This window comes from Dendrobates tinctorius, unplaced genomic scaffold, assembly GCF_039654945.1.
Source record: "Dendrobates tinctorius isolate UK_male_01 unplaced genomic scaffold, ASM3965494v1 ptg000358l, whole genome shotgun sequence".
In the NCBI taxonomy this organism is placed as follows: Eukaryota; Metazoa; Chordata; class Amphibia; order Anura; family Dendrobatidae; genus Dendrobates; species Dendrobates tinctorius.
In genome coordinates this window covers 1006948-1079036 of record NW_027362024.1, presented here as the reverse complement: position 1 = coordinate 1079036, position 72089 = coordinate 1006948, and the positions used below count along the sequence as shown (strand labels likewise).

At 44.1% G+C, this 72089-nt stretch overlaps 1 protein-coding gene across 1 annotated transcript; it reads right to left on the bottom strand.

Annotated features, from left to right (window-relative positions):
* Positions 1 to 20783: 20783 nt before the first annotated feature.
* LOC141075499 (uncharacterized) lies at positions 20784 to 71549 on the bottom strand. Its single transcript, XM_073562587.1, has 3 exons — positions 71505 to 71549; positions 69403 to 70476; positions 20784 to 23268 (listed from the first exon to the last, which is right to left on the bottom strand). The coding sequence occupies exons 1-3, from the start codon at positions 71547 to 71549 to the stop codon at positions 22450 to 22452; spliced, it is 1938 nt and encodes a 645-aa protein (XP_073418688.1). The 3' UTR covers positions 20784 to 22449.
* Between the last annotated feature and the right edge of the window lie 540 nt (positions 71550 to 72089).

Here is a 72089-nt window from a genome sequence, read left to right as displayed (position 1 = left end):
TCAATACAGCTGACATGTGCCGGAAAGGATGTGAGCTCACCGCCGGAGCCCAGATCAAAGGGAGGAAGTACATTTACGCCCGATGTCAGAAAGGGGTTAAAGGGGATTGTCTTTACAGAGACAGAAGTGGTAATCAATCATGTATACGTACAAATAATTACAGAAATACACAGCTTCTAATGATAGTTGCTGCCCACTGCTCCAGTTTATTTATATCTTTTTGAATCCTCTCTCTTTTCTAGTATTAGCTATCCCTCCTAGCTTTGTGTCATCAGCAAATTTAATCAGTTTACCCTCAATTCCTTCATCTAAATCGTTGATAAAGGTGTTGAACAATACAGGGCCCAGGACAGAGCCCTGTGGTACCCCACTTGAGGCATTCTTCCAACTGGCTGTGCAGCCATTTACGACCACTCTTTGGGTCCGATCACTAGGCCAGTTATGAATCCACCTAACAGTTGCCTTGTCCATTCCATACTTAGTCATTTTTTCAATAAGGATTGTATGAGATACTTTGTCAAATGCTTTGCTGAAGTCAAGATATACTATACAGCATTTCCTTGATCCACCCAATCAGTGATTCCGTCATAGAAGGAAATTAAGTTAGTCTGACATGACTAATTAGTTACAAACCCATGCTGACTCTGTTTAATCACTTCATTCTTATCCAGGTACTGACATACATGTTATTTAATAATTTGTTCAAAGATCTTTCCTGGTATAGAAGTCAGACTCACCGGCCTATAGTTGCCTGGGTCCACCTTCTTCCCCTTTTTGAAGATAGGAACAACATTTGCTCTTCTCCAGTCTTCTGGGACTTCTCCTGTTCTCCAAGAATTTTCAAAGATTATGGAGAGGGGTTCAAAAATTTCTTCTGCTATCTCCTTCAGTACTCTGGGGTGTAATTCATCTGGACCTGGAGACTTGAATTCATTTAGGTTAGCTAAGTGTTTCCGCACTATCTTTCTGTTTATAGACATCCTGGATTCTTCTATTTTCCCTTAATAGGACAGTGAAGAACAGTTGATGTTACATTTCCTTTCTGAGAGAAAACAGATGCAAAAGAGGAATTTAAAAGTTCGGCCTTCTCAACATCCTGTCTTACCATTTCATCATTTTCATCCTGTAAAAATCCTATAGCATCTTTGACTTTTCTTTTACTTTTGACATATCCCCAAAATCCTTTATTATTGCTTTTGACATCTCTTGCAAGCCTCAATTCATTGTCAGCTTTAGTTAATCTGATTTGTGCCCTGCAGGTTCTGCAGACATCATTATATTCTTCTTTAGATATGCCTCCCTCTTTCCATTTTATAAACATTTCTTTCTTCCATTTTAGCATGTGCTTAAGTTCTGTGTTCATCCATTCTGGTTTCCTTAAATGCTTCCTATTCTTCCCTCTTTTCGGAATTGTTAACAATTGTGCTTTGAGAATTTCATTTTTCAAGATTTCCCATCCTTCCTGGACATTTTTGTCTTTAAGGATATCCTGCCATTGGATCCCTCCAATTCTCTTTCTGAATCCCTTAAAATCTGCCTTTCTGAAATCTAACCTTGACGTCTGAGTCTTCACAGGTCTTCCTCCTCTAGTTATCCAAAATTCTAAAATAGCATGGTTGCTACCTCCTAGGGTCCCAGCCACTTTTACCTCCTCAACCATTTCCTCCCTGTTTATAAGGATTAGATCCAAGGTAGCAGTTCCCCTTGTTTTCTCCCCTACCTTTTGGAAGATAAAGTTGTCAGCAAGAGAGGATAAGAATTTCCTTGACCTGTTATTTTTGCCTGAGAGAGATTCCCAACAAATGTCTGGATAGTTGAAATCTCCCATGACAACTATGTCATATTTTTTGGAGAACTTGGCCATTTGATGCATAAAGAGTTCATCCATATCTTCATCTTGCACAGGCGGCCTGTAGTAAATGCCTACAATGGTGTCCTTTCCATTGTTCTGTCCTTGTATTCTTACCCAAACAGTTTCCACAGAACTCCCAGTCTCTGAAGCTTCAATCTCTGTGCAGATATACGCATTTCTAACATAAAATGCGACACCCCCTCCTCATTTATCAAGCCTGTTTCTTGCAAATAAGTTGTATCCTTCTAGTCTTGTATTCCAATCATGTGTATCGTCCCACCAAGTTTCAGTGATTCCATTGACATCATATTTCTTTTTCTGTGTTAGTAGTTCCAATTCTCCTTGTTTGTTGCCCATGCTTTGTGCATTAGTATAGAAACATTTTAGTTTGTGATTGTTTTCTCTTTCTCCAATATTTTTATTATTTAGATTCTTTTGTCCTTTCCACTTCTAATAGCAGAGTTCTCAATAGCATTTGTCAGGTGTATGGCTTTTTCTGGTCTTTTGCTTCCTTTCCCACGTTGTCTTGTGTATAATATGTTAATATATGGCGAATACATATTTATTGTAATACATACATGTTTTAATATATTAATATGTATTTATTTTATATATTTATTCATCAGTAAGTGTTAGTCATTTAAAATCCATAATGCATGTAATCTTCATTGTTGTAGTTCTTTATAAAGTTCTTGTCTTTGTCTTTGTTCAGACCAGTGGTTTTCCACAATGCATACAATCAGCCAAGTGTACTGAAATTTGCGTGTTGCAGAATATACATTCACGCTGAACAGTGGTTATGAAGGTAGTCATCACCTCCCCTGCTGCGCTGTGTTACGGCGGCCTCCACTTTACCCACACCACTCCTCGCCCTGGCAACAGACACGGTGGAGGAGTGGGTCTTCTCCTTTCTTCCAACTGCACCTTCAACCCAATCCCACTTCTTCCCTCCCTAATCCTCCCCTCTTTTGAAGTCCACTCTGTCCGCATCTACTCTCCCTCCAACCTCTAAGTGGCCGTCATATACCGACCTCCAGGCCCGACCACTGCCTTCATTGACCAATTCTCTACCTGGCTTCATTTTCTTTCAACTGACACCCCCACTATCATCATGGGTGACTTCAACATCCCCACTGATACCCTTCAGACAGCAGCCTCCAAACTCCTGTCCCATACTTCATCCTTTGGACTTACTCAGTGGTCCTCCTCAGCCACCCACACAGATGGACACACATTAGACCTGGTCTTCACCCGTCTCTGCTCTCTTTGTAACTTCACCAACTCCCCTCTCCCTCTATCTGACCATCATCTACTCACTTTCTCATCCCTTTCCTCTTCACCTGGCACCCATGTCCAGCAACATGCACACCCCCGCAGAAACCTTGCACACCTAGACACCCACGCGCTCTCTGACTCTCTTCTACTGCTGGCATCCATATCCTCACTCCATGACACAGACGGTGCCACTGCTTTCTACAATGCCACTCTCGCATCAGCTATTGACACGGTTGCCCCTCTAGTTCATGGCAGAATGCGACGTATCAACAGACAAACCTGGCACAATAACACCACTAAAAAGCTATGGCAAGTGTCCAGGCTTGCAGAGCAGCGCTGGAAGAAAACAAATTTGCAAGATGACTTCACCACATTCAAACAGGCAACACTCGATTTCAAATCTGCCCTCACCTCTGCTAAACAGTCCTACTGCACAACCCTTGTATCTTCCCTATCTTACAACCCAAAACAGTTATTCAAAACTTTGAACTCCCTCCTCTGCCCACCACTGCCTCCTCCAACCTCCCTCATCTCTGCCGAGGACTTTGCCACACACTTCAAAAACAAGATTGACCAAACAAGGCAAGTCTTCATCACTCAACCACCACAACCCCCTTTGTATACCAGACCAATGCCCAAACCCCATAACCTCACTCTCCAACATCACTGAAGGGGAGCTTAATCGCCTCTTCTCCAAATCGCACCTCACAACCTGTACACTTGACCCCATCCCATCCCACCTCCTCCCCAACCTCACCACCACACTTATCCCATTCCTAACCCACCTCTTCAACCTATCACTAATGTCCGGTACCTTCCCTTCTGCTTTCAAGCATGCCACAATCACACCTATCCTTAAAAAGCCAACCCTCGACCCAACCGCTATGTCCAGCTATCGCCCAATATCATTGCTTCCATTCGCTTCCAAACTCCTGGAACAGCACGTCCACGCCGAACTTTCCTCCCACCTATCATCTAACTTGCTCTTTGACAATCTACAATCTGGTTTCCGCCCCCATCACTCCACTGAGACAGCCCTGACCAAAATTACTAACGACCTACTTACAGCCAAATCAAATGGACAATACTCTATACTCCTGCTTCTAGACTTGTCCTCTGCATTTGACACAGTTGACCACTGCCTCCTACTACAGATCCTCTCTTCCTTCGGCATCAAAGGCCTTGCCCTATCCTGGATTTCCTCATACTTTTCCAACCGCACATTCAGCGTCTCCCACTCCCACACCACCTCCTCATCCCACCCTCTCTCTGTTGGAGTCCCCCAAGGCTCTGTTTTAGGACCCCTACTCTTCTCAATCTATACACTTGGTCTGGGGCAACTCATAAAGTCCCACGGATTCCACTACCACCTTTATGCTGATGACACTCTACCTCTCTGGCCCAGACGTCACCTCTCTGCTGTCCAGAATCCCAGAGTGTCTATCAGCCATATCCTCCTTCTTCTCCTCTTGCTTCCTCAAACTCAATGTAGACAAATCTGAACTCATCATCTTTCCTCCATCTCACAGATCTTCCTTACCCGACCTAGCTATAACAATTAATGACATCACACTTTCCCCAGTACCAGAAGTCCGCTGCCTCGGAGTAACCTTTGACTCTGCCCTGTCCTTCAAACCGCACATCCAAGCTCTTTCTACCTCCTGTCGCCTCCAGCTCAAAAATATTTCCAGAATCCGTCCTTTGCTCAACCCTCAATTTACCAAAATGCTTGTGCATGCCCTCATCATCTCTCGTCTCGACTACTGCAACATCCTTTTCTGTGGTCTCCCTGCTAACACCCTCGCACCTCTCCAGTCCATCCTTAACTCTGCAGCCCAACTAATCTCTCTCCTCGCTACTCCTCCGCTTCTCCCCTCTGCAAATCTCTTCACTTGCTCCCATTCCCTCAGCGTATCCAGTTCAAATTACTAATACTGACCTACAAGGCCTTCTATAACCTGTCTCCCCCCTATGTCTCTGAACTAATCTCCCGATACCTTCCCTCACGTAATCTCCGGTCCTCCCAAGACCTCCTTCTCTCCACACTTATTTGCTCCTCACCCAACCACCTCTGTTATGAATGAGTCACCGTAGGCGGCAAAAACAAAAATACTAGCTAAGTCCAGAAAACCAGAGAAGTTGGCAGCTATCGGATTGCAGACCCCTGAACCTAACAACAACTAGCAGTAGCCGTGGGGGATTCCTACGGTGCCCTAGACCCCCTCGATCACAGCCGGAGAACTACATAGCCTAAAGACAGAAAGGGAAATCTAAACTGCCCCAGAGCAGACCCCAAAGCAATAGGCAGCCCCCAACATATAATGACGGTGAAAAAATACTCACACAGATATAAAGATAGGCTGAGCAAATGATGGGGCCCAAGCTAACTAAATAGGACAGAATAGAAAAGCTGCTGTCTGCAATCTGCCAAAACCCTCTCAAAAACAAGAGCCAACAGACTGGTAGGGAAAAAAGCCCTGAAGATGCTAAGCTTCAAAAAGACTATATCAGTACTCAGGTATTATCTGAAGACAGAGCAAAAAGGAATTCCGCTCACCCAGCAGGGAAAGGCAGAAATCCAGAAAAACAAGGCAAAACAAAACCAAAACACAAATGCAAAAAGCAGAGCAGAAAACTTAGCTTTTGAGGAGCAGGAATCAGACTGGTCTCCAAGAATCCCTCAGAGTAATCACCCGCAAAGCAGAAGGGCGTCGGCTGCCTTATATCCAGTCAGCAATCCCAGTCACCCAGTCATCATCATTCTGCTCAGGTGCTTTGTAATCAGCCTCATTACCTTCCTTCACCAGAAGAGGGAGTTCATCAGACCTCAATGGTGAAGGGGAAAATGAACTCACAACACGCCTCCAAGACTTCTCCCGAATAGCCCCTATTCTCTGGAATTCTTTGCCCCAACAAGTTCGACTATCAACCACATTTGGATCCTTCAGACGGAACCTGAAAACCCACCTCTTAAAGAAAGCCTACAGCCTGCAATGACCCCCGCTACCTCCTTCTCTCTCACCACTACCGGTGATATCACCTCAACCAACACCAGAACTGCTGCAACCCCCCCAACCTACTGTCTCCTTCCCCACCATCCTGTAGCATGTAAGCCCAAAAGGGCAGGGTCCTCTCTCCCCTCTGTATCAGTCTGTCATTGTTAGTTTGTTTACTGTAAGTGATATCTGTAATTTGTATGTAACCCCTTCTCATGTACAGCACCATGGAATCAATGGTGCTATATAAATAATAATAATCACTTGAGTTTGCTTGATCTCTGAATCACTACGTTTACCTGGAAAACATTTACAATTAGAGCCAAGAATTTTCTTTATGAGTAAAACAAATATTCTTATCATTACTGCAATAACCAATATCACAAAGACTGCTTGAATTAGAAAATGAATTATTCCTGATATCCATCCGCCTATCCCTTTAAACAAATTCAAAGGATTTAACCATGCGAGCCATTCAGGGAGGAGCAGGTCCTCCAGGGAATTAACCTTCCGTATTCCTTCCTTTATCAGCCTAGCTTGTTCTATGTCATGAGGGACCCTCATCAGTCCGGATGGATCTATATAGTGGCAGCAGGCGGGTCCCACTACCTGACAGAATCCCCCTTGAGATGCTGTAAGATAGTCAAGCACCATAGAGTGTTGGTTGGTTATGACAATGAGCTGTCTCATATAAGCAGATTGTACATTGATGGCGTCAAATAAATACTCAGTCACATTATCAAAGATATCACCCAATTCTTCTATCATCTGAGCATTTCTTATAGTTCTGAACATAACTCCCAAAGGACCAGTGAGGACCATCCCAGTTTTAAGATACCATGGGGTGTGCATTAAATGCTTGGGTGGCTGGGGAGAGGGTGCACTACGCTTCGCTATCATGTGACCAGGGACGTTTTTTATAAGGGAAGTCCTTTTCATCCCATACCCAGGTGGCCGGCTCTAACCTGGCCAGTGTACATGCACCTTCAGCTCCTTTAGGAATCCACCTATACACATTGCTCCCGCAGATAAACTCCCTTTGGTAATTCAAACTGAAATTCATTGAGGAAAGCTATTGCTATTGAAACCAACCGGGTGGTGGAAGTGTAGAGGCACCAAGAGTTCTCCAGATCTGTAGTGACTGCCCTATAATATCATAATGGCTGACATTCTGGGTCTGTATTAAGGCTTATGGACATCTCAGCTGCTCCATCTCCATACTGACCTTCTCCGGTTTCCTCATCTACATGAACCGCCTCCCTTGCTGTACATTGTGCTGTATTACCATAAAGAAAAAAATGATTCCTTGTCCAATTAGTATCATGTAGGAATCATTCTAAACACACTTGGTCACTATAAATTTGCTTATCTCCCAGGGAATTAGGAGTTTTTACTGCAAAACTAAGTTTTAGCTCCTGATCTGTCACCTTTCCTATATAATTTTTATCAGTAGCCTTGTTTCCCCAGTTTCCATCATATTCCTTAAATTCAAACAAATTGATTGGTCGCTTATTTACAGGTTCCTGTTTTCTGGTAAGATTGATTTTGAACCACGGCTGCTTTGTCCAACCTGTAATAGGCAAGGTAGCAGAAGTTTGACTCTGCTGCTCAGTCAGATTGAGGGCCCGCATTTCCCAACACTTTCCTCTGAACAACTCTGTCAATGGAGTTACAAAATATGGCATAGTTTTTGCAGCAATGGGGGCATGTGAACAAATCCAGCAATTAGATAAATTTCGGACTTGTGCAATATAGTTATGGTACTGGACAAATTTATTAGCCCGCTGTTTTGACACCTCACTATCCCATAATTCAAAGACATCATTATCTTTTTTACATTGAATAGATACAATCACAGTGAGAAGCAAGAATGGATAGTATGGGTCGCCCTCCCAGGGCTGTGGGGTACTCGGTACCGGGCCGGTCCTTCAGAGGGGAATGTCACATGAGCGGTGACCCGGTCCGTGGCCCTGGGCACCCATGTAAAAGGGGATTGAGTGATGGGAATAAAGTTTATGAATGATTTGTGACGCCACCTGTGGCGTTCGGCAAAGGAGGTGTTAAGCTGACGCTGCAGACAGATCCTCTGGGACAGATGGTGGGGTGCAGCAGTGATGTTATAGCCCTCCACAGGCAGGGCTGTAGTCACAGGGCAGTGTAGATAGGTGTTGGGGACGAGGGTGCAGTGTATGGCACAAGGATGTAGCAGTGCCAGACAGTTTATAGGAAGAAGGCAAGGACACAACAGGGTGCAGTTTCTTTACCTTTACTTGGCAAACGCAGTCCAGGGTTCTGGTTACAGATGGCACTGGAGCAGGCTAGCCTGGAAGCAACTCAGGAATCTCTCTTTCAGATAGGTTGTGTAGTCTCCTTCCTAGTGCTTAGGTGACGTACATGCAGCACTGTGTAACACTGAAGTTCCTCCTTATCTTCTTTTAGAACTACCTCGTATGGCAGACAGCTGTAGCCCTCTATCTCTCTTGGCTCACCCGTCGCTGTGGTGCCTCCGAGTCTTAGGTGGGAATAGAGAATTTACAGCTTCCTACTCCTATGCTTTCTGTTGCAGGACCTTCAGTATCCATACAACCGTGGAGACCAGGCTCCAGATCATGTGCTATCACTGGGAGGGAGCTCTCTACCCTCAGCTCAACCTCCAGCTTCTCTCCACACGTCTACACTCGTTGCCCTCCACACACTAACTGCTCATTTCCCTTCCTGGCCCTCAGAGAGCACTCCTCCCCCAATTCTGGTTCAGAGCTCCCTCTGCTGGCCTGGAGTGGGAACTGTGTTGCATGACATGGTTAACTGCTAGAGAGACCCTTCATTGCTTCCAAGCCTGACATCACCCTCCCTGGAGGAAGGCAATGCCAGTGTGGCGACCATACTCCTGGGGGCACCACAAGTACTTTCCAAATTCCATTCTTCTTAGTTCCTATGGAACTTCTTGCAGTGAGATGCGTGAATCCAGGTGGACTTTCCTTCCAGCTTAACAGAGGTAGGCGTGGTCAGCTGGACTTGGTAGGGTCCTTCAAAGCGAGGATCCAGACTTTTCCTTAGGTGCTTTCGTGTTACCACCCAGTCTCCAGGCTTAAGGTCATGCGAGCCTGATAAGGAGGATGGATCTGGAAGGGAACTGAAAACACGCGTATGAATTTGCTGCAATACCTGTTGTAATGCGCCCACATAGGCCGTCATATTTGAATGAGAGGCCTGCATCTGCTGAGGAAAGTACAATCCTGTCTTGGGAGGGCTCCCAAACAATACCTCATATGGACTCAAGCTTGTCTTTCTGTTGGGAGTTACCCTAACAGTGTACAATGCAATGGGAAGACATTCAGTCCATGGTTTACCTGTTTCTGCCATTGCTTTTTGAATTTTCAATTTCAGTGTACCATTCAACCTTTCCACCCTACCACTGCTCTGAGGATGATAGGGAGTGTGAAATGATTGTTCCATCCCTAAGGCTCGGGTGATTCCTTGGCACACCTGTGACGTGAAATGACTACCTCGGTCACTTTCAATTACCTCTGGCACTCCAAATCTGCAAACAACTTCTGACATTAGCTTTTTAACCACAGTACGTGCATTTGCATGAGCACAGGGCCATGCCTTTGGCCAATTGGAGAAAAGATCCACACATACCAGCACGTATTCATAGTTGCCTACTCTTGGAAGCTGAATGAAATCAATCTGTAGTCGCTGAAAAGGGTACAATGGCCTGGGGGTGCACTTTGGTGGCACCTTCACTGTTTTTCCTACATTATGGCATGCGCAGATAACACATCCCTGTATGAATTTTGCAGCAGCATAATGGAACCCTGGTGCGACCCAACTTGCTTTTACCTGGCTTACCATTCCATCCTTGGATTGGTGTGTTAGTCCGTGGGAGAGGGAGCACACCATAGGGAACAATGCCCTGGGCAAGCAATACCTACCGTCCGCTCTCCACAATCCATCTTCTTCCTTCACACCTGCGTGCCTTTGCCATTCTTCCTTTTCTGGTGCAGAGGCCTGTTCTTGCAGTCTCTGGAGTAATTGAAGATCCACCTCCCCCCGACACCTGTACAGTGTATGTTCCTGTGGGGACAAAGCAGCAGCCTTGGCTGCAATATCAGCTCGGTTGTTGCCTTCGGCTTCCTTAGTGCGCTCCTTAGTGTGAGCTTGCACTTTCACTATAGCAACTTTTTTTGGCAGCTCCAATGCTCTGAGAAGCTGGGCCACCAAATCTGCATTTTTAATGGGCTTACCAGAGGAACCAACAAACTTTCTGCTCTTCCCTATGGGACCATAATCATGGCAGATGCCAAATGCATAGCGGCTATCTGTGAAGATATTTGCTGTCAAATGTTCAGCGATTACACACGCCTGAGTGAGCGCTTTTAACTCAGCCTCCTGCACAGACATTTCGGCTGGCAGTGCTTCACTCTTTACAACCTCAGGCTGATCTACAATTGCATACCCTGTGTGAGGTACACCATTTTGGTAAAACCGTGATCCGTCTACATACAACTCTAAGTCTGCATTGGAAATCGGTGTCTCTTGCACATTGGCAAGTGGTTGTGTTTCTGCCTCCATGAGCTCAAAGCAATCATGCTGAGCTTCAATTGTTTCTGAATCATCAGTGTCTGGTAGCAAAGTAGCGGGGTTCAGAACTGTACACCTTTTTATAGTCACATTTGGGGGTGTAAGTAAAGCCACTTCGTACTTTGTTAACCTGTTCATGGACAAATGTTTTGTCCTTGCTTGGAGCAGCAGCTCCTGCACAGAGTGTGGCACTAGAATTTCCAAGGGATTGTCCAGCACCAAGTCTGCAACTTTTTCCTTCAGTATTGCACAAGCAGCGACTGCTCTGATGCATGTTGGTGCTCCTTGTGCTACCGTGTCAAGTTTGGCTGAATAGTATCCTAGGGGCGATGTTTCCCTCCATGTTGTTGTGTAAGCACCCCCTTAGCATGTCCCCCCGATTCATGACAGTACAAACGGAAAGGCAGGTCATAATTTGAAATTCCAAGGGCCGGTGCAGAGACAATGGCCTCCTTTAGTTTTCTGAACCCCTCTTTGGCTTCCGGGGTCAGCTGGTATGGCTGCCCCTTATTGCATGCAGATAGCACATCAAAGAGAGGCTGCATCATTTGTGATGCAGCCGGAACCCACTCTCTGCAGTAACCAATCAATCCCAAGAATGTTCTCAGTGTAGTATTCGAAGTGGGCTCAATGGCTTGGCTTATGGCCTGCTTCCTTTGTGGTGTTATGTGTTTTAATTGAGGTGAGATGCAATGTCCTAAAAAAATGACCTTTTCCTTTGCTACCTGTAATTTGTCCTTTGACACCTTGCATCATTCATGATATAAAAATATCAGTAATGAAGCAGTTTCCTTTAGACACCCCTGTCTATCTGGGGTACAAAGAAGTAAATCATCTACGTACTATAACAGCTGCACATCTTCCCTTTCAGGGTGCCAAGAAAGAAGGATTCCAGGCATTGCCTCAGAGGACACAGAGGGGGAAGTAGCTCCCCCCTAAGGCAACCGTGTCCAACAGTACTGCTTGCCAGCATGTGTAAAAGCAAACAGCAGTTGGCTCTCTTCATCAATTGGCACCGAGAAGAAGGCATTGCTGGGATCAATAACAGGTATATTTACCATGACGGGCACTGGTTTCTGCTGTTTTTTACTTTACGATTATTAATTTGGGCTTCTATCCCCCGGAATACGGGAAGAGAATTTTCCAAGGTAGCAAATACACATTCAGGTCTTACTTTCATCTCTTCAGCTCTCAGGTCTTCTCTCAATCCTGTTAGGAACATGTTTTTTAGAAACCTAGCTTCCCTAGGATTTTTCAGGTCATAGTCATGGTCTGTGAACACTGCTGCACACCTGGCATGGAACTTGTCAATAGGTTCATCTGATTCCTGAAATACTTCAGGTAACCCTGAAGTCAACTCTTCTGTTAGCTTCTTGGCTACTACGTGTAACCTTGCTATAAACTGCCGCCCAGATTCTCTAGTTTTCTTATCCTCTGGAACTTCGTGAATCAAGTTAGTATCTGCAGGGACTGCCCTTATGTTCTCAAGCAAAGGCACTCCAACAGATATTCGACACAATATTTCCAGATCATTCCAAGCTGCGTCATAATTATCAGCGACCCCTTCCACTGCTCTATAGAATCCTAAGGGATTCTTATAGGGATCAGGGAAGCTGTTTGCCATGGCTAGCTGTTCAGATCTGCTCCATGGCTTATACCAAGTAGTGGTATCTATTTTCGCCTCATCATCTCCGTCATCTGTTGGTCTGCTTGTAGTCTGAGTTATCACAGGGAAGCTGCTGACTGTAGTATTTCTCTCAGCCCTACTACAAAAATCACATTCTGTCTCTCCCTTCTCCTGCGGTTTATTACACCTATTACAATCCAAGTAAGGGATCTCATAGCTCTATTTGAATAACCCTGAGTATCCTCACTCTGTGGGTGATTGTCCGAACATCTCCACTCATTATTTTTCCTAATTAGCTTTAACTTTGCTACCTGGGGGCTACTTTGGGAGGGGCTGGGTGATATTTGTAAATTAAAATCATCCCCACTTCTCCTTGAGACCTCCAGCTCCCCCTGTGCAGAACTTTTTATTGAGGTCTAAAAACTATCTGGGAACCCCCTTGGTAGCGCAGGGTATTGACTGGTAACCGAATATGTAGGAGGAGAAGACTCAAAAGTAAGGGGGCTCGACCGCATCTGCTTTTGAGATGCAGGAGAAATCATTCTCTCCACCACATACTGAATGAATGGGGTTCCTGGTATCTGGTAAATCACCGGTATCTGACCAGAACGGAGTCCTGACATGTGAAGGTCTGGTGGGGACAAAAATGATGGTGAAGAAACAAGGCACAGTACTAGCCATTGGAGTGGAAACTGCTGCCTCAGTGGACATGGATTCTATGCCTTTTTCACTAACGATTCTGTCCCTTGTAGGACTGCAACTACTGGTAACATTTGAGTCACTAAGAGAGATTTCCCTACTCTCACTCAAAGGGGCGGAGGGAGCTGCGGACACAGGCTGTCGCTGTAAAGGAGGGGCTGCTGCTCGTCCCTGCGCTATTTGATTTCTCCTTCTCCTGTTCTGGGTGAACTCCCTCTCATCATCATCATTATCAGTATTAAAATATGGATCATGCTGCTCAGCTGTTCTCATCCGTGCGGCCACCTGCTCCTCATAACCATGTTTCTCAATCCATTTATCATGTTCTCTGCTAAATTGCTTCCATCTCTCAACATCCAAACACCCATTCTTTTTTTTTGTAGCATTTCTCACCACTTTTTGCCCAAGCGTACCAGATCCCTCATTTTATATCTTGGATCCATGTTTCATCCTGGCCTGGTAAATTTAATACCCATAGCAAAAAGCTATCTGAATCAGAAGATGTCAAGGTTAGCTACTCCTATCTGCAGCTCTGACTATCTGTATCGGAAGCTGTCAAGGTTACCTACTCCTATCTTCAGCTCTGGCTATCTGTATCGGAAGCTGTCAAGGTTACCTACTCCTATCTTCAGCTCTGACTATCTGTATCGGAAGCTGTCAAGGTTACCTACTCCTATCTTCAGCTCTGGCTATCTGTATCAGAAGCTGTCAAGGTTACCTACTCCTATCTTCAGCTCTGACTATCTGTATCGGAAGCTGTCAAGGTTACCTACTCCTATCTTCAGCTCTGGCTATCTGTATCAGAAGCTGTCAAGGTTACCTACTCCTATCTTCAGCTCTGACTATCTGTATCGGAAGCTGTCAAGGTTAGCTAATCCTATCTTCAGCTCCGATATCTATACTTAGCAGGATCCCACTGGACGGTTATGATACCCAGCAATCTCTGCTTCCAAAGTAACAAGCTGAACTTGTACTTTCTGTTCTGTCCTGATTCTACTACACACCTTGTAGAACAGGTAACTATGTCGCTACAAACAATATTATTCCAAAAGCAAGCCCTACATATTCCTCATAGATCAGAATCAGAACCTGAATTCTCGCTAGACTCTGAGCATGCCAAATCTATTCCTGAATCTGTTTCAAAGAAATCAAAATAATATTCATGTGAAACTATATCTTGCCAACTTGGCATGTACCATCTAGTCTCTAAGATGTATGACCAACTTTTCAATAGTGCATGTGGGTGTGGCACTACATGGCAAGAAAATACTCTATACAGCTTATTTGCTCTTCTGTACTGATGGGGAACAACTGGCGTCAAATGTATTCTTTCCAAAAACCAATCAGACCTTAATCTTTTCACTCTTTTTTCAACTATAGTAACCGAACACAAACAATTTTCACATGGCATGTAATACGTACACTTCACAGACTAGTATTCATCTCAAAGTGTCTCAAAGCCACCGGGCAGTAACTGGCTCCTGCACTTCCAAATCTTTGCAATATCTCCGCTATCTCACAATTGACCGGGATATCTCGAGGCACTCTAAAATGAATATTTATAGTCAATATATACACTCTCACAAATCCAAGCCACGTTATGGCTGCCCACCAGCCGACTCCTCCAGTGATCTTTTCCTCAGACTTCCAATAACGTGGGGTCGCCTCTGTCTGCAAACTCTTTATAACTATGCTTTGAACACACTGAGCACAGGACATTTATCAAATTTCCCTTGATAATCCTTTAATTTTATTTTTGCAGATTCACACCAAAAAATCAACCAATTCTTATCCTTTTACTACTTACTTATCCTTTTACTACTTAGCAACTGGCAAAGCAACAGAAACACATAATAACATAATCCACCAACCAAGGAAAATCCAAAATAGCAATCAAAGTGAGAAGGGTGGAACATGTATAACACAACATAACTTTTTATTTTCAATTCTGCATACTGCATACAACATACAACTCACACTCTCACACTCCTTTTTAAGATTTAAGATTATCTAGAAAAGGAAAATTTTTAGCAGCACTTTTAGTCTGTTGCCCAGTCTTTGCTTTGCAACAACAATTAAGCACACAATATTAGAATGTTAAGCTGGTTAGTATTTTTAGACAGATAAACAAGTGCAAATATGCAACAACAAACAAAAACACAAAACAAAATAGTTTAAAGCAAAGAGACAAATATAAAATAAATTTAAATTTTGCTACCCGAGGGGATTCCCATTCAAAGATCCAGACAGACTGACCTACCTACCTTGTCCGAGGGAGACAAGAAAGGATGCGAGCAAAAATGCTCACTTACCCGGGTCCTCCTTTCTGCTCTCCCTCCGACAAAGCAAGGCAATCTTTTTCAGTCCAAATCGATAGTTAAAGGGGAATGCAATCCCGCTGTGGGCCTCCAAGTTGTCAGCATCGGGATTTTTTCTCTCGTCACCAACCTCGGGTAAAGCTCACTTAGAGCTTCTCTTACCTAGGATCCTAGGAGTGGAGAAATAAAAAGAGAGACACAGGTTGCTTGTCTTTCAAGTTAATCTCATCTTTTATTAAGATGGGTGCATCTTTTATAGGATCACAGAGGAGGAAATGAACAAATATGGATACTTCTGTAACGTTGTGTAATAATTAACAAAATGGTGGATAGCTTACACAATAATTGGCAAGAACGATAGTTATATAACAGAAATGTCAGAGTATATTATGTGTTATAAGATATATTTAATTGAGGGTGTGGGGAGTACGTGGGATTTATGGCATTTCCCTTATGTCAATTTAACAATTCGTGGAACCGTATCCGTTAGTACTTTTTGGCCAGATAAATAGATGGCCTTGACATTCTGGGAATGAGAGGGAAATTTGGAACTGACCACTGGCAGAATTATCTAACCACGTAGACAGATGATAACAATTAAATAGTGTCATGGGTTATAAGTTGTTTTTCAGTTATTTTCTGAATTTTAGAGAACTAAGATTAACCATTTCTTTAACACCTTTCCTATAGGGGGTTTGGTGGAATTCGTTCTCTGCACTCTTTATTACATAAAACAGTTTTCTCTGATCTCAATGTGTCTTATTTGTTTCTTATTTCCCCATAATACAACGGTCACAAGATCGCCGATCTGCACTTTACTCTCCGATGGTGACGATCCTCTAGACCTCCGGACAGTCAGGAGCATTGGATCCCATCTGTGTCTCCCCACTATTCTAACAATGGACGCTCTCTCCGCGATCATTTCCTCCTCTATACGGTTATTACGGGGAATGACGCTGTGATGACTTCTCTTCTGGGAGAGACACAGGTCACAGGTGACTAATATTGCAGTGTGAATAGAAACTTATATTTTCCGGTATTTTTCTGACCTTACATTGTGGGTTATGAGGTGTTTGGGGCTTGTTTTTTGTTCCGCCCTTTTCCCTTTGTTTTTATCTTTCCAGTTGGTAATTGGGATTCTAATATAAGCCCATATATCCCGGGAAGTGTCAGGTGCTGGGATCTCATTATATTATTAATAACAATTTCATTCCCGATTATTCCCGTCATTTATTGCTCGTTACATTCTCTCTATATAATAACAGATTCCTCTTTGTTACACGTCCTAATACTGATCATTTATATCTCTATATTGTAGAGGAAACATTTCTAGGAGTGTATACACTTCACCACAAACACTTCCCATAGATTTTATTATCATCACTGTTATTAAGCTGCTTTTCTCTTTATATCTTTACCATATCACTTTTTATTCTCTTTTCTTACCCATTGCACAGTTGCACTTTCACTGGTCACTTGGTGGGGTCACATTTGGCTCTTTTCACATGCATTGTTCTGTTTCCAGACCCCCTCACTATCACTTTACCTGATTGATCGCTACCAGATGGCTTTATGCAGCATTATTCATCTTGGTCTTACCAACAGGCTTTCATCCTGATCCTCCTGCTTCACTGGGGAAGATGTGACCAGGGAACAGCCCCAATTCCTTTAGGAACACTCCCACTTTACCCCAGAGTTACTCCCCTTGCCTGGATTAGTGCAGGACCTTGGTGTGTTGGAAACACTTTTCCGTACCCTCTGAGGAAGCTGACGTGGCGAAACGCCCGTAAGAGGGAATAGTGGTGACTCTGCCATCTTTCTCTGTACACTCCCGGCATGTCGCCTGTAGGACCTGTAATCTCCATCTCTTGTTAGGATGGTTCCTCCTTTACACTATATGGGCTGTGCTGTATTCCTGGGATATCCCATATAGCACTGGCTGCACTTTATATCTCCTATCTGTACTCCAGGGATGTAATGCGCTGTCAGCTCTTTATTCTCTCACTATTTATACCCTTTGCTCTGTGTCCTCTCATTATATAAGCTATTCATCTATACAAAAAAACTCCAGATTTTCAAAGCCAGCTTACCCGTACACCCCGGTGTGTGAGATCCAATATCAATCCAGGAGAAAGTCTGCACGGAGACCAGAGCAGGAGCCAGCCACGAAAGATTCAAATGAAGAAATGTAACTTTAAACTCCAGCGGACAAAATCCAGGATGCAAAATTTTGTTTAAAAAGTTTTTTCTTGCATTAGCAAAGATTTTTATTATTAAAGTCCATCATAAAATAAATCCACACTTCTGGACAGTAGATAAATAGATTAGGGGAAGGGGGGTTAGCCTCTCAGACTACGCGTTTCGGCGAATTAACGCCTTCTACATGGTCTGTCCAACTGAAAATTAAGCTACCAATATATAAGGAAGAGGGGGGAAGGGATGAAAAAAAAAGGAGAATTAAAATCAAGAGTAAGTCCTCCCATACTTTAACCCTATGATGACAAAACCCCAATCAATAGTGATACATGGAAAGAGCATATGAAAAATCAGTTAACAAGTATACAAATATATATATATGGGAAAAAAAATTGTTCCAGTATTCTACGTCATAATAATGTCACTAAATAAATATCTTGACACAAAAATACAACAAACAAAAGATATATATATATATAATTGCATAAATATACATTCACCAGATGGATAGATCATCAATTTTAATTATAAATTTATTATTTCTTATTCGATTCCCTTTAATCCTTCTTTCTGAAAAAAAAAAAAAAAAAACCCCAAACGGAAACACATTCAATAACAAGTAATAAGGTCCTCTCTCTTATTCATGCCATCTGGTGTACGACTACCTAAAGTAAAAATCCAAAAACTCTCCCTATTTAATAATTTGTGTTTATAATTACCGCCACGTGGAGGTGGAAAAACCTTCTCAATGCCCATAAAGGAAAATGAATCTGTGTTTCTTCCATGGACTGCCACAAAATGTCTAGATGCAGCAGAAATAGTAAGTGCCGTAGTGCTCTCAATATCGCTCAGATGCTTACGAATACGCCTAAGGGTCCTGAAGTACAACCAATATATTGGATCAAACGGTGCATTCTACTGAATATATGATATAGTCAGAACTACAATTAATAAAGTTGTTCATTACATAGGTTTTTTTATAAGCAAATGAAGAAAAAAGTTTCGATTTTTTCCCAAAATGACAGCACTTGCACTTTCTTGCACCACATGGAAAAAACCCTTTCATATCCAACCACGTTGTTGGAGTGGTGGATTTTTCAGAAAAATAACTCGGGGAAAGGATATCCCTTAAAGAAGGTGCTTTTTTGGCAATAAATTCAATTTTGTTATTTCTCAAGATTTCCCTTAATTTTGGGTCCTGATTAAGAATGGGTAAATATTTCAGAAGAATTTTCTTGATATTATAAAAATCTGTACTATATTGTGTTGAAAAAATTATTGTAGATTTTCTAGTATCAGAATATTTTTTCTTTTCGCCAAAAAATCTATAAGTGCACAGGATCTATTCCCCTTATACACGGATATCCAGTGATAGATCTACAATCCGGTTACATATATCTATGTATGGATTTATCTTACACGCAATAAATACGGAGCACTTATCTCATCTCCCCCTTGATAGTGACGTTCTCTTAGGATACATGTTACTCTATGATGGCACTTTTGCACACGGCCACTAGATGGCGCTACAACATCTGACATTTGCCTGAATTTTTATATCTACACATGGTTTACACAAATTATATTTTCTTGTGGTAACTCTATACTATTTACCATTAGAAGCTGTGTATTTCTGTAATTATTTGTATGTATACATGATTGATTACCACTTCTGTCTCTGTAAAGACAATCCCCTTTAACCCCTTTCTGACATTGGGCGTAAATGTACTTCCTCCCTTTGATCTGGGCTCCGGCGGTGAGCTCACATCCTTTCCGGCACATGTCAGCTGTATTGCACATCTGCCATTTGCCCCTATCAGCCTCTGACAGTGGCATTTAATGTGCACTTCCAGCAAGCGCGCCGGAAATCCACCCAACAGTGACCCCGTCACATGATCATGGGTCACCGACGGGTTGGCATGACAACCAGTGATCTCCAGCAGACCTCTATGCTTGTCACTGCCGGAATGCTATGAGCGCCACCCACTAGCCAAAACCACATGAACTAAGGATCATCTCGCCGAACTCCCGCTCTCCTGATCGCTCTGCTGATGACACAAAGCTAGGAGGGATAGCTAATACTAGAGAAGAGAGAGAGAGGATTCAAAAAGATATAAATAAACTGGAGAAGTGGGCAGCAACTAACAGAATGGTTTTTAACAGGGAAAAATGCAAAGTACTACATCTGGGCAATAAAAATGAAAAAAGCATATACAGAATGGGAGGAATAGGGCTAAGTGACAGCACATGTGAAAAAGACTTGGGTATACTAATAGATCACAGACTGAATATGAGTCAACAGTGTGATGCAGCAGCAAAAAAGGCAAATGCAATTCTAGGATGTATTAACAGAAGCATACAGTCTAGATCACGTGAAGTCATTATTGCCCTCTACTCCTCTTTGGTCAGACCTCATCTGGAATATTGTGTCCAGTTTTGGGCACCACATTTTAAAAAAGACATCAACAAACTGGAGCAAGTACAGAAAAAAGTGACCAGAATGGTGACCGGTCTGCAAACCCTGTCTTATGAGGAAAGGTTGCAGGATTTGGGAATGTGTAGTTTGCAAAAGAGAAGACTGAGAGGAGACTTAATAGCTGTCTACAAATATCTAAAGGGCTGTCACATTGTAGAAGGATCATCGTTATTCTCATTTGCACAAGGAAAGACTAGAAGCAATGGGATGAAACTGAATGGGAGGAGACACAGATTAGATATTAGAAAAAACTTTTTGACAGTTAGAGTGATCAATGAGTGGAACAGGCTGCCAAGAGAAGTTGTGAGTTCTCCTTCAATGGAAGTCTTCAAACAGAGGCTGGACAGACATCTGACTGGGATGATTTAGCGAATCCTGCTTTGAGCAGGGGGTTGGACCAGATGGCCCAGGAGGTCACTTCCAACTCTACCATTCTATGATTCTATGATTCCTTTTAACATGGGCAAAACACTACTCAGACAACACAGGGTGAGGGTAAAACAGTGTGGGCGATGCTTTATTGTACCACAAAACAGGCAGATAACACATAGAACAGTCCCAGCACAGTACCCAAGATAGGGCACATTACAGAGTCTCACCCTTCCACTGACCCGCCGGGATAATAGCTTCTGTGATTTCAGATCTTCCAGGGTCACTACCCCAGCTGTGTCACACACACAGAGAGGAGGTAACGACAAGCATAAGAAGATGACAGTCCATACAAGGACAGTTGATCCGAGGATCACAGCCTGGCTTCATCTTCCAGGGTCGACTACTCCACCTGTGGCACGCACACAGAGAGGAGGTAACAATAAATGTAAGAAGATGAGAGTCCATTCAGTCCATACAAGGTACAAGGCCAGTTGATCCAAAGATCACAATCTGGCTTCTCCGAACATATCCATGGTTCAGCGATGGTCAATGGAGCAGATCTGTATTCTTCCAACCGCGGCTGAAAACCCCTAGGATGTTTCCTATAGAATGATAGATCCGTGTCCCTTGTGATGATGTTGTGGCTGCTGTCCTGTCTCTTGTCCTTTTGGGATGTATGGATGTCTTGGCAGAATCTCTCTGGCTGTTTCTCTCTCAGTCTCTTTATACAGAGGCATGTAGCCCATTTTTACACTTAACAAGTGTCCCTCATTCAGTATTTACATAAAGGGTAAGAATGGAGGTGAGATTATTATAGCATTACTTGATTATTTAAACTATTTGCATAGTTTTTCCCTCTCTGCTTTAGAAGTCAACAAACTGGCTCCATAACACAATGCATAATTAGCATATCAGCAAACATCACCAGTGATCAAGGATAAGCGCACAATAAAAGTCAATATTACTGACTTACACAAACAAAAGTCAGTTTTCTTGACCAACCAGAAATCAACACTTAAATTTAAAGCCAATATACAGATAACATTCTATTATTCTTCATTTGCTAAAAATAGCTGTCTGGTTAATTAAGATACAATCCTGTATGTCTTCACAATGCTAAAAGTAAAAAAAATGTTTTAAAAAATATAAAAAAATATAAAAGTTCAAGTCACCCCCTTTCAAAATAAAACAGTAAAAAATCAGACAAACACATATTTGTTATAGCCATATTCAGAATATATCAATATAAAAAGAATTAACCCAATCACTAAATGGCGTAACGAGAAAGAATGTCAAAACGCCAGAATTACTTTTTTTGGTCGCCGCAACATTGCATTAAAATGCAATAAAGGATGACCAAAACATCATATCTGCACCAAAATGGTCTCCATTAATAACGTCAGCTCGGCACACAAAAAATAGTCTTTCACCCGATCCGAGATCATGAAAAATGGAGACGTGACGGGTATCGGAAAATGGTGCAATTCTTTTATACTTAACCTAATAAAGAGGAGTTATTTTTACTGATACAGCGGGTATGGAAAGTATTCACACCCCTTTAAATTTTTCACTCTTTATTTCATTGCAACCGTTTGGTAAATTCAAATTCATACTATCTATTCCTGACACTGGAGAGGCTTAGAAACTTCAGAAGTATATAGTTTGGTGTTTGGGATCTGCCAATATGTGGCTAGTTTTCTGTTTCGGATAACATGATATATGATTTTAGTTTTTTTTTTTCTCATTTAGTCTCTCTTGAATATAGGTCAATATTAAATAGTCTCTTAATGAGTCGCCTTTGGTGAGGACGATGAAACCCGTAGAAATGAGAGTGAGTGTGTAAACGTCACCTCACCCTATATACTGAGATGTGGGGTATATGTTTTTTCTATTAGTCACTTTCCGACTAACCTTCAGGGGGTGAATTATGGGTATAGTTTTACATTTGCAATAAGGTTTAGTTTTATCCTTTCGTCAGCAAACATGAGGAATGACAAGAGACAACCCATTTAAGAAGATTCAATTTTGGTTAAAACTATTCTAACATTATAACATTATGAACATAAAAAAGGCTTCTCCCCTGTGTGGATTCTCTGGTGCTTAAGACATTCTGATTTAGTGGTAAAACATTTCCCACATTCTGAACAGGAAAAAGGCTTCTCCCCTGTGTGAGTTCTCTGGTGCCTAACACAATATGATTTATTCATAAAACATTTCCCACATTCTGAACATGAAACAGGCTTCTCCCCTGTGTGAGTTCTCTTGTGGGTAAGAAAATGTGAATTCTGTCTAAAACACTTCCCACATTCTAAACATGAGAAAGGCTTCTCTCCTGTGTGGATTCTCTGGTGCTTAACAAAATCTGATTTAGTGTTAAAACATTTCCCACATTCTGAACAGGAAAAAGGCTTCTCCCCTGTGTGGATTCTCTGGTGATTAACACAATCAGATTTAGTGTTAAAACATTTCCCACATTGTAAACAGGAAAAAGGCTTCTCCCCTGTGTGTGCTCTCTGGTGTCTATCAAGAACCGATTTCAGATTAAAACATTTCCCACATTCTGAACAGGAAAAAGGCTTCTCCCCTGTGTGGATTATCTGGTGCTTAACACAATCAGATTTATTATTAAAACATTTCCCACATTCTGAACAGGAAAAAGGCTTCTCCCCTGTGTGAGTTCTCTGGTGGATAACAAAATTTGATTTCTGTGCAAAATTTTTCCCACATTCTGAACAGGAAAAAGGCTTCTCCCCTGTGTGAGTTCTCTGGTGGATAGCAAAATTTGATTTTGATGCAAAATATTTCCCACATTCTGAACATGAAAAAGGCTTCTCCCCTGTGTGTGTTCTCTGGTGAGTAACAAAATGAGATTTCTTGTTAAAACATTTCCCACATTCTGAACATAAAAATGACTTCTTTGCTTTAGGAGCAGTTTGTTTTTTAATGCCTCTTTTGTGACTTTGATTTTCCTTAGTAGTCAGTAATGAATCAGAAGATGGGACCTGTTTCATAGGATCAGATGACAGATCTTTGCTGTGAATAGATAATATATCTGGAATAACAGTAATCACTTCAGTTGTGTCTTGTAGGATCTCAAGATCATCAGATTTAAAAGTTGAAGATGTCAGCTGTCCCTCTGATCTCCTGGTACAGACATCTGCTAAGATAAAAAAAAACTTTTTAAAATAAAATATCCTTGAGTTTTTTATATTTTTGAACGTTTCTACTTATACCGTCCATAAAAATGGCAAGCTATGTAAAAAACTTTAATTATTTCCCAAGACAATGACAGTTCACAGTCTAATAGAAAACCTTGTTGGATGAACCAGTAGTGTGTGGTGTTCAACTGTTTGTTCATTCTGCCTCCCAAATATCAAATATAAAGAAACCAATCAATGTTATGTAGGTGAAAATAATACCAATTCTCATCTCACAAAAAACAAGTCCCCACTCAGGTCCATCATCTGTCAATGGAAAAACAGAGGTTCCCACACTATTAGTGGCTCAAAGGCTGCTGAAAAGCAACAGAGTTTCTATAAACCAATCCAGCAAAATCCGCTGTCACTTCGGAGTCTTGCAGTGTGCGCAAACAACATTTAGGATCCCTGTATTTAGCAATATTATAGTGAGAAGAACCCACTTAATTTGCGGTGTCTCCTGGAGCACAATCTGGGCACTATGTGCTGGGTAATAAAATGGCAAATGTGTAATTTTCACTCTCCAACATCCACTGAGTGTTAATTCCCAGAAAGTGGCTGTGGAGTCAAAATATTCACTCCTCCTAAGGATTATAACCCTCAGTGAATTAATTTATAAAATGGAATCACTTTATGGGGATTTCTACTATTCTGGTTTTCTGTCATTTAGTTATATTAGGGCTTCTGCATATGGTGTGTCCAATCTCATCTGGGATCTGTTCCTGCTGTCCAGCTGGAGTAATCTGCTCCCTACTTCAGCCAATTGGAAAGTACCACACCCTACTAAAGCGCAAAGCACATGGCCGGAATCTGCCAGATACAGCGCTGTTCTCCTCTGGTTCAGTCCTCTGTGCTCAGCTTGTGGCTTGTGTATTTGTTTCCTGCTGTGACTGTGGCCCGTTTACTGACTACTCTTGTGTCTACTGATTCTGTCCTTCTGGTTCTGACCCGGCTACCTGACTATTCTTCTCGCCATCTAACACCACAGAGTAGCAGGTAACACCATGGTCCAAGCCTAAAGGTCCCTGTGTAAGGTCAGATTCCATGTGAGGGTGTTATAGGGCGATGAGCAAGGCAATCCTTGGGAAAGCAAAGAAGATAGAGCCAAGCATGTTCATGGTGGACATCTTTTGAGCTGCCAGGTTACCATGAACAGTGCTCCCAATACATTGTGTCTGCAAACTATTCAGCTAGATCTGCATTCAAATAGCTAAATGGCGCTCCTTCCCTTCTGAACACCGCCAGATAGTAGTGTATGTAGGGTACAGTGCGAAGCTGGAAAACAATTTCTAAGATCCATTTGTTTTCTATTATCCTTTGTGAAGAATTCAAAACTTACCACCACATAAAGTGACACACGTCAGATATTAATAATGGGGCCTGATTAGGAACTACTGAAATGATCAAACTCCACAGTCTCCATCAGTAATAAATGAGTAACTAGTGGTGAAACCTCTCTGGTGTAATTAGAGTATGAAGCCGCATAAACCATATGAAGCGCATCAATCCCTCTAATCTTCAATAAGGTCGCATCGCTATTATGACATGATCTATAGTGTTGGGGAATGGTTTTCACATCCCCAATATCGGACACTGTCTTGGCCGCGCCAATGTCCCGCACATGCTCGCGCACTCGAATCCTGAGTTCTCTTGTTGTCAGACCCACATATATTTTGGGACAAGGGCACGTGGCATAGTAAATCACGTTTGAAGTTCCACAGGAAATTCTCTGTCTAATCTGAAATTCCCTTGTCCCATCTGATGAGAAGAGAACTAGAGGGATGGATGCGCTTCATATGGGGATTAGGGGGGGTCACAACAAACATTTTTTATCACAGATGGAACTCAGGTGGTTCGTTCAACTGGACACCATGACCCCTAATGGACTCAATGAAGTTTTGAGCTTGGCCCCATTCCTATAGTCTTTGGGGATTTAACAATTATGCATCAATTGGTCCCGGATATTATTTTCTTTTTTGTTAATGGATTCCCAATGGGATGATTTGCATTATTCTCTTTATAGTATATTCCATATGGATATCTGGGTATATTTATAGGCATATAATATATAGGTAATGAGAATTCCTCCTGTCCTTTTTCCTCCACAGGTCTATATCACACTCCCTCCTTTTTTCTGGCAGTGTGTTGTTTTTATATTGTTTTTAATTTTTACTCTTTATTTTCACTAATCTTTTCTTGTATGTCAATAATTTATAGCTAGTGACCTTGAGGACACCATATATCTCCTTGGACCCTCACCCTGTACCATATCTATGTGAACCGCATCCAGCAGTCTCTACAGTTGTGGGAATCATGACCATATATTGTATTCTATGTATTTTATGTACTTAGTATGTGAGATTTTTTCACTGTTTATGTCATATACGATGTACATTTATATATATGTGATGACTTTTTTTACGGTCATGACCCGCTTAGGATTATTGTCTGCATGGACCTTACGGTTCTTCCCATGTATGGGATATAATTATGAGCATATTATATCAAACATGTGAATCGGATCTAGTGGCCTTTATAGTTGTATGTGTCATGACCATATATTCGTTTTATGCATTTGATGTATTTAATATATGAGACTCTTTATCGCCTGGGCTATATGTGATGTATATCCATGTATGTATGTGATGATTCTTTTGTATGGCCATGACCCCTTTAAAAATCATTCATCTTCCCGGTATGGATTTTTGGGATTTCCATTTACCCTATATATGGGATACAATTATGGGCGGCTGTGCGCATCTCTCTGCGGTGGTAATTGTGCTGCTGACAGATGGGCGTCTTTATGTTGTACACGGGCGCCTTGGTCTTTTGACCGGTGTCCTGTGTTCAGCATGATGCCTGTTCTGTGCAGCGGTGCTTGCCGACCTCAGAGCGCATGCGCCGATGAGTCCGCGATGATTGGTTGATCCCGGTCACGTGACCGCGGTCACAGGGTATATGAAGGTCCTGTGGAGATATGGTTACTATCTCCTTGATAAAGCGGCCTTTCTGCGCCATGAAACGTGCGTCAGGGGTCACTGCCAGACGCTTCCCCTCTTCCTCCTGCATCCTCTGGTAAGATTTTGATCTGACATTTATTTCTGTCTTTCACTGGTGGTCGCCCTTATTTATGTCCAGATTCATTGCACCCTAAGGACATTATATGTCTCTCCTCCTTACTTTTTGAGCTTTGCTCAGGGGATTTACTTGAAGTTATCTGGGCCATATGGCCATTGATTTTTGTAGGGCGGTATTATATTTTGGGCTTCCACTTGGGCATGATGTCTAAAATACATATATGAGGACATTATTTCATCTTGGATGGACGAGGGGATGGTCAGGTATGTGTTCATCTGCTTTATATTGGCACCTCATCATGATTTTGTGCACTTCTTTGTACGATATTTAATAAAAATTATTAATATTTTTGCAGTCGTCGTTTTGCTCCCTTTTTTCTCCGGTGTTTCCATGTTTATAGGAGCTGATGTGGCTTGTGCCTAGGGTGAACAAATTGTTTTGGTATCATCCATAGGCATTTTAGCATTTTATATGAGATTCTTGTTATTAATCCCAGGGGGTAGGTGGATCCTCCAGGTTGTAAGTTCTATAGAAAAGGGCTTTCAATGCCCAAAGTCATTTGAACAGTTTTGGGTGGAGGAGAATGTTGTGGTCTAGAGGCAAAATGGTGATCATGGTAATACAGCCGAACTACACCACCGATAAAGCAGCCACAGCCGGTGACTGAGAGGAATCTGTGACTTCTCTGCATTCAGTGGTTACTACTCACCTGGGTAGTCATATGTGGGAATCTCCTCTTTACACCGCTCATCATCTCTCACATATGTCTCTGTAGTATTAATATGGGTGAGATCTTCACCCTGAAACAAATATTGTAAAAGTCACCGACAGATGGAGAAGTCCCATCTATGATCAGCTCTAATCCTGCCATCTCCACCGTTCTCATTACACAAGTATAAAACACATAATACTGGTGGATAAAACAAGACTGAGCACAAGACCTTCACAGCCGTCTACACTTCATAGGGGAGATCTCCTGACACCTTCTCTCCATCTACCTGATGATCCTGAGGAGCACTGGGATCTTCTTGGTTACAGTCCTGTGGAAGAAGAGGATGGGGACATCTCTCTGGTGTTGTCCTCTTACTGGATAGATCTGGAGGAAACACATACAGGGACTGAATTCATTCTCTACATACAGATAATTATAGGCCGTGTGTATTTAGTCCTGTCTATTACCTGGAGATGTGAGAGGCTGGGGAACCTCCATTATGACGTTCTTGTACAGATCTCTTTGTCCTTCTAAATACTCCCACTCCTCCATGGAGAAATAGACGGCGACATCCTGACAACTTATAGGAACCTGACACATACAATGATACCGTCATCCCCCCGATCCCTTCATAGTGTTACTGTATAATGTCCCAGCATTCCCTGCAGTGTCACCTCTCCAGTCAGCAGCTCAGTCATCTTGTAGATGAGTTCTAGGATCTTCTGGTCATTGATGTCCTCATGGATCAGGGGGTGAGGTGGAGGCCCCGTGATTGGGCTCAGGGGTCTTCCACATCCCTCAGACACAGGGTCCTGACAGCGATCACTAGAGGTCTTCACCACTGTGTAATCCTGTTAATGGAGAGACACATTAATAAATCTCACTACAGACATTTCCAGAGTCCTCACCTCTCCAGTTCTGTCCATCTGTTATTCCCATAGATAAGAATGATGTAATGTGACGTCATCAGAATCTCTCACCTCTCCAGTGAGACGGAAGAGGATCTCTAGGGTGAGGTGTAACATCCTCTCCGCCATCTTGTCTCTGTCCATATCCATCCTTGATGGGGAAATCAGGAAAATTCTCTTCTGTAGAAGATCTTCACTGAGAGGATCCGATATTTTAGAGACCTGAATGAGAAGAAGATGATCCGATGTAACATCATAAGAATCCTGTGTAATAATACAATTACTGGAGATAATAAGGGAAACATATGAGGAGATTTATTATCTTACAGGGTTTAGTTTTCTCCCCTGACATCTACTAATAAAACCTATATATTTAGGCCACAGACAACAAGCAGTTTCCTCCTCGGAGTCGGCAGCTGAACACGTTCCTCATAGACTCATCTTCCATAACGCTAATTCTCGTCTCATTACCGACACTGGAATCGGCATTAGCAATACTGCAGGAGATATTCATTACACGCGACATGAGAAATAACTCCTTCATGATGAGGACGACATCTTCATCTTCTACTGCGGCTCTAGAGACAGATTTGGCCAGAGTCGGTCACTGCCTCCATCCCCACCGGCCGTCTATATGAAGGTTTCCCGTCTTCCCCGCACTGGAATCTTCTATCACGTTAGATCTCAGCTCTGAGTCACACACAGAAGTTTGAGGCTTTTCTGGAAGAACAGGACAGGAGAGATCTGAGGCCGATGTCTCCATGTACAGGGTTTCCCCTCGGGATAAGAGGCTTTTCTATCCCTTTCCCCCAATTAGAGGGGACACCTGTGGATATCAGGGTCTTTACCGGCTGGGGGGATTTACTCAGTAACGTGGACGTTGGACAAACGTCACCATCAATTACCATCGGAGTGAAGGAACATCGCTCCTCTATTCAGCTCTATGGATCCAGGATGAAATCCACTGCGGCCCCTGCAAGAAAAGAGCGAAGTCTGGTGAGACCCCCGAGGCCGGAGATTTCTACAGCTGCTCTGTGCGCACAGGACCTGTGATGAGGTCACATGAGGGGAGGAGTCAGAGGTCACATGATCAGGGGCCTAAAGGCCCCGTCTCACTAAGCGATCTCGGTAGCGAGCTCGCTGCTGAGTCACAACTTTTGTGACGTAACAGCGATCTCACCAGCGAGATCGCTGTGTGTGACAGTGATCAGCGAGCGGCCCCCCTGCCGGTATCGCTGATCGCTGGAAGAAACCTCTGGACATTTCTTTGGTCGCTGGTCTCCCGCTGGCCAGCACGCATCGCTGTGTGTGAAAGGCGGGAGACCAGCGACCAGGTACAAAAAATAATACAAAAAATAAAAAATATTGTTATTCTCACCTTCCACCTTCCACACACGGCTTGGCTCCGCTCCGCACACCTCGTACACACGCGGCACCGCTCCGTACACCTCGTACACACACGGCTCCGCTCCGTACACCTCGTACACACGCGGCTCCGCTCCGTACACCTTGTACACACACAGCTCCGCTCCGTACACCTCGTACACATACGTCTCCGCTCCGTACACCTCGTACACACATGGCTCTGCTACATCCACCCTGTAAACCCCTCCTGACCCCACACATAAACTTCCCCTCATCCAGCACCATGACAACCAGCACAGCAGAGTCCTGCACACACTTAAGGCCCCCGTCACATTAAGCGATATCAAGGTGTCAGGATCGCTAGTAAGTCGCTATGTGATCGCTGGCCATCCCTGTAAAAAATAGAATCAAAATAAAAAATATTGTTATTCTCACCTTCCGATGTCCTGTTCTGCCATCCTGCCTCTCTCCACGCTCGGGTCCCAGTGATCCTTTGCACGAATGACCGCGAGACTTTGTTATCCCTCGAGACCGTGACATCTCGCGGTCATTCTCGCAAAGGATCACTGGGACCGGAGCGTGGAGAGAGGCAGGATGGCAGAACAGGACATCGGAAGGTGAGAATAACAATATTTTTTATTTTGATTCTATTTTTTACAGGGATGGCCAGCGATCACATAGCGACTTACTAGCGATCCTGACACCTTGATATCGGTGTCGGGATCGCTGGTAAGTCGCTTAGTGTGACGGGGCCTTAAGTGTGTGCAGGACTCTGCTGTGCTGGTTGTCATGGTGCTGGATGAGGGGAAGTTTATGTGTGGGGTCAGGAGGGGTTTACAGGGTGGATGTAGCAGAGCCATGTGTGTACGAGGTGTACGGAGCGGAGACGCATGTGTACGAGGTGTACGGAGTGGAGCTGTGTGTGTACAAGGTGTACGGAGCGGAGCCGTGTGTGTACGAGGTGTACGGAGCGGAGCCGTGTGTGTACGAGGTGTACGGAGCGGTGCCGTGTGTGTACGAGGTGTACTGAGCGGAGCCAAGCCGTGTGTGTACGAGGTGTACTGAGCGGAGCCCTGTGTGTGTACGAGGTGTACTGAGCGGAGCCCTGTGTGTGTACGAGGTGTACTGAGCGGAGCCCTGTGTGTGTACGAGGTGTACTGAGCGGAGCCCTGTGTGTGTACGAGGTGTACTGAGCGGAGCCCTGTGTGTGTACGAGGTGTACTGAGCGGAGCCCTGTGTGTGTACGAGGTGTACTGAGCGGAGCCCTGTGTGTGTACGAGGTGTACTGAGCGGAGCCCTGTGTGTGTACGAGGTGTACTGAGCGGAGCCGTGTGTGTACGAGGTGTACTGAGCGGAGCCGTGTGTGTACGAGGTGTACTGAGCGGAGCCGTGTGTGTACGAGGTGTACGGAGCGGAGCCGTGTGTGTACGAGGTGTACGGAGCGGAGCCGTGTGTGTACGAGGTGTACGGAGCGGAGCCGTGTGTGTACGAGGTGTACGGAGCGGAGCCGTGTGTGTACGAGGTGTACGGAGCGGAGCCGTGTGCGTACGAGGTGTACGGAGCGGAGTCGCGTGCGTACGAGGTGTACGGAGCGGAGCCGTGTGTGTATGAGGTGTACAGAGCGAAGCCGTGTTTGTGTGGACCCCTCTGTGTACTCTGTATACCCCAGCTTCGGTCGCAGACCCCACAGTATATGCTGTATACACCCGTATACTCCCAGCTTCAGTCGCAGACCCTTCAGTGTGCCCTGTATACACCCATATACCCCCATGTTCGGGCACAGACCCCTGTGTATGCTGTTTACACTCATATACCCCCAGCTTCGGTCGCAGACGCCTATTTGTACACTGTATACACCTATATTCCCCCAGCTTCGGTCGCAGACCCCTCTGTGTGTGCTGTAAACACCCATATACCCCCAGCTTCGGTCGCAGACCCCTCTGTGTACGCTATGTACACCCGTATACCCCCAGCTTCGGTCACAGACCCCTGTGTTCACTGTATACACCTGTTTATCCCCAGTTTTAGTCGCAGACCCCTGTGTACACTATACACCCATGTACACCCAGCTTCAGTCGCAGACCCCTGTGTATACTGTATTCACCTGTATACCCCCAGCTTCAGTCACAGTCCCCGCGTCTCTCACACTGTATACATCAGTATACCCCCAGCTTCAGTCTCAGAACCCTGTGTGTATGCTGTATACACCTGTATACCCCCAGCTTCGGTCGCAGACCCCTGTGTATGCTGTATACACCGTGTACTCCCAGATTCGGTCACAGCCCCCTGTGTTCACTGTATACACCCGTATATCCCCAGTTTTGGTCGCAGACCCCTGTGTACGCTGCATACACCCGTATACCCCCAGGTTCGGTCACAGACCCCTGTGTACGCTGTATACACCTGTATACCCCCAGCTTTGGTCACAGACCCCCCTGCATACGCTGTATACACCCGTATACCCCCAGCTTTAGCCATAGACCCTGTGTACGCTGTATACACCCGTATACCCACAGTTTTGGCCATAGACCCCTCTGTGTATGCTGTATACACCCGTATACCCCCAGCTTCGGTAACAGACCCCTGTGTACACTGTATACACCCGTATACCCCCAGCTTTGGTCGCTGACCCCTGTGTGCTGTATACACCCGTATACCCTCAACTTCGGTCACGGACCCCTCTGTGTATGCTGTATACACCCGTATACCCCCAGCTTCGGTCACAGACCCCTCTGTGTATGCTGTATACACCCGTATAACCCCAGCTTCGGTCACAGACCCCGCGTCTCTCACACTGTAGAACTGACGCCGGACACACACGGTAAAACTGCGGTCGTCGGTCTCTCATCTCTCGCACTTATACTGATTACATAAGATGGAGTCAGACGAACCCTCCTACAAAACGTGAGAACAAAGTCATTACTACAGGACTGTGTGAGAAAGGGATTTATTCTACAAGAAACGATGGGGCCACAAATGAGAATAACATAATGTCGTTCATCTTCTCTTTCTCCACAGATATTGACAGTGAGGGCGACTTCCACTTTGCCGTAATGTGGATTTAGTGGCCATACATAAGTAGTTTACTAGCTTCTGAAAGCTTTCTGGAAGCTGGGAAGGCCTGGTTCCCAGTAAAAGGGTAGAAGGTTCCAGATCAACCGGTCCACCATACATCTGTGCTATCAGACGCTTCACCTTCTCCCAAAGCCCAGAAACCACCATACAAGACCACCAAATATGTCTCATGTCACCAGATATTCCACAGCCCCTAAAACAGTCTCCCGAGATTTTAGGAAAAATGCTGTGAATTTTTTCCAGTACATAATAGACTATGTGCAATAGTTTTAAGGAGGTCTCAACAAGGGAAGTCTGGTGACTACCTTCTGATAGGGTGTCATAGCTACGATACCATTCATCAATTGACTGTTTAAACCCCAAATCCTCCTCCTACTGTAACACAGTGTATACTTCAATTTTTTTATCATTTTGTGGAGAATTTATAGCATAGTAGATCAATGAGATCGTTCCCCTGCCCAAAGGGTCATTTAGACATTTATTTTCAAAACTGGTTGCCCTGAGAGTAGTACCGCTCGGGAGGATCTGCTTTGCAAAGTGGAAGATCTGGTTCAGTCGCATTACCTCCCTAACTGGAGGATCAAATGTTTGAACAAATTCCTGTCTGTCAAGTAAGATATTAAATGGGGAACACAAATGTTTAAGTATATGAATACCTTTCAGCTTCCACCAAAAAAAAATTTGTGGCTCAAGGCCTGGCGGGAACATGGGGTTTTGTAATATAGCTGTCAGGGGAGAAGGGCTTGATTGTAAGTTATATCTAAACCGGACTTTACTCCAAAGAAGCAACAAGTGGACTGTAAAAGGAGCCACATTCATTAACCCCCGTGGAAGTCGGTCTGTGGTCCACATTAGGCCTGATAAAGAGAATGGTTTGGAGAGAAATGATTCCAGAATAACCCATCTCAGACTATTGGGATATGAACACGCACTTATTAATGGAGCAATCTGTGCCGACTTGTAATAAAGTGTAAAATTAGGGAGGGATAAACCCCCTTCTTTTCTGTGACGGAACATAAGTTTTTGCACAATTCTGGGTTGTTTTCAGAGCCAAAGAAACTTAGACATCATAGAGTGTAAATGAGGGAACGTTCTGGCTGGTACCATAATTGGGAGGGACCTAAATAGATATAAGAAGCGAGGCAGTGACACCATTTTTAATGCATGTGTTCTGCCGAGCCAGGATAATTTTGAGGAAGCCCATCTATCCAGGTCCCTCTGGAAGTTTCGGATCAGTGGAGTGTAATTCCACCTAAGCTGAGTTGACCTGTTGGCTGTTAAGTTGATACCCAGATATGTTAGATATTGTTCTTTGTGTATAAACCCAAGATGGGACACTATATTAGTTTGCTCTGTCTTAGGAAAATTTACAAATAATGCTTTGTATTTATTAATGTTAATCTTCAACCCTGAGATCTTCTCAAATTTGTGAAGGAGGGAAAACAAGTGAGGGCGTGTAGTGTGGGGACTTATTAATGTTAGCAGGAGATCATCCGCAAAGAGGCTGACTTTATATTGGTCTCCCATATTCTCAGGGCCCAGGATATTCTGATCTCTCCTTATTGCTTCCACAATGGGTTCCATTACAAGTGCAAAAAGAGCCAGAGACAGAGGACAGCCCTGCCTGGTACCCTCTGAATATTAATTGGAGGGGGATGTGGTGACGGGAGTTTTACATAAGCGATAGGGCTATCATATAACAATTGGAGGCACTTTATAAGTTTAGGGGAGAATCCGACTTCCGATAGAACCATAAAAGGATATGTCCAGGACACCGAATCGAAAGCCCTCTCATGGGGGGCGTGGCCTGCATGCAGACCAGAGAGGCCACATAACTCACAGGCTCCTGCTTCTCTGGACTTAAACCGGATAATAACAGCACTCTATATTACCTCTCCTCCTCCCTGTGCACAGTAATGGCTCCTGGAAGGTCCTGGGCACATGATTACCGGAGGGAGAGCGCAGAAATCCTGTTCCCCCGCGGAAGCTCCCGGACTTCTTCCCCCGAGGACAAACTGCACATGCTGCAGGTAAAATGGCGGCGGCTTCCCCCTCAGCTTCCTCCCGCTCATCAGTTGGCTCTGGGGGGAGGGGGACATTTGAGACTCACATCAACCTGTCTCCTATTACTAAAGGAGGCATGAGAGACTTTCTGGCCTCCATTCGTGCTTCCCTAAAGGAAGACAAGCAGTCCATGCTGCAGGAGATTAGAGGGGAAGTCTCGTCCCTGGGGAGAGAACTGCTCATGTCGAGAGCAAGATGGCTGAATATGCCAAGACTATAAATGCCCTAGTGGATGAGAACAAAGCTTTGAGAGAGGATATGACTGTGGTCCAGGATAAGATGTATGATCTAGAAGATAGATCACGGAGGAAAAATGTGCGTGTCAGGGGCATACAGGGCGACATTCCAGATAAGGAGCTGGCTGACTTTTTGCTTAAATTCATGCAAACTGTACTCCCAACCTTGCTCCCCAGGGATTTCCTGATTGACAGGATAGACTCCCCAAACCCCGGCATGTGGACCCAGCCTTGCCGAGAGACACTTTGGCGCGTGTCCACTTCTATACTACCAAAGACGCCTTCATGCAGGGGATGAGGAAACCCCCTGAGCTCCCTGCTGAATACCAAGGCTTACAGGTGTTCCCAGATTTATTAGCGTCCACGCTGCCAAGGAGGCGAGAATTCGCTCATGTTTGTAAAGCACTACGTGATGTTCATATCCGATACAAATGGGGATTCAATCCTGTCAGGCTGATAATATCTTATGAAGGTTGGTGGTGTGGTCTGCCAATCTCCCAAACAGGCTGAGAACAAGCTAACCGATTGGAAGATTTCCTTTGCTCCCCGCCAGAACCCGATGGGAAAGAAAATTGTTCAGGACTGGATTCAAACTTGAAGAGGAGGATGAGATGCTGTCCGGATGCAGGACTCTGCTGTGAGGGTGCTACGGATTTTGTCACCGTTTTTTTCTTTTTGCTCCAGCACCTCGTCCAAGATAACTCCCGGTTATTTTCCATCTTTTTGGGAGTGAGCCTTGGAACTGCCCTGAGCTGGCATTTACCTGCGGTCTAGGACTGACCACTCAGGCATTTCACTGCCTGATTAGCCTGGCCTTTGGCCTAGTGGCTGCATGACTTTGTGTTTAGAATTTTTTTTACTTTTCTCTGTGTTTTGTTTCCCTTGTCTCCTGTTTTTTAGGTACACCTCCGAGATGGGTCTTTTTAATGTGGTTACTGTGGTTCTCTATGTTGCCAACACACGAGCCCAGATGCAGGTGATATGGGTTCATGAAGATGTATGTGTGATAGCAAGTTTTTTTATGTAGAATTATGAGTGTTACCATTATGTTTTTAAGTGTTAGGGGGTTGAACTCCCCCAATAAGAGGTCCATCCTATGGAAAGAGGTGAAAAAATCAGGTGCGGAGATTATCTGCCTGCAGGAGACGCATCTGATAGAAGCTGATAATTTTAGGCTGCGTCACCCACAATTCTCTAATATTTACTTAGCTAATAATAACACTAAAAAGGCTGGGGTGTGCATCATCTTTAAAAATACATTAGCCATCAAATGTATTCGGAAGGAAGCGGATCCTGTGGGCAGATTTCTGTCCCTCATATGCACATTGAATGGCGAGTTGCACACAATCACAGTCATCTACGCCCCAAATCATTCGCAACAGACATTTATCCGCAAAGTACTACATAGATTGGGTGGTCTGGCGCAGGGTGAAAAGATATACTGTGGAGACTTTAATCTTCCCATGGACAGGGATCTAGACTGCTCACGAGGTGGCATTCGGCCTAGGGGGGCATTGAAAGGCATAGCCAAAGAATATCATCTACACGATTTCTGGAGGTACTCCCACGCAAGTGAAAAAGATTATACCTTTTATTCCTTCCGACACCGTACATATACTAGGATAGACCATATTCTGGTGGATACTTCGGTTCTTCCTAGATGCATCTCCTCCAGCATAGGATTAATTACCTGGTCTGACCATGCTCCCATTGTGTTACAGTTAGCATTAAAACATCATGCGAACCCTGCTTTTCGGTGGCGTCTGAACCCGTCTCTTTTACTAAATGAGAAGGTGACGTGTGGTATCTCTACTGAGTTGACTCACTCACTACTTCCATATTAACGATAATGGGGAAGTTTCAGATGAAACGCTATGGGCTGCGCATAAAGTAGTTATACGGGGATATCTCATACAACAAGCCTCCATACTGAAGCGTAATAGAGGGATAGGGGATGACCTCTTAGCTAGACTTGACCAGTTGTAATCACTGAATAAAACCTCACCCTCGCAGGCGGTGTCGGATGAGATTTATGGGGTTGGCTTTCAATTGCGGGAGGTTTTGCTTTCTGCCTATGCCCGTAATTTACATAAGCTTAAAACTCACTTTTACGCCACTGGAGACAGAACGGGAGCAATACTGGCACATAGGGTACGTAAGCGAGAGGCTAAATCCAGAAAAGATGGTTTACAAGATCAGAATGGGTGTCTGGTTAGGAATCCGATTGACATCACGGAGACATTTGTAAAGTACTACTCCCATTTATATAACTTACATTCTGACCCGCAGACCCGTCAACCCACTCAGGTAGCAATCGATTCATATCTGCAATCAGTTAATTTACCACGTGTATCCCAAGAACAATTATTATTGTTAAACGCCCCATTTACAGAAGAGGAGATCAAAAAAACTATTAAAAGCAGGAAGCTACACACTGCGCCTGGTCCGGATGGACTATCAAATGAATATTATCGCACTTTTCAGGAACTTCTGGCCCCATATCTATTGAGGATGTTTTCATGTTGGTGGGATTCAGGCAAAGTTGCTGCCCCTAATTTGGAAGCTACTATTACCACTCTCCCTAAGCCAGGTAAGACCCCTGATAGTCCTGGGAATTTTAGACCCATTGCTTTATTGAATTATGATTTAAAGATATATACCAAATTGCTAGCCTCCCGCCTTCATTTGATAATCCCCTCTCTTGTCTCTCCTGACCAGGTCGGTTTTGTGGCTGGCCGGGAAACCAAGGATGGTACCCACCGAATTTGAATCTCATTTGGGTGGCGGAACTGTTGGGCCTTCCCAGTGCATTCCTGCCCTTGGACGCTGAGAAGGCCTTTTCTCTAGGAGCCAAGTCATATGTGATGCCCCTATCACCGACTCTATTGTCTCTGCGCTGACTGTAGGACTTGTAGCTGTTTGAAATTTAATAAAAATTCATTGGTTATAAAGAAGCTGTCCGGTTGAGTTATGAAACGAGCCGTGTCCTCCTGATTCTCCCCTTCTGAGTTCAGAGCTGACAATGACAATTTTACTTGTCCCTTGTTTTTTCCTTTTACCGCTACATGTTATTGATACATAATAGTTTCAGTACTCGGAAACATTACTTTTGCAAATATAAAAATGCATAATATTTTGTTAGGCCAATTGTCTGATACTTAGGCTACTTTCACACTTGCTTTTTTTTTTGCAGCGCGTTTTTCCCGCAAAAAAACGCATTGAAAAAACGCATACAAACGCATACAAATGCTGCGTTTTTTTCAAGCATTTTTATGAGCATGCATGAAAAAAACGCAGCGCTTTTATGCGTTTGTATGCGTTTTAAGTGCGTTTTTACCGCATTTGCGTTTTTTTCCAACATTAGGTGGCCCCTCACACTAACCCAAACCATGACTTTACTAACCCTAACCCTGACCCTAACTCTGACCCTAACCCTTAACCAAACCATACCCTGATCCTAACCCTAACCCTGACCATAACCCTAACCCTGACCCTAACCCTAACCCTGACCCTAACCCTTAACCAAACCATACCCTGACCCTAACCCTAACTCTGACCCTAACCCTGACCCTAACCCTTAACCAAACCATACTAACCCTAACCCTTAACCAAACCCTAGTAACCCTAACCCAAACCCTAACCCTAAACCCTAGCTAACCCTAACCCTAACCCTAAACCCCCTTAACTAACCCTAACTCTAACCCAAACCCCTAAATTCCATTGTCCAACTAATGGTTAAAAAAAAAACGCATGCGCAAAAAAGCATACATAAGCATGCCAATGCGCACATATGCGCACCCATAGACTTATAATGGGTATCTTGCTGTAAAAAAACACATTGCGCGCGCATGCGTTTTTTTTTTGAGGCAAGTCGGACGCCCAAAAAATGCAACAGGATGCATTTTGTGCGCCCGAGCGCATACCGCAAAAAAACGCATGCGCGGAAAAATGCATACAAACGCATGTGTATGCGCACATAAGCGCATCCCATGCAAAATATAGGGAAAAAAAGCATGCGTTTTTTAGCGCTAAAATCCAGTGCGAAAAAACGCAAGTGTGAAACCAGCCTTAGAGGAAGCTTAGCAGCAATTCCAATATCTAAGACATATCTAAACACTATTACGGATTACACACAGTCACAGAAATTGCATTATGAATTGTGGCCCTCATTCAGTGACAGCTCTTTTTGCTTGTCTCTTGTACTCCTGCACCGGGTCATCTCTTACAATGGTCCAACGTTATCTACAAGCATTGATGGATTCCATTGTCCTTGATCTTTTTTCTATAGGTGCAATATCTTGGTGAAATCTCTCACCGTGCTCATCGCTCACGACTTCACAGTTTGGTTGAAACATGTCTTGATGCGAATGTAAGAAATGAATCTTTAAGGACATGTACAGCCAAGATCCTGACACAGTGCGGAAAATAAGTATTTGATACGCTGCCATTTTGCAAGTTTTCCCTCCTACAAAGAATGGAGAAGTCTGTAATATTTATCACAGGTACACTTCAACGGTGACAGAAAATCTAAAAATAAAAAAAACAGAAAATCACATTGTATGATTTTAAAATAATGAAATTGCATGTTATTGCATGAAATAAGTGTATGATCACTGACCAACCACCAAGAATTCAGACTCTCTCAGACCTGTTAGTTTTTCTTTAAAAAGCCCTTCTACTCTGCTGTGACCTGTATTAATTGCAACCAGTTTGAACTTGTTATCTGTATAAAAGACACCTTTCCAGATAATCAGTCACACGCCAACCTCTCCACCATGGCCAAGACCAAAGAGCTGTCTAAGGACACAAGGGACAAATTGCAGACCTGCACAAGGCTGGGGTGGGCTGCAGCACAATAGGCAAGCAGCTTGGTGAAAAGGCAACAATTGTTGACAAAATTATTAGAAAATGGAAGAAAAACAAGTTGACTGTCAGTCTTCTTCGGTCTGGGGCTACATGCAAGATCTCGTCTCGTGGAGTAAGGAAGATTCTGAGAAAGGTCAGAAAGCCCAGAACTACATGGTAAGACTGGGTCAATGACCTGAAGAGAGCTGGGATCACAGGACCGGGCCTGCTCAGGAAGTGTGCATAGCCAATCAGCTACCTAGTGTTCACTGGTGGATACAGACTGACCTGCAGGTAGCCGCCAGGTACCACTCCTGGGCAGAACCCAATATTGCAGCTGCAGAGGTTCGCTGACACTGAATAAGGATACGTCTCTGTTCAGACTAGTAAGTTCTGGTACCTCTACAGAATGGTTACTGACACTGATTAGGGCAAGGTTAAGACACTCTGGTCGATGATACTGGAACAGGGTTTGGCCGAACACAGACCAGATGACAATGTTCAGGCACTGGCCACTCATGGACAAGCTTCAAGCACTGGTCGCTCCGGGAATGAGATTCAGGCCATGGCCTTTCTGGATCCAGGGGACTATGGATACAGGACTTGCCACACCAGAATGAGTTTCAGACACTGGCTGCTCTGGGACCAGGGGATGATGGATTCAGGACTGGCCACACTGGGGCAAGGAATACAGGTTTAGGACACTAGCCAAACCAGGACCAGGGGACCTCATAACTCACTAGTAGTACACCTTACCGACTAATGATTCTACACGTTGCATGGTGAATCCCTAAGGGAGAGGGAGTCTTTTATATAGGATGACTCCCAGCAATTAGCTGGAAGCCATCTTCCAGGTGTAGTAATTATACTAAATATCTCTGAGCAACAAGCTAAGAGTATTTAGTATATACTTGCTCTGCCCCTTTAAGAATGGGGGAGTGCGTGCATGTGTGTACTAGGTGCACTGCTGGGAGCTGCGGCGCTCACACAGCCAGGAAGCAGGAGAACGCTGGGGATTGTGCCGAGGGTCTGAGGCAGTAAACTGGCAACCCACCATGCAGGGGTGCCAGTAATAGAGCTACAAGCACACTATGCCATCATGGATTAAAATCTTTCCGGGCACGCAAGGTCCTGCTACTCACACCAGCATATGTCAAGGCCCATTAGAAGTTTGCCAATAGCCATCTGGATGATCCGGGGGAGGCAAGGGAGAGTGTCATTTGGTCAGATAAGACCAAAATAGAACTTTTTGCTACCATCACCACCCGCCATGTTTGGAGGAAGAAGGATGAGTGCAAATCCAAGAACACCGTCCCAACCATGAAGCACGGTGGGGGAAAACATCATACTTTAGGGGTGTCTTTCTGCAAAACAGACAAGATGACTTCACCGTATTTAAGGGAGGATGGATGGGTCAAGGATCGCGAGATTTTAGCCAAACACCTCCTTCCCTCAGTTGGAACATAGAAAATGGGTCGTGGCTGGGACTTCCAGCATGGCAATCACCCAAAACACACAAGAGGAACTAAGAAGCATTTCAAGGTCCTGGAGTGGCCTAGCCAGTCGCTAATCCTGAACCCAATAGAAAATTTTTGGAGGGAGCTTAAAATCAATGTTGCCCAGCGACAGCCCTGAAACCTGAAGGATTAGGAGAAGATCTGTATGGAAGTATGGGCCAAAATCCCTGCTGCAGTGTGTGCAAACTTGGTCAAGAACTACAGGAAATGTCTGACCTCTGTAATTACAAACAAAGGTTTCTGTACCAAATATTAAAACAGTTATCCACTACCCTAATTCGTTTAATTTTGTATTCACTAATCTTACTATTATGTGCCAGTAATGCCTCCATACTCTTATTATAGTAATATATACCTTTATAAGGCAGATAGCATCACTTGGTGTCAGATGCAGCTCTGATGTTTATCAATCACTTCTTGTCCCCGTACTGCGCTCTAATACTACAAGCTCCGCTATGCGTTGCAGTGGCCTGTGAGCCAGCACTTAGCACGCCTTCTCCATTTTCCTCACAAACTCCTCCCTGCCTCCTCACCTTCACCATATATATACACACACACTGTATATATGTATACATAGACATATGCACACACATTTCCTATTCTTTGTCATGTTTGTCACACATGTATCAGATCACCAAACAAATGTAAATATTAGCCAAAGATAACACAAAATGCAGTTTTTTAATGAAGATCTTTATTATATAGGGAAAAAGAAATCCAAACCTTCAAGGCCCTGTGTGAAAAAGTGATTGTCCCTAAACCTTATAACTGGTTGGACCACTCTTAGCAGCAACAACTGCAATCAAGCGCTTGCAATAACTGGCAGTGAGTTTCTGGAGGAATTTTGGCCACTCATCTTAGTAGAATTTCTGAGCATGGACCGCCTTTTTAAGACACAACAGCATCTCAATTGCATAGCTCCCTGCATGACATCCTGGAGAATGGGGGTCTGGCAAGCTGCTTACTAGGGTATCTGTCTCCAGGTATTTCCAGGAGTCCTTGTGTGGAGTCGATTGTGTACAAAAGAATGAGCTTTGAGGCTTAAAAGATGATGATGATAATTATGTCCCCCCACTATATAACGATAAATAATATAGATTATCAGTCTGAGCTATTTATTCTCCGGTTCTGTTTAATTATATACCTCCATGTCATATTCATCTTTTTCTTCATTATTCTTTTCATAAATTACATTAATTAATAAACCTATAATGGATGCTGGACAGGATGTAGCATAAGACGTGCCGTCTATATAAATAGTTGGAAAGAAGGTACGGCTCTTTGGGTTGGTCATCTGACAGTCAGAACAGGTCTCACGATATTCTGCATTCTGCGTTTGACAGCTGGCACACGTCCAGTCATCGGGAATGTATATAGAAGTATAAATGAATGTAATGCAGATATTGCAACTGACATCTTCCTGTGTAAATATTTGTTTTGCACAAAATTCAGCAATCTTGTTATATTCCTCTCCTCATCCCTTTTTTCCTAACTTCCTCTGCCATCTTATAAAATGCTTCCGGGTCCTGTAACACCTCATAATACCTGAGGCTGGGACGCTGCTCTCCACTCATTAACACATTCTTCTATCCCTTCTTATCTAATGCTCCTCCCCTCGTGATCGGAGGGTTTCTTAACGTACATTTTCTTTCTCACTCCACTATGGGTCATATCTGTCTTATAGATATTGACTGACTGCTCCCACCCATTCTATCATCTGAATTCTGAGTATATCTGAAAAACATATGTATGTGTGCGTCTTAAAACAAATTCTCACGGGGTTATGAACAGTTGGATATGTGACTGTAAAAGCTGTATGTACTCCTTATGTCCGAGTAAAGGGGTCTTCAGTGAACATAGTGATGTCTAGCTATCTTGAACACAGTAATATAGGGAATTAACCCACAACTAACACCAGAGTATTTCACAAATCTTGTGTATCCAGAAACTGCGTAGTCTAAAAATACCTGATAAATTGTTAAAATTTCTGTTTCCTCAAAACTTTTGCTTTAAAACATTTCAAAGAAAACACCTCACAGAGAAATGTAGTGACATTAGTAAAACAATAACTTAAAAGTAACAATAGACCTCGAATCTCACAGAGATATCTGTACAAATCAAAGCAATTACCATTCAAGTAATTCTCTTTCTACCTGAACAAATTCTAACAACTATCCTTATAATTATAGTATGCAGAACAAAACTAGTTTATCCAATTCTCTAATTTCACAACATATACATATACATAGAATGCATTCAAAAAATTTTAACCACATGCTAGTACGCCTCCTGCCGGCAAATCATACACGCTACAAAAGACAAAAGATAATGACTAGAGTTGAGCGACTTTTGTTTTTTTAGGGTCGCGTTTCGTTTCGTGAAACCCGACTTTTCCAAAAGTCGGGTCGAGCAAGATCGTCCGATTATAGGGAAAAGTCGGGGTCGTCCCGAAACACGAAACCCAATGTAAGTCAATGGGGAATAAAAGTCGGCAGTGAGAGGAGGACAGGAAACACACCAACAGTGCCCATTTGAATGCCAAAAGCATCAATTCTTCTTACTTAAGCTTGTCAACCTTAATTAACTTCACAATACAAGTTACGCACTGAAAAATGGGGGTTATTTGGCTAAAGTTGTGGGGGGGGAGGGCTGGCTCCAGGTTTTCATGTGCCCTGGGCAAAAGAGCGCCCCTTTAACACATACCACAACTCATCATGCTCCGATACGGCAGAGAAATAGCGGTATAGTACAATGAAAAATACTTCACTTTTTACATCTCGTGACAAGGCCCATCTATTTCTCCATACAGAATCATTGGTCCCATATAATGTTTGAAACAGTATATGATGAGCTCCACATAATGCTACAGTATATGTTGGTCCCCATGGATGAAGCTCCACTGTCTTATGGGCCCAAATAATGCTCCAAACATAATGGGCCCCATTTCTAATGCTCTAGTGTATAATGGGCCCTGTAAATGCTGCTCCAGTGTCTGATGTCCACCTTGGGAATGTTCCAGTGTATAGTGGGCCCCATCTATCATTCTCCAGAGTATAGTGCTCCCCAAAAATTGCTGTCCCAACATTGAAAACAATCAAATAAGTCTCCTCGCTAGGGAATCCCTGTACTAGTCTGGACTCCTCGTCGTTCCCATCTTCCATCTCACTGCACAGTATTTCAACCTTGCAAGTGCTGTGATCCTGAGCAAGCAGGGGGGGCCCACTTGTTGGCGACGGCACTGGCACAGGGCCCCTGATAGTACGGTGGTGTGTCTGATGGCGGGTGGGCCGAACCTGCACTTTCATCTGCAGCTTCCTCTTTGTCACCGTGTAAGATGGAACTGTATATGGGAAGGGTAACCTGAGTTTCATCAGGGTCAGATTCAGGCCGTGTAGCATGCGAGGGGAATGTAGTGGTCTGGGTCAATGTACCAGCAGATTCATCGAGCAGTGGCTGGGCATCAGTGCACTTGTGTCGCCCCCAGGAGTACGGTCACCACAGTGGCATTACCTTCCTCCTAGAGAGTGTGATGTCATGCTTGGGAGCAACGAAGGATCTCTCTAGCAGGTTAACTGATTGGGCGGCGTTATTCCCATGAGTCATGACCCTCCAAACAGCGTTCATGAAGGCAAAGTGTTTGTTTTACGTGGGCAGTATGGTTGCAAAGCTGAACCTTAAAGGAATGTCCAGAAGGGCACCACCAGGAGTGGAGCCTACGGTTTAATTCGACTCCACCTGGGAAACCTCAACCATGCAAGCTACAGAACAGATGCACACATTGCAAGCTTAATTCCGTTAACGAACGAGACTCCGTCATGCCCCGCGGTCCGAGTCTGGCTTACTAGAGGGACACGTGAGGCTCTGGCACATGAGATTGGCCAATAACTGGTGTGTCATGCCCTTACATGTCCGTGGCTGCATGTGCGCTACACTGAAAAGGCCAGCGTTTGTCGCTTACAGGTGCAGATAACCCGCTGAACAACGTTAGTGATGGGGATCTGTGATTACAATTATTACCCGCGAACGATGATTTCCCAGTAAGTGCAGGTCAACCGCAGTTCCGGAATTAGGCCTAACCGTCATTCCTGAAAAAATGAAAAACTTACGTGTGCAAACCACAGGTGCTGTAGCTTGCTTAACAGCTCGCCAGCCGTTCTCACGCCCAGTATGGATTACACGTGATTGCACAAAGGTTAGAAAGGGTACCGTATCCCCGGATAACATGTATGGATAGCATAGTGTACACATTCAAAATATATGTCTATACATCAGGAGGCAGGCTCATACGGTGTTAGGCCCAGTATGGATTGCACGTGATTGCACAAAGGTGAGAAAGGGTTCCGTATCCCCAGATAACATGTATGGATAGCGTACACATTCAAAATATATGTCTATACATCAGGAGGCAGGCTCAGACGGTGTCAGGCCCAGTATGGATTGCACGTGATTGCACAAAGGTGAGAAAGGGTTCCGTATCCCCAGATAACATGTATGGATAGCGTACACATTCAAAATATATGTCTATACATCAGGAGGCAGGCTCATACGGTGTTAGGCCCAGTATGGATTGCACGTGATTGCACAAAGGTGAGAAAGGGTTCCGTATCCCCAGATAACATGTATGGATAGCGTACACATTCAAAATATATGTCTATACATCAGGAGGCAGGCTCAAACGGTGTCAGGCCCAGTATGGATTTGACGGCCCAGACTACACAGCGGAGGAGCAGGGAGAGGTAAAGATTGCAAATGTTGGGGCCCTGCCCAAGCAAGGGGGGCCCACTCGTGGGCGTCGGTACTGGCACTGGGCCCCTCATAGTACGGCGGTGTGTCTGACGGCGGGTGTGCACCACCACCGTCAGAGACACTTGATTGCACTATGAGGGACCCTGTGTCAGTGCCCGCGCCCAAGAGTCGGCCTACCCACCTGTCCAGGGCAATGGCACTCGCACGGTGTCGTGCGCTAGGTGGTGACCCCGGCCATGGGGGGGAGGCAGCACAGTTAGGGAGTTTTAGAAAGTGGCATATGTTGATGTTGGACATTCAGCTGATGCAAAAGGTGAAATAGGTCAAGTCCCAGGAAGAGGTGGACCAAAGCAAGCCATTTTTCTGTCACCCTATGTGTCATCAGGGGAAGGTGGGACAAAATCCTTGGAAACCCATGCGTGGTTCATTTTAATGAAGGTTAGATCATCCACATTTTGGGTTGACAGACGGGTCCTTTTTTCTGTCAGGACTGATCCAGCTGCACTGAAGACTCTTTCCGATAGCACACTTGCAGCTGGGCAAGCGAGCTCCTGTAAGGCATATTGTGCCAATTCAGGCCAGGTGTCCAGTTTAGCGGCCCAATAGTCAAAGGGGAATCACCTGTGTGGGAGAACATCGATATGGGAGGAAAAGTAGTTTGTAACCATAGTTGACAACTGCTGTCTCCTGTCACTTTCCATCGATGCAATATTACCAGTTGTGTGAGCGGTACTTGAAAAATCAGTCCACAACATTGTCATGAAACCCCTGTCTCCAATGCCACTTCTGCTGTGTGCACCACGAACACCTCTGCCAAGCTGACCCCGGCCCGTACGGCTCGTGTGAGAACCATCACCGCTGCTGTGTGCTGGGAATGCCTCAAGCAACCGATTTACCAGAGTTGCTTGTTTATTAGCCAATATTAGGTCAAGGTTCTCCTGTGGCATGATGTTTTGTAATTTGCCTTTATAGCGTGGATCCAGGATGCTGGCCAACCAGTAGTCGTCATCGTTCATCATTTTGGCAATGCGGGGGTCCCTTTTTAGGATCTGCAAGGCATAATCTGACATGTGGGCCAATATTCCCGGTGTCAATGATGCACTGCGAGTGCTGGTTGGAGGAGCACTTTCTGGCAAATCCACATCCCTCCAGTCACGCACAAACCCTGTACCAGACCTTGCCACGCCAACATTTTCACTTGCCCCACGAGATGCATCCTCCTCCCCTAAGTAATCATCCCCATCATCCTCCTCCTCCTCCTCTTCTTCCTCCACCTCGTCCAGGAGAGGTCCCTGAGCAGACAATGGCTGAATGTCATCAAGGATTCCCTCCTCCTCTTCCTCCTCATCAACATTGGCTGCAGAAGCCTGCTCCTTAAGGTGCGTCAAAGTTTGCAAGTGGGAGGCTCATGCTTAGGATTGCGTCGTCTGCACTTACCAGCCGTGTGCATTCCTCAAAACACTGAAGGACTTTACAGAGGTCTTTCAGCTTCGACCACTGCACACCGGTCAACTCCATGTCTGCTCTCAAAGTGCCTGGCCGTGTATCCTCCCACAAATGCATTATGGCCTGCCTCTGCTCGCACAGCCGCTCCACCATGTGCAGGGTGGAGTTCCACCTTGTTGCAATGTCGATAATGAGGCGGTGGTTGGGAAGGTGGAGCAATCGCTGCAGCTTCTGCATACGAACGGAGTGTACAGGCGACCGGCGGATGTGCGCGCACAGTCTTCGCACCTTCTGGAGCAGGGCTGTTAACTCTGGATAATTTTTGAGGAAGCACTGCACCACCAGGTTCAAGGTGTGAGCCAAGCAAGGTATGTGTCTGAGTTTTGAAAGGGCTATGGCTGCCACAAAATTACGGCCGTTATCACTAACTACCTTGCCTGCCTCAAGATGTACACTGCCCAGCCATGACTCAGTTTGTCGCTGAAAGTACTCGGCCAGCACCTCGGCGGTGTGTCTGTCGCCCAAACACATCATCTGCAACACAGCCTGCTGACACTTTCCACTAGCTGCTCGATAGGGGGACACCTCGTGTGCAACAGTGGCAGCTGCAGATGGAGTGCTCGTACGACTGCGCTCTGTGGACGAGCTTTCGCTTCTGGTGGAGGAGGAGGGTCGAACGCCTACAGCCAACTGTTTACTATACCGTGGGCTAGGCAGCACTGTCCCACCACCGCTGTCCCCTGTGGACCCTGCATCCACCACATTAACCCAGTGCACAGTGATGGACACGTAACGGCCCTGGCCATGGCGACTGGACCATGCATCAGTTGTGAGGTGCACCTTTCCGCTCACTGACTGCTTGAGTGCATGGACAATGCGGTCTTTCACATGATGGTGGAGGGCTGGGATGGCTTTGCGAGAGAAGAAGTGGTGACTGGGTAGGTCATAGCGTGGTACTGCATAGGCCATGAGTTCGCGGAAAGCTGCGCTTTCCACCAACCGAAAGGGCATCATCTCAAACGAGATTAGTTTGGCAATGTGGGCGCTCAAACCCAGTGTACGCGGATAAGAGACTGAGTACTTTCTTGACCTACTCATAGTGTCTGGGAGGGTGAGCTGGACTTGAGAGCTGCATATGGGGGAAGTAGCGGTGGACAGGGCGGACTGAGAGAGGGTTGATGATGGTGATGGAGTTGGTGTTCTTTCTGATGGCCTAGAATCAGTCTTTCGTTGATATAACAGTGGGATTCCCTGACTGCTGTGGCCTTGCAACGACACCTCAACATTTGCTGCTGTGCTAACCGGTGGGCTTATAGTGGGGGAAACAATGTAGCATTGCTGACTACCTTCGTTGTGATCAGTTGCACATGTGGCACTTGAGGTTTGGTGTTGTGTCCACGCTTGCAAGTGCATGCTGGTTAAATGTCTAAGCATGCAACTGGTATTCAAATTTTTCAGATTTTTCCCTCGGCTAAAGGTCTTTGCGCACTTCTTACAGATAACCTTGGCCTGATCATGAGGATTTTGTTCAAAAAAGTGCCACACTGCACTCTTCCTACTTTGGCAGACATTTTGCGGCCTAGCACGCTGTGATCTTTTGACCCTCTGGACAAGCTGTCCAGCAACTCTTTTGATTTTTGGAACCTGTCTTTGGAGTTCTCCGGGCCTGCCGGATAACAGCTGTTGCGATGTCGATGTCTGCTGTGGATGCTCCTCATCTGAGCTATTGGAAGCAGCACCCTCTTCCCCCAATGGATGCCAATCTGGGTCAACAACTGGGTCATCCATCACCTCCTCTTCAATGTCATGTGCACCTTCCTCTGTGTCACCATGTATGGTGGTATAGTGTGCGGGAAGGGGCACCTGAGTCTCATCAGGGTCAGAATCTGGCTCTGTACACTGCGAGGACAATGTAGTACTCTGAGTGAATGTACCAGCAGAATCATCCATCAGCGGCTGTGCATCAGTGCACTCCATGTCAGATTCATCTTGGCCTGGGTAATTCACCATTTCACTTGATAATCCAGGCATGGTATGTGAAAACAGCTCCATGGAGTAATCAGTAGTATGGCCTGCGTCATCCTTCAATCTTGGTTGGGGTGAAGGACACAAGGAAAGGTGTGGTTCATGAACATGAGCCTCCAATGACGACTCAGTGCTTTTACTTTTTACAACTGAAGAAGAGGAGGCGATAGAGCTGGAGGCTGAGTCAGCAATGTAAGACAAAACTTTTTCCTGATGCTCTGGCTTTAAAAGCGGTTTACAAAACACAACAGCAATGGTATAGTATTGCATCCTGTATGTCATAAATTGACACACAGGTGCAACAGAGACCGGACCATCAAGGATCAATCGCTAAAAAGTTTACAATGTGAGAAATGTGGAAAACCACAAAGAAAATGCGACTATAGATCCATAGTATTAAAGTATTAAACATCTTTATTAGACAAAGGACAAAGGAGGACAACTGGAGGACATATGCAAGTAGCAACCAAAGTGCAAATAGCGCAAAGTGCAAATCAAGCAGTCTAGCCCCAGTCAAACCCAGTTCCAGAATAAACATTACTTATATTCATAATTTATAGAAGATAAGGAGGTAAATAGAGCGCCTAAAAGGACCTATCAATGAGAGGTAAGAGAGGCTGTTCATAAGGAAACACAGGGAAAATTCCCAACACTGTCAGGCATACATATAGCCAACCCTGAAAGGGTTACTTCACAGCGTAATATTACCTCACTAATTCAGGATGACCGGGCGGACTGCTCGACTCCCCGACGCGCGTTTCGGAGCTCTAGGGCTCCTTCCTCAGGGGGCATGAGTAAGACAAGCATGGTGCACACTTTTATGCGTGCTCACCGGAAGTGCCACGGACACGCCGCCCGCAGCTCCACTGCAGAAGCGCCTCCCACCACTGACGCGGCCGGAAACACGCGGGCCCACGTGATCCGATGCCCGACACTGGCTGGGCACGTCATACAGAGGAGCTGCGGGCGCGCATGCGCGGCACTTGTAACCCCGGCGGACATATTACATTAGGGCAAAAGACCCAAATGGAACAACTACAAACAAACAACATCACAAAATAAATTAAAAAGGGAAGGGAATAGGGGAAAAGAAAAGGGTAAAATTGGATCTTCATTTTAAACGGATGATCTTCCTAATATTCCTATAATGGAAGAAAGAAAGAAAAAAGAGGAAAAGGGGGAAAGGAAAAAGAAGGAAAGAAGAGGAAAGAAGGGGAAAGGGGGGGGGAAGAAGGAGGAAGTGGGAGGAGTGAAAAGAAAAGGAAAAAGAAAAGAAAATGGAAGGGAAGGAAAGGGGACCAAGGGTAAAAGAAGGGGGGGGAGGGGGAACAAAAAAAAGGAAAAAAGAAAAAAAGAGAAAAACCCCAATAGAACATGACAATAGAGTCCATGGTGCTACATATATAGCCAACATATAACCCATGTATAATATAATACTTGATCAGAATTGCCATTTTATTAAGCATTTATACTATCATTGTGAGGATATAAACTGGCAACAATATACTTTTACAATCTCGTTGAATACATATGTAGCCCTTATAAAAGTATACACTGGCCACAATGTGATAATAGATAAAACCCTATGGAATCAATATAGATATATGATACCACAAAGAATTAAATCACTCAGTAGATGCAATATACTCCACACATATATATATAGGCAAATCATGCCAAAGGGGGGGAGGGAAGAGAAAGAACAAGGGGGGGGGAAGGGGGGGAAGGGGAAAGGGGAAGCAGAAAAAAAAAACCCCAAAAAAAAACAGACTACATATAAAAAAAGGCCATATCATTGACAGTCCATGCGGAGTCTTCAAAGAAGAGAGCCAGCGAACACATCATCCGTCTCCCGGGCGTCTGCGGCCCACAATTCGTGTCCAAAATGGATAAAATCAGAACTCTTCTCAAGGTTCTTCCGTGAGTGCCATAGGATGCCTTCTTTATAATCAGGAGCAATAGATTTATGTCCCAAAACGACCCCGTACACCCGACCCTAGTAGTAAACTTAAAAGAAAACAAAATTAAAACCAATGCATAAAAACTACCGCATCATGGTATACCAAAGCACAGTCCCAAAACACGAGACTGAAATCATAAGAATGGAACATAAGACAGACTTTCATTTAATCCATTGGGATGTACCGTATTTAGCGTCCAAATCCAACGCGTTTCTTTTTGAGCTAGGCGTTGGGAAATTCTGCCACCCCGAATCCCCATATCTATCATGTCAATGCCCTTGAATTTAAGGCCACTGCTGTCGCAATTATGGTGCAGCTTGAAGTGTCTCGGCAGAGTCTTCAGCAACTGCACCTCCTCTTCATTGGCTGCGGCCTGTATGCCCAGCACATGCTCCCTGATCCTAACCTTTAATTGTCTGGTCGTAAGACCTACATAGATCAGGGAGCATGGGCATGTGGCATAATATATCACATTACGGGATAGGCAATTGATATTTTTCTCAATCTTTAATTGTTTCTGCCCTGTAGAATCCGTAAATTTGTTATCACTGATCATATTCACACACGCCACACAATGACCACAGGCCGCACTACCACCCTTCTTGCTACGAGTGAAATTATCCAAAAAGGTCTTAGGTGGATCTCCAACGTAATGACTACGTACAAGATGGTCTCGTAGATTCCTCGCTCTCCTGAAAGTAATTTGTGGTTTATCTGGGATGATCCTTGCTAGAATGGGGTCAGTCTGCAGGATATTCCAAGATTTCTTCAAGATCTCGCGTACCTGATCAGACCGGGCATTAAAGGTCGTAATAAATCTCGCTACCTCTGGTTTCCTAACCACATCGTCAATTTTGTACAGAAGAGTGTCTCTATTACTATGTTTGGCCCGTAAATAGGCCCTCTTAATTGACCTATTACTGTATCCCCTTTCAGCAAAACGACCCCTCAGATCCTTTGCTTGAACCTCAAACTCCTCTTCTGTTGAGCATAGGCGTCTGAGGCGTAAAAACTGGCCTATCGGTACAGAACGTACCATGTGGGTGGGGTGTGAAGAGGATGCATGTAGGACCATGTTTGTGGCAGTAGGCTTTCTGTAAATAGTGGTCTGTATGATCCCTTCAGGGCCCCTCCTCAGTAATACATCCAAAAATTCTGCCCTACCTTGATCGTACGAGGCCGTAAGATGAATGTTGAGGTCATTCCCATTTAGTTCTCGAATGAACTTTTCTAATGACCCTGTGTCCCCCTGCCAGATCAATAAAATGTCATCTATGTAGCGCGTCCAAAGGGGGACGTGTTCCATAGATGACAAATGATCTGACATCAGGAGGTCTCTCTCCCACAGCCCCAGGAACAAATTAGCGTACGAAGGCGCGAAGGCCGCCCCCATCGCTGTCCCTTGGAGCTGCAGGAAGAAAGACCCCCTGAACGTAAAGAAATTATGCGTGAGGGCAAATTCTAAAATTTCCAAGACAAAAGTCCTGAAACATAAAGAAAAATTGGATGTGGAGAGAAAGAAGTCAACTGCACGTAGTCCGTCACTATGGCGGATATTCGTGTATAACGACTCAACGTCCATAGTGACCAGAAATGTATCAGCCTCCAAGGTAAGACCATCCATTTTCCGTAGCAGTTGATTTGTGTCTCTGAGGTGAGATGGTAAATCCTCCACAAGTGGTTGGAGAAGAGAATCCAACCACTGATTGATACACTCCAAGTAGCCCCCCCCGCCCAGAAACTATGGGTCTGCCCGGGGGACACTGTATGTTTTTGTGAATCTTGGGGAGGAGATAAAACGTTGGTATCATAGGTTCAACTACTATTAGTGCTGTGAAGAGTTCCCCCGAGATAATATCGGCATCCCTAGCTCTTGTAAGGATCCCCTTCAGCTGTGCACAGTAGGCGGACAAGGGGTTGAAAGTCAGTCTCTTATAGCAAGTGGTGTTAGAGAGCTGATGCATGGCTTCCCTTTCATACATTGGTCTGGGCCATAGCACGATGTTTCCCCCCTAAAAGCGGTTTGCCAACTCCTAGAAAACTAAGCCTTCGAAGCCTTATGGAGCCAGACGATGACGCAGGCTCAACACCTCCTGCATTCGGTCCTATTTTGCTCTTGCCACTACCATCAGATCCACCACCAACACCATCATTACCAGCTGGAAACCCCCGCCTTCCTCATTTTTGGTAAAAATGTAGACAAAATCCAACAAACTATATAGTAATGTAAAACAAGGTACAAGCTGTCTATAGGACAGGGGAGATTTTGAATTTCTTCTCACACTAGTGGACACTGGACACTTTTGGATTGTGTGAGGCCCAATGAATATCTGAGTGCTATGTGACAGACTCGATGGCACTGCTGTGACCAAAGTGACAAGAGGATAAGTGAGATTTTGAATTTCTTCTCACACTAGTGGACACTGGACACTTTTGGATTGTGTGAGGCCCAATGAATATCTGAGCGCTATGTGACAGGCTCGATGGCACTGCTGTGACCAAAGTGACTAGAGGATAAGTGAGATTTTGAATTTCTTCTCACACTAGTGGACACTGGACACTTTTGGATTGTGTGAGGCCCAATGAATATCTGAGCGCTATGTGACAGGCTCGATGGCACGGCTGTGAGCAAAGTGACTAGAGGATAAGTGAGATTTTGAATTTCTTCTCACACTAGTGGACACTGGACACTTTTGGATTGTGTGAGGCCCAATGAATATCTGAGCGCTATGTGACAGGCTCGATAGCACAGCTGTGACCAAAGTGACTAGAGGATAAGTGAGATTTTGAATTTCAGCAGACACTTGTGGACACTGGACACTTTTGGATTGTGTGAGGCCCAATGAATATCTGAGCGCCATGTGACAGGCTCGATGGCACTGCTGTGACCAAAGTGACTAGAGGATAAGTGAGATTTTGAATTTCTTCTCACACTAGTGGACACTGGACACTTTTGGATTGTGTGAGGCCCAATGAATATCTGAGCGCTATGTGACAGGCTCGATGGCACAGCTGTGACCAAAGTGACTAGAGGATAAGTGAGATTTTGAATTTCTTCTCACACTAGTGGACACTGGACACTTTTGGATTGTGTGAGGCCCAATGAATATCTGAGCGCTATGTGACAGGCTCGATGGCACAGCTGTGACCAAAGTGACTAGAGGATAAGTGAGATTTTGAATTTCAGCAGACACTTGTGGACACTGGACACTTTTGGATTGTGTGAGGCCCAATGAATATCTGAGCGCTATGTGACAGGCTCGATGGCACTGCTGTGACCAAAGTGACTAGAGGATAAGTGAGATTTTGAATTTCTTCTCACACTAGTGGACACTGGACACTTTTGGATTGTGTGAGGCCCAATGAATATCTGAGCGCTATGTGACCGGCTCGATGGCACTGCTGTGAGCAAAGTGACTAGAGGATAAGTGAGATTTTGAATTTCTTCTCACACTAGTGGACACTGGACACTTTTGGATTGTGTGAGGCCCAATGAATATCTGAGCGCTATGTGACAGGCTCGATGGCACAGCTGTGACCAAAGTGACTAGAGGATAAGGGAGATTTTGAATTTCTGCAGACACTTGTGGACACTGGACACTTTTGGATTGTGTGAGGCCCACTGATATCTGAGCGCTATGTCACAGGCTCGATGGCACAGCTGTGACAAAAGTGACTAGAGGATAAGGGAGATTGGATTGCTTTTAAAAAAGCAGTTTGCAGAGCAGTGGGTAAACAGCAATGCCAGCCTGTCAGGAAGCCTTAAAAGGCAGCCCAACAACCAACACCACTGATACACCACAATATAGCCTCCCCTTGCACTGCACACACAGTGACTGGTGTGTTGTGCAGGCCAAATCGCTAGCAGCAGAAGCAGTTTTTTTGTCTTCTTCCCTGCCTAACGCTCTCCCTACAGAATCAGCAGCAACCTCTCCCTATACTGAGATCGGCAGAAGTAAGATGGCGGTCGGCGTGCACGCCCTTTTATGCCCCCTGTGACGCCCACCAAAGCAAGCCAATCACTTGCATGCCCTTCTGAAAGATGGTGGTGACCCGTGCCTATGTCATCACGTTGCCCACAGTGTCCGTGGATCCTGATTGGCTGAAAAAGAGCGCAAAACAAACTTTTGAAACGCGACTTTGGCGCGTAAGTCGCCGACCTCGTGGCCGACCTCATCCTAGGGATGATTATTAGAGTTGAGGAAACGGGTCGAAAAATTTCAAAAGTCGCCGACTTTTGGCAAAGTCGGGTTTCATGAAACGAAACCCGACTTTGCCAAAAGTCGGCGACTTTTGAAATTTTTCGACCCGTTTCGCTCAACTCTAATAATGAATTTAAAACTGGCACTGACATCAAATCACTGTCACATCAACACGGTAATTGTAATTAGTATAATTACCCTTCCACCCGTATATGCTGCAGCTAAAACACCATCACCTTAGCCAGGTGATGTCCGGTGGGAACCCCGCAAGAAGTCACCAACCACTTAGAGGTTGGAAACTCACTCAGAGTAATCAAGCCCCTACTCCCACTTGCCCACTGGGAGAGACACAGTTCAGACTTCTGCGATCATCGGTCAAGCCGAGAGCAGGACCGGAACCAGAGTGACAGTGAATTTGCTCAGTACGTCTCCCTATCTACTCGTATATTTTTTCCTTTTCAGGCTGGCTGAGGTAACAATCATGTATGCAAACAACCAAATCAGCAAAGCAGAGAGGCAAGGCAGATAAGGCAGACAATTAAGGAAATCGTGACCAGGGTGGGTTTTTGGTGCTAGGTCTTGTAGTAAGGAGATGGACTCTGTCTGAGCTTCTGTCAGAGTGTTAGCACAGAGGAGGAGGTAGATTTGCGTGGGCGTGGTGCCCCACAAACGGCACATGTGTCCCTCCAATCTGGGTTCTGATTTTGTCAGACTGCACATGTCCACCCCTCTGGAGAATACGGAGGTAGTTTGTGCGGTGCAGGTGCTATTATGAATAGCAATACAATAATCAATGTATTCCTTATCCCTTTCACTGTTCTTTTGTTACCAAGGCAACTAGGGCTGGGCTTTTTGTCACTTTAGGTGTAGCAAATAGTGGTAATCACCTCTAGATAGGTGGTTGATATTTCAGCAGAGGGGGGAAAATAGTAATCACCTCTTTCCTTAAAAATATATATATCCCGTGTCATTCACGTCACCGGGCCCAGTTTATACCGTGGGCGTATGGCCGGACGTGAGCACCTATATGTGTATATATATAAATATAACTTCTTCGACCGACTAAGGTCAGTACCAGGGTGATAACCCAGTGTGAACACCCCCTTTGTACTCTGCTCTGTTTTGTTTCTAGTAGCCCTAGTGCAGTATGAAATAGTTTTTAACAGATACTAGACAGATTCTAGATACACCCTCCGAATTGGTTAGACCGGACAATACACACAGACAATTAAGGAATTATATACCTGACCGGGTCCGTAGGCTCAGGACTTTCAAACGTGGTCAGTTAAGGGTTCAGAGAAGACAGCCAGCTATCTCCTCCCAGCCGGACGTGAATACAGAGGGGTAGGTAAGATGATATATTTTCTCACCTGGTCTCGAGCTGCAGCCTCGTCCTGCTGGAAAGACGTCTGTCCTGGGGGAGATTTTGTTGCGGCTGTGATCGTCTGGTATCGTCCTGAGCCCCACTGTTTGAGCGCCAACTGTTGATTTCTATGGATTCTGCCGCACTAGGGTGTGGCCCGTCTTAATTGTCTGTGGCCGAATTGGATCTCTGGCAGAGATTATACGTGCACGGAGAAAAGAATACACAAGACAAGGTGTATCATGTCAATATGATTCTTCTCTATCTTTAATCCAAGGTGTACAGTTTTTATAACAGAAATCGCGCTGTCTCATTGTGTTACATCATGGGTGCATTTCCAAATTACTGTTTACCCCAAATAGTAAATTAGTATTGCTCTCGTGGGATCTCATATGTTCCCATATCGCTACATAGTCATTATGTACATAATTATCGTCTTCTAGCCCGATCCACCCTAGTCCACCCAGTATTACATGAAGCCTAGGTGGGTTATACAATACAGAAACAATTCTCAGAAAATCGGAAGTATCCTAAAGTTACATGAGCCCAATATTCAGCAAAGCGTCTATATAGTGGTGCAGTTTTGATTCTTGTATATATTCATATGCCATATATTTTCCCCTTAACAGTGTGGGTTGAGGTGGGCCCGCAGAGTGAAGTCAAAATGGCCAACAAGTGCTAAGCATCTTTGGAAACTCCTTCAAGACAGGTGGAAGACAATTTCCAAGGAGTAACTGGAACCATCAGTGTGCTAAGCATTTCATAAAATTAAAAGATGTCAAATTTCTATATCCGAGAAGTAATGCAAATAAAGAAAACTGTTTGAATGCGGTATTTTTTTGGGGGGTCAACCTACCTTCGCAATGTCCAGCTGGAGATGAGAAATTGAAGCTCTTGAAAGTATGGAAATGTTCTGCTGGTTGGGGATGCGCCACTTTTTTGACAGCTGACAAGGAATTTGTTAAATCTGTCCCGAACCGAACGCCATCGTTGTTTTACATCACTGTCTACAAAAGAAAGACAACAACATTTTTACCACCTTTTTTGCTTTATTAACACGTGATAACAAAAATAATCCTGAAAAAGTTAGTTACCAATTTGTGACTGTGTGGCTTTTGGAAAGCAGTGCCAGTCAGGGTACAGATCACTCAAAATTTTGCTCCAGCAACGATCCCTGTTGCCACGGTCTTTGTGCAGCCTGTCTGCTGGGTCCCAAAGGGCTGGGAAATCACGCACCTACACACAAATAGAAAATGGAATTAGGAACTATATCAGTTACACTAATAAAAATCTAAAAAACAAACATTTACATATAAGCCCTACCCATGGCCTAACCATAATCACATGCCTAACCCAAAGTCAACCTAATCCCCAGACATAATTATCTTTGTAACATAATGTGTTAAAATCATGTAATTTTTTAGTTACAAGTGTAGAATTCTGTTATATTTGTTTTTAATAGCCAAAGTAAAATGTGTAACAACTAATTTAGGTAGTGAGCACTGATATTGTATAGCTACAAAAACTAGCCATACGTTAGCGGCTTCATATTTTTCGAATGTGAGTGAGGGGATAATACTCATTGCCTTTTCATAGGCTATTAATATCAGCCCGCAGTTGTCTGCGTTTCCTTTCTGAGTGCAAACTTGTATGTAGATGCAACGTCCCCCCTATATTTTGGTGCCAGAAAGGCAAAGCAGACAACTATGGGATGGTAAATGGAGGCTGGGTTGGGGTTCATAAACATGGCCTGTTTCGAGGCTCTGATTGGCCACAGTTGTATGCATTTCTTTTCTGGCTGTAAAATTCATGGGAGGCCTAAAAAACTATTGACGTGGGGTCCCCCTATATTTTCGGCTCAGAAAGGCAAAGCAGACAGCTGTGGCCTAGGCCCCATCACACTAAGCGACTTACCAGCGATCCCGACACCGATATCAAGGTGTCAGGATCACTAGTAAGTCGCTATGTGATCGCTGGTGAGCTGTCACACAGGCAGCTTCACCAGCGATCAGCACAGCAATGCCGAGCGTACGGCATCGCTGGCCACCCGTTAAAAATTGAATTAAAATAAAAAATATTGTTATTCTCACCTTCCGATGTCCCGCGCAGTCTTCCGGCCTCTCTTGACGCTCCGGTCCCAGTGATCCTTTGCGAGAATGACCGCGAGAATGTCACGGTCTCGCGGCAGCGACGTCTCGCGGTCATTCGTGCAAAGGATCACTGGGACCGGAGCGTGGAGAGAGGCCGGAAGACTGCGCGGGACGTCGGAAGGTGAGAATAACAATATTTTTTCGGGTTTTTTTTTTTTAAACCTGATCGCTGGTCTCCCGCCTGTCACACACAGCGATGCGTGCTGGCCAGCGGGAGACCAGCGACCAAAGAAATGTCCAGAGGTTTCTTGCAGCGATCAGCGATACCAGCAGGGGGGCCGCTCGCTGATCGCTGTCACACACAGCGATCTCGCTGGTGAGATCGCTGTTACGTCACAAAAGTTGTGACTCTGCAGCGATCTCGCTACCGAGATCACTTAGTGTGACGGGGCCTTAATATCTCAAGCCAGGGAACAGGGTATTTGTGAGTAGCTTATCTTGCTATTTAAAAAAATAACCAAAAACGAAACTAAATACATGCTGTTCCCCCTATTTTTTTGGGCCACAAAGCCTATGCAGACAGCTGCAGGCTGATTACCAGGTGGTACATATATGGCCGCAGATGTCTGCGTAGCCATTCAGGCTTTAAAAAAAAGGGTGACCCCCCAAAAAAAATAATAACGTCGGGGTCCCCCTTATTTTAGGGCCAGAAAGACTAAGCAGACAACTGCAAACTGATATTTCCAACCTGGGAAGGGGTTAATATCCATGTCCCCTTTCCCAGGCTATGAAGATCAGCCCACAGCTGTCTGCGTTGCCTTTCTGGCTCTAAAAAAAAGGGGGACCCCCCCAAAAAAATGACGTTGGGGTCCCCCATATTTTAGGGCCAGAAAGACTAAGCAGACAACTGCAAACTGATATTTCCAACCTGGGAAGAGGTTAATATCCATGTCCCCTTTCCCAGGCTATGAAGATCAGCCCACAGCTGTCTGCGTTGCCTTTCTGGCTCTAAAAAAAAGGGGGACCCCCCAAAAAAAATGACGTGGGGGTCACCCATATTTTAGAGCCAGAAAGGCTACGCAGACAGGTGCGGGCTGATATTCATAGCCGAAGAAGGGGTCATGGATATTGCCCCCCCTGGCTACAAATATCAGGTCGCAGCGGCCCCAGAAATGGCGCATCAATAAGATGCACCAATTCTGGCACTTAGCCCCTCTCTTCCCACTCCCGCACTGCGTCGGCGGGATGTGGGGTAATAAAGGGGTTAATGTCACCTTTGATCGGTGACATTAAGCCCGGTTAATAATGGAGAGGCGTCAATTAGACGCCGATCCATTATTAATCCAATTATAAAGAATAGAAAAAACACACAGACACATTAATATTAATTTTGAATCAAATAAAAACCACTGTTTTTGACAAAATTTTATTGCACGCTCATTCCATTTGCGATGCCATCGATCACCTAGAGAAAGATAAAATAACAAACCAATTAGATACCTACCGTTCCATCGCAGTCCATTTAAACGAGTGTCCCACGTCGATCAATCATGGAGAACAGTCACATCAGCAGATGTGACCATTCTCCATGTCACCAGAAACACACTGACAGGAGCTCTGCTCCTGCAGTGTGTAACTGCGCATGTGCCTACAGTTTACCAGAGTTCAGTGACTCCGGTAACCTCATTTACGGCACTGCTGCGTGGGAAAGGTCACACGCAGCAGAAGAGCCGTAAAGCGAGGTCCCGGAGCGGCCAAACAATGGGAAACTCGCCCGAACGGCGGTGTATCGCCAGAAAACTTCCGAGATCGCCATGGGACCTTTGTTTTTTGTTTATTTTCGGCGGACATCATTTTTTGTTGGGGAAAGGATTTTTTTTTTACTTTATTCAACAACGAGGGGAGCGAGGGCTTCTGGGAACAAGATGGCCGGGCCTGGATGGTGAGTATATAGTATATGTTTTGTGTTGTATGTCATGTCTGTTACATGTATGTTGTATGTAATGTCTGTTACATGTATGTTATGTGTTTTGTTACGTGTTTAGCACTGTACAATTGTGCTCGGTGGCCGCAGGGCCTACTCTCCCATCACATGGCCGGATGGGAGTCGCAGGCCCATGTTGCGATTGAGCACAATTGTCGCACTACCATCGCATGGAGACACACACAGACAGACACATACATATATACATACATACAAACATACATACATACCAAGTCTATCAAACGCCCCACGTCCATCTCCATGCGACGGTAGCTGTCCATCTTACCAGAAATCTTGTCACTGCACACTATACTCCGCCCACACACTACACTTCCTCCCGCCTTGACATCATTTCCCCCCATTCTGCTGCGGTTTTTTACACCCAAGCCGCACGAAAAACCGCAGATCTTTTTAGATCTGCGGTTTTTATGCGGATTTTACAAAGTCCATGAAGTCCTATGGGTGCGGAACCGCGGCAGAAACGCAGAAAGAATTGACATGCTGCGGAAAATAAACCGCAGCTTTTCCGCGCGTTTTTTTCCGCAGCATGTGCACAGCGGTTTTTAATTCTCATAGAAAACAATTGTACTGTATACCGCAGCAGAAACTGCAGCGATTCCGCAGGACAAAAACCGCTGCGGAACCGCAGCAGAATCCGCAGCGTGTGCACACAGCCTCGAGATGATTTTCATCATGCGGTAATTATTTAGTTTCAAATGCAGCGTAATACAATAAATAAGAGGGGTGGTATTGTGTTTAACCCTTTTCTGACATCAGACGTACTATTCCGTCCATGTGCCCTGGGCCAATTTGACCATTGACGGAATAGTATCGGCGATCGGCCGCGCACACGGGTGGTGTGTGGCCGATCGCGGCCAGGTGCCACCTGATTCTCACAGCTGACACCCAGCACTAAGTGCCAGGAGCAGTCACAGACCGCTCCCGGCATTTTAACCCCCAAAATACTGCAATCGAACACGATCACAGCATTCCAGGAGCAGGCAGAGGGCTGACAGTCACTCTGCCTTTGGATCGGAGACCCCACAACGTGATGCGAGGTCGCGATCACTGCCATGGTAACCTGATGTTGCCATGAACAGAGCTAAGAAACTTCCTGGTCATGCGCAGTGCAAGTCAGGCAGTCTCTCAGTGTCAGGGCACTGAGTGCAGCGCTGACAGCTTCTATAGCAGGGGTGGGGAACCTCAGGCCCCAGGGCCATTTACGGCCCTCGATGACCTTTTATCAGGCCCCCGAGCAGATTCTCAGGGACTGCATTCTTGGGCAGGGAGCTGTATTTTGATTGCCACAAGCTCATTAATTTCTTCTTGCTCTGTTAGCACACACACGCAGTGTTCACTACTGAACATTGAAGGGCATGCAATGAAAGATTAAGTCATGAAACCAGTGCCAGAGTCAGGATGTACTTTGTGGGCGGAGCTTGTACGGCCCCCGAAGGATGGTATAAATAGCCAAATGGCCCTTGGAAGAAAGAAGATTCCCACCCCTGTTCTATAGCATGGGGATGCTGCTTCATCTGCCTGCCATAGAAGCGATCAGTCTGCAAAAAATGACTGTCCCATAGTGGGACAAAGTGTAAAAGATAGAATGAAATAAAAAAAACATGTAACTAATTGTAAAAATATAAAAAAATCATAATACAAAAGTCAATATTTATTCTAACATTAAATAAATATTTGAATTTAAAAAAATGTAAACAGTAAAAGTACACATATTTGGTATTGCCACGTCTATAACAACCTAACCTATAAAACTGTTCCACTAGGTAACCCCTTTAGTGAACACCATAAAAACAAAGGCAAAAAACAACGCTTTGTCATCATACCGCCAAACAAAAAGTGGAAAAACACGTGATCAATAAATAAACATGGTACCGCTGAAAACATCATCTTCTCCCGCAAAAAAAAGCCCCCATACAGTGTCATTAGCAGAAAAATAAAAAAGTTATAGCTCTCAGAAAAAAGCGATGAAAAAATAATTATTTTTTATATAAAATAGTTTTTATTGCATAAACATGAAAAATGATATAAATGAGGTATTGCTGTAATCGTACTGACCCGAAGAATAAAACTGCTTTATCAATTTTACCACACCTGGAACGGTATAAACGCCCCCCCCAAAAAAAGAAATTCATGAATTGATGGTTTTTGGTCATTCTGCATCCAAAAATCAGAATAAAAAGTGATCAAAAAATGTCAAAAAATTATAGCTCTCAAAATGTGGTGATGCAAAAACTATTTTTACAATGAAAAGCATCTTTTAGTGTGTGACAGCTGCCAAACGTAAAAACCCGCTATAACACCTCATTCACGTGTCCTGATATTTCTGGTACTGGTACTGTGGCGGCGATTGGCACAAGCAGGGGAGAATGATGAGAGTCGTGTTCAGCACCTGGCGCTGGGGAACAGCGCTTACTGTAACGCTTCTTCCCCGGTGCCAATGCGTGTCACATGAATGACATCCATGTGTTTTATGTGTGCCCGTATGCTGGCTGTTTTGTGGCCCACGCTGACATTCAAAATCGACGTCAGCGTGTTTTGCTCATGGACACACGGTCCGTGGAAACACACTGACATGTGCACAGACCCATTCACTTGAATAGGCAAATAGCACTCCGTTCCTCCCGAGTCTCTCCGCATGGCTGCCCAATGGTATAAAATTCTGTGACACACCTATGATGTCTATATGATCACTGCAAACCCTAGATGAATTCATTGAGAGGTGTAATTCATAAAATGGAGTCACTTATAGGGGGTTCTGCTGTTCTGGCACCTCATGGGCTCTCCCAGTGTGTCATGGCACCTGCAAACCATAATAGTAAAGTCTAGCGCTTCTGAGCTCTGCCATGCACCTAAACAGTGGTTTACCCCCACATATGGGGTATCAGCATACTCAGGACAATTTGCATAATAACTTTTGGGGTCCAATTTCTTCTGTTACCCTTGAGAAAATAAAAAATTGGCTTAGAAAATATCATTTTTGTGGAAAAAAATATTTTTTACTTTTATGGCTCTACATTATAAACTTCTGTGAAGCATTTGAGGTTCAAAGTGCTCACCACACATCTAGATAAGTTCCCTGGGGGGGTCTAGTTTCCAAAATGGGGTCACTTGTGGGGGGTTTCAACTGTTTAGGCACATCAGGGGCTCTCCAAACGCGACATGACACGGGCAGACCATTCCATCAAAGTCTGCATTCTTAAACATCACTACTTCCCTTCCGAGCCCCAATGTGCACCCATACAGTAGTTTTCTGCCACATATGGTGCATCAGTGTACTCAGGACAAATTGGACAACAACTTTTGGGGTCCAATTTCTACTGTTGCCCTTGGGAAAATAAAATATTGGGGACTAAAAATGTTTTTAGAAAAAATTATTTTTATATTTTCACGCCCAGACGCTATAAACTTTAGTGAAACACCTGGGCGTTCAAAGTTCATATCACACATTTAGATAAGTTCCTTGGGGGGTGTATTTTCCAAAAAGGGGTCACTTGTGGGGGTTTCCACTGTTTAGGCACATCAGGGGCTATCCAAATGCAACATGGCGTCCAATCTCAATTCCAGCCAATTTTGTGTTGAAAAAGTCAAACGGCGCTCCTTCCCTTCCGAGCTCTACCATGCACCCAAACAGTGGTTTACCCCCACATATCAGGTATCAGTGTACTCAGGACAAATTGCACAATAACTTTTGCAGTCCAAATTTTCCTGTTACCCTTGGGGAAAAAACATAATTGGATCTGAAGTAATGTTTTTATGAATAAAAGTTAAATGTTCATTTTTTTTTTAAAACATTCCAAAAATTCCTGTGAAGCACCAGAAGGGTTAATAAACTTCTGACATGTGGTTTTGAGCACCTTGAGGGGTGCAGTTTTCAAAATGGTATCACTTTTGGGTATTTTCTATCATATAGACCCCTCAAAGTGACTTCAAATGTGATGTGGTCCCTAAAAAAAAATGGTGTTGTAGAAATGAGAAATCGCTGGTCAACTTCTAACCCTTATAACTTCCTAAACCTTATGGTTCCAAAATTGTGTTGATGTAAAGTAGACATGTGGGAAATGTTATTAAGTCTTTTGTGTGACATATCTGTGTGATTAAAGGGCATGAAAATTCAAAATTGGAAAATTGCTAAATTTTCCACCAAATTTCCATTTTTTTCACAAATAAATGCAAGTCATGTCAAAGAAATGTTACCACTAACATGAAGTAAAATATGTCATGAGAAAACAATGTCAGATTCACCGGGATCCATGGAAGCGTTCCAGAGTTATTATCTCATAATGGGACAGTGGTCAGAATTGTAAAAATTGGCCCGGGCATTAACGTGCAAACCACCCTTGGGGGTAAAGGGGTTAATGGCTAACTTAAAATATGGTAACACATTGCAAGCTTTCCAGACTACTCAGGTCTCTTCAGGCATAGAATAATACAAAATCTGAAGAATCACATAGCACAGACATAATGCAATAGGTAAGACAAATGACGTGAAGTAGAACTATCATTATGGGAGAGGGATAAAAGTGGTGGCCACAAATATTGGAACAGTTCATAGATTAGGAGTGTGAAAGTTTTATTGTCCCCTGATAGGGGTCTGGTTCTGTGTTGTGATGCCCCACAAGGTCTGAGGAGAAAATTCCTTGATATAAAAAGACATGATTCCATGCGACACATTCATTTCTGTATTGAGAGTGTCAAAGGCTGTCATGAGTTTATACTTCCAGATCCTTCTGTTTCTCTGAGATTTGAAGTTACCTTTTTAATACAAGTAATTTCATGTCCATGGTGCTGTGATCAGGGCTGCAAAAATGTTTTGCCACAGGTAGATCTATTCTTTTTTCTCTTATTGTGTAGTTGTGAGAATTCATCCTTGTTCTAAGTTTTTGCCCTGTCTCTCCCACATACAGACCCCAGTTGGTACAAATAATTAAGTGCACCACACTTTCATACCTTACACCACTCTTAATTATTTGTGGAGCTAAAACATTTGACATTTGCCTGCATTTTTATATCTACACATGGTTTACACAAATTATATTTTCTTGTCTTAACTCTATACTATTTACCATTAGAAGCTGTGTATTTTTGTAATTATCTGTATGTATACATGATTGATTACCACTTCTGTCTCTGTAAAAACAATCCCTTTTAATCCCTTTCCGACATTGGGCATAAATGTACGCCAACGTCGGACTCCCTTCCTTTGAAGTGGGCTCCGTCACTGAGCCCACATCTTTTCCGGCACATGTCAGCTGTCAACTACTCCACCTGTGGCATGCACACAGAGATGGGGTAACAACAAGTGTAGGAAGATGACAGTCCATTGAGTCCATACAAGGTGCAAGGCCACTTGATCCGAGAATCACAACCTGGCTTCCCCAAACGTATCCATGGTTCAGCGATGGTCAATGGAGCAGATCTGTTTTCTTCCAACCAAGGCTGAAAACCCCTAGGTTGTTTCCTATAGAATGATAGATCCGTGACCTTCGTGATGGAGCCATGATGTAAATGGCTGCCGTCCTGTCTCTGGTCCTTTTGGGATGTATGGATGTCTTGGCAGAATCTCTCTGGCTGTTTCTCTCTCTGTCTCTTTATACAGAGGCATGTAACCTATTTGTACACTTAATAAGTGTCCCTCATTCAGTATTTACATAAAGGGTAAGAATGGAGATGAGAACAAGTAGCATTAAATGATTATTTAAACTATTTGCATCATTTTTCCCTCTCTGCTTTAGAAGTCAACAAACTGGCTCCATAACACAATGCATAATTAGCATATCAGCAAACATCACCAGTGATCAAGGATAAGCGCACAATAAAAGTCAATATCACCGGCTTACACAAACAAAAGTCTGTTTTCTTGACCAACTAGAAATCAACACTTAAATTTAAAGCCAACATACAGATAACATTCTATTATTCTTCGTTTGCTAAAAAATAGTCGTCTGGTTAATTAAGGAACAATGCTCTATATCTTCACAATGCCAAAAGTAAAAAAAAAAATTGTTTTTAAAAATATTAAAAAAGTAAAAAAAAATATAAAAGTTCAAATTCCCCCTTTTGCCCCATTTAAAATAAAACAATAAAAAAATACATATTTGGTATTGCTGCATTCAAAATCACCCGATCTATCAAAATAAAAAAAGAATTAACCCGATCACTAAACGGCATAATGAGAAAAAACGTAAAAAAATGCCAGAATTAAGTTTTTTTGGTTCCCACACTATTGCATTAAAATACAATAACAGGCGATCAGAAGATCATATCTGCACCAAAATTGTATCATTAAAAACGTCAGCTCGGCCCACAAAATATAAGCCTTCACCCAACCCAAGATCATGAAAAATGAAGATGTGACGGGTATCGGAATATGGAGCAATTCTTTCATACTTTACCTAATAAAGAGTTATTTTTACTGATAAATGTTTGTTTTGGGTCGTTTATTTTCTGTTGGTATTTGGTTTATCCTATAAAACTCCCATATAATATTCTCACCTTGAATTTATCCTATAAAACTCCCATATAATATTCTCACCTTGAATTTATCCTATAAAACTCCCATATAATATTCTCACCTTGAATTTATCCTATAAAACTCCCATATAATATTCTCACCTTGAATTTATTCTATAAAACTCCCATATAATATTCTCACCTTGAATTTATCCTATAAAACTCCCATATAATATTCTCACCTTGAATTTATCCTATAAAACTCCCATATAATATTCTCACCTTGAATTTATCCTATAAAACTCCCATATAATATTCCATCTTGAACGCACGCCGCGTGCATCATGTTTTTGTACAATTTGTGAATAATATATATAGGTTCTCCTCGTCTGAGTTATTTTTCATTGTCAACAAAATACGATTTTCCTGTAATTCATTTCTCACACTCTAGGTATAATAATGACTTTTCCCTGTGTTGGATTTTTGATGTTTAAAAAGGTTGTCGGTATCTGCTTTCTTGGGTCTCTTGAGGTTGCTACATGATGTGAGCCCTGTGCCCAATCAGCACTGACGTCACTGTCCCCACCTTCGGACAAATCAAGCATCATGAGGCCGTCAGAGAGCAGCTGCAGCCCTGGCTTCCTGTTCATGTTCAATATGTCCAAAGGAAGGAGCAGTGAAGCTGATGCTGATTGGGCGCAGGGCTCGTGTGATGTGAGAACCTCACATAAGCCTCGGGACAGTGAGTCTCAACACCACTGAAGTGGAGCCGGCACGCCAGCGGAGTATGAGTGTTTTTATTTTAATGAGGCCAAACATAAGGAATGAGTTCACGGAGAAAAAAAATATATATACCGTGTTTTTTGGACTATAAGACGCACCTAGGTTTAGAGGAAATTAGGAAAAAAAAATTGAAGCAAAAAATGTGGTTAATTCTGTACTTAATATCCCTTATCCTGGTATATATGGTCCCCTCATCCCTATTCTGATACACATGGCCCCCTCATCCCTACCCTGGTATACATAGATCCCTCATCCCTATCCTAGTATGCATGGCCCCATCCTTATCCTAGTATGCAGGGTCCCATCCTACTGTGGCATGATTGGCCCCATCCTACTCATGGTATGCAGTGCCCCATCTCATCGTAGTATGCATGGCCCCATCCTTATCCTAGTATGCAGGGTCCCATCCTATTGTGGCATGATTGGCCCCATCCCGCTCCTGGTATGCAGTGCCCCATCTCATCGTAGTATGCATGGCCCCCATCCTTATCCTGGTATGCAGGTCCCCCATCTCTTCCTAGTATGCAGGGCACCATCACTATTCGGGTATGACTGGCCCCCCATTCCAGTCCTGGTATGCATAGCCCAATCCTTATAATTGGCCCCCATCCTGGTATCCATGGCCCCATCACAAAACATTTAAAAAAAAGCATTACACTTACCTACCCGGCGCTCCCTTGCTGAATCCTGCTCTGATACCAGCAACTGGTTCATACTTGTAAGCAGCACATGGCAGGGACATAATGCGTTGCTCACAAGCAGAGCACAGCTGCCGGAGTACTCGCCGTTAAAACTATTTCAACATTATGAACATAAAAAAGTCTTCTCCCCTATGTGACGTCTCTGATGTTTATTAACAGTTGATTTCCAAGTAAAATATTTCCCACATTAAGAAAATGAAAAAGGCTTCTCCTCTGTGTGACTGCTCTGATGTCTAACAAGATTCCCTTTCCGGTTAAAATATTTCCCACAATCTGAACAGGAAAAAGGCTTCTCCCCTGTGTGAGTTCTATGGTGAGTAACCAAATCTGATTTCTGGTTAAAACATTTCCCACATTCTGAACAGGAAAAAGGCTTCTCTCCTGTGTGAGTTCTTTGGTGTATATCAAGATTCCCTTTCTGGTTAAAACATTTCCCACATTCTGAACATGAAAAAGGCTTCTCTCCTGTGTGAGTTCTTTGGTGTTCATTAAGGTTCCCTTTCTGGTTAAAACATTTCCCACATTTTGAACAGGAAAAAGGCTTCTCCCCTGTGTGACTGCTCTGATGGCGATCAAGATGCCATTTTTGGTTAAAACATTTCCCACATTCTGAACAGGAAAATGGCTTCTCCCCCGTGTGAGTTCTCTGGTGACTAACAAGATGCCATTTCTGGTTAAAACATTTCCCACATTCTGAACAGGAAAAAGGCTTCTCTCCTGTGTGAGTTCTTTGGTGTTCATTAAGATTCCTTTTCTGGTTAAAACATTTCCCACATTCTGAACAGGAAAATGGCTTCTCCCCCGTGTGAGTTCTCTGGTGACTAACAAGATGCCATTTCTGGTTAAAACATTTCCCACATTCTGAACAGGAAAAAGCCTTCTCTCCTGTGTGAGTTCTATGGTGAATAAGAAAAAGTGATTTTTTGTGAAAACATTTCCCACATTCTGAACATGAAAAAGGCTTCTCTCCTGTGTGCGTTCTATGGTGTGTAACAAAATCTGATTTATGTGTAAAACATTTCCCACATTCTGAACAGGAAAAAGGCTTCTCCCCTGTGTGAGTTCTATGGTGAGCAACAAGCAGTGATTTACGTGCAAAACATTTCCCACATTCTGAACATGAAAAAAGCTTCTTTGCTAAAGGAGCAGTTTGTTTTGTAATGCCTCTTTTGTGACTTTGATTTTTCTTAGTAGTCAGTAATGAATCAGAAGATGGGACCTGTTTCATAGGATCAGATGACAGATCTTTGCTGTGAATGGATGATACTATATCTGGAGTAATAGCAATCACTTCAGTTGTATCTTGTAGGATCTCAAGATCATCAGATTTAAAACTTGAAGATGTCAGCTGTCCCTCTGATCTCCTGGTACAGTCATCTGCTAAAATAAAATAAAATAAAACAATTATTTTTAATAAAATATCCTTGAGTTTTATATTTTTGAACATTTCTACTTAAACTGTCCATAAAAATGGCAAGCTATGTAAAAACTTTAATTATTTACCAAGACAATGACAGTTCACAGTCTAATAGAAAACCTTGTTGGATGAACCAGTAGTGTGCGGTGTTCAACTGTTTGGTTTCTTTTTATTCAATATTTGGGAGGCAGAATGAACAATCAATGTTATGTGGGAGAAAATAATACCAATTCTCATCTCACAAAAACAAGTCCCCACTCAGGTCCATCATCTGTCATTGGAAAGACAGAGGTTCCCACACTATTAGTGGATCAAAGGTTGTTGAAAAGCAACAGGGTTTCTATAAACCAATCCAGCAAAATCCGCTCTCACTTCGGAGTCTTGCAGTGTGCGCAAACAACATTTAGGATCCCTGTATTTAGCAATATTATAGTGAGAAGAATCCACTTAATTTGCGGTGTCTCCTGGAGCACAATCTGGGCACTATGTGCTGGGTAAGAGAATGGCAAATGTGTAATTTTCACTCTCCAACATCCACTGCGTGTTAATTTCCGGGAAGTTGCTGTGGAGTCAAAATATTCACTCCTCCTACACACGTGGTTAAAATTGTTGGTGCCCCTCGTTTGATGACAGAAAAACCCACAATGGTCACAGAAATAACTTGAATCTGACAAAAGTAATAATAAATAAAAAATCTATGAAAATGAGCAAATGAAAGTCAGACATTGCTTTTCAACCATGCTTCCACAGAATTAAAAAAAAAATAAAACTCATGAAATAGGCCTGGACAGAAATGATTGTACCCTTAACTTAACCGCTTCATGACCACCAACGTTAGATAAACATCGGCGCTAGCAGGGCTTTGTGCAGCGCGGACGTTTGTCTACGGTCGGCGGTTTTGTGCTCATCGGGACCCCACATACCTTATAACTAGGGGATTTCACCGCACAACGCTTCCTGTGATCCATGACCTCATCGAGACCTGATTTGTTCAGGTCCTTATGACGTCAGCCTCACACCAGCCAATGAGTCAAATCACTAGGAAAGTTTGCTGCAGCAATCAACTTTCCCGGGCGATCTGCCCCATAAAAACGCTGTTTCTCCTCAGATCTCCTGTCAGTGAGAGATTAGAGGAGAAGCAGTGTTACAAGTGCTGCTGCCAACAGCTGTGTCAGTCAGCGATTGTGCTATAAAGTAACAATACAGATAAGGCAGGTTAGGGTTAGTGCTATAGTTAGGGTTAGTGTTGGGACTAAAGCTAGGGTTTCATCTAAAGTTAGGGGTAGGCTAAAGAATTAGGCTTTACTCAAATGCTTCCCCAATTATTTGGTCACGTCGTAGTTTTCAATTTTCGGTAAAAAAATAAAAATGAATAAAATGGCTCGTCAGTATTATAGTGCAGAGGAGGCTTATGCACTTTCATGTTCTGACTGTGAAGAAAGTGCAGTGTCAGATGGCGATGTGGATATCGAGGGCTTTAGTAGCAGCGACAGTGATAGCTCAGAAAT

Coding starts and splice junctions, on each gene's coding strand:
- LOC141075499 (XM_073562587.1), bottom strand. CDS start 71,549: ATGGATCACAGGAAGCGTTGTGCGGTGAAATCCCCTAGTTATAAG. Junction 70,477..71,504: donor TGAAATCCCCTAGTTATAAG/GTATGTGGGGTC, acceptor GATGATCTTGAG/ATCCTACAAGATACAACTGA. Junction 23,269..69,402: donor TTAACCGGAAAGGGAATCTT/GTTAGACATCAG, acceptor TGTTTTAACAAG/AAATCTCATTTTGTTACTCA.